Genomic DNA, 60,948 nt, shown 5'->3' on the forward strand with positions numbered 1-60,948 from the left:
CTCAACCACCAAAATCGGTTAATTCGTTCGCGATATATCGTGGGAGAAACAAATGCTAAAAACTGGTTTTTTTGAAAACAATGGCATACAAAAGTATTTTCGATCTCAGGGAGCTCGAAAACAGCGGGGGGTTTTGGGACTGGCCCGCAGGGTCAACCGATAGATCGATTTTTTTTATTAAAATCCACATTCAGCCCGGAATCATTCCACTACAAAAAACTCCAGATTTACTTCGTACGCGGAGTATTTTATTTCTTTACTTCGGTATTCCGAGTGACCGGAGTAAAAATTCACTCCGAGCTCACTCCCGATTTTTTACAGTATAGCAACATGACAGGTATGTTCCTAGAACATGATTTTTTCGTGGTAGCCGACCTAGACTGGTTCATGTTGCACCATCTAGTTATTATCCGGGTGACTAAAACAGAAGTTTAAAAAATTTTCAAATTACAAAGAATTATATATGCACAATATTTTTCTAACAAGCTGATAAAACTCATGCTAATGTCTGATTGAAATGTACAGTGGGAAAACGATGATACAATCGATATTCGATATTCTCTGGTATCACCGAGTAGAAAATGGCAATTTCCATTGAAAACAAATTTACTCCGTCGCATAGAATGGTAGCATGACTAGTACTATAGAACTATACTATAGAGCATAGAAAAGTAGATGAAGACAAAACTACATCGACTCATATATATCGACATAAAAGAATAGAATTGGGATTTAAAAATAAAATTGAACGAGAATATGGGATATGATACTCACTTACATCCCTGCACTTGTCTTTACTCAGTATACACTGGAGTACCCATCTCTTGGCTAGACGTGCAAGTTCGACATCCCAAGTCTAACAAATTTTTTATTCAAACATTAAATTATAATGATTAAAGAAAATATTGTATTGTTCTATCGTTAAATATTTAAAGTCAATATTCCAATAATCAGATGATTTTAATTATCATGTATGCTTAAATTGTTTATTTTATTCAGATATCGTTGTTAAATATATTTAAATGAGAATGGAATGTCATTATTAAAATGATAATTAATCTGTCATAAATGCTCCAATAAATTCACTAAATTATCTTTCATAAATATATTCAACATTTATTATGATAGTATAGAAATTTATAATTTAATATTAAATTAATTGATTTTTTTAAGCTCTGACTAAAGAATTTCATGAAGTTTCAGTCAAGTTATTGCTTAAATTAGCTTAAATAGTTAATTTCACAGATCGCACTGTGTCTAGTCAATTATTAAATTGATGGATACGTCTGTCACTGGTTAATTTACCTCAATTATAACAGTAGACGCTTAAATTACTCGGTTTCATGTTACAAGTATGCTGACATTTATCAACTAAATATGGAAAAAATTGAAACGTTAAAAATGCGTATTTTATTTACCCTAAATAAAAAAGTTTTAGACAAAATAGGGTAGTTATAAAAAACTAAAAAAAAAAAATGTAGATTTCATATTTTTAATATTATTTCAATACTATCGTAATTTGCATATAAATTTAAGTCACATATTTGATTTTTAGTAAATTAAAAAAAAAAAACGCCAAAAATAAAATATTTTGTGAAATTGGTTTCAAAAAATTTTAAAATAGTTCTAAGAGCAATAAACTAAAATTTTAAAACGATTTAAAATGAATTTTTTTTAATTTCAAGGTATCCCATTTTACCCCATGGTTTCTGCATTTCACTTTTTTCTATTTTGAATGCTTTAAATTTTATCTTTTGCTTTTTTGAAAACAAAATAAGAAATTTTTGATCGCAATTAAAAAAATTTTTTTTATTCATTTAGGGTAAAATGGGGAACCCAAAGAAAATTAAAAAATTTCTGTTTTCAAGTTTTTTTACAGTATAGTTTGCAAGCATGTAAATTAGAAAATCAATTTGGGCCGTTCGTAAAATACGTCACACAAAATTTTACCTTTTTAAACCCCCCCCCCCTCTTTGTCACATTTTCTGCGATCCCCCTGTCAATATTGCGTCACAAATGATAGACCCCCCCCCACTATGACGGAAGTATATGCATAGAAATATATATATATTTACAAATATTAAACAAATGACTTTCTATCGTAACAAAAAAATAAAATTTTCAAAAATTGAGAGAAAAATTTGCAAAATTGTTTGATGAGCTGCGAATATCACGTTTCCTGAGACTCCCCGACCCCCCTTGTCGCATCTTGTCAAAGTAAGCGACATCCCCTTCTCCCCCATAAGCGCGAACGCATTTTTAGAACGGTTCCTTTTCAATGCTACTTGACGCAAAGTAAAATCTTAAAAAAAAAAATTTCAAGTATCTCGTTTTACTAAAAACCCTCTTCTAATTCAATGAAAAAAAAATTTTTTTTTTATACAGTCAATTTGGTTGTCTAGATAAATGTCAGTCAATAATAAAATAACTCGAAAAAGTAAATAAAATATAAAATAATAAAATTAATTTATTTGCAATCAACCGCACTAGTTCCATCATATTTTTAGCCGGTGGTTGTGGTCCAGGATTACCCCGTATCTCTTGCCCACTTGCTATTATATTGCGATGAAAATTATGTTGATCTACTATCGATATTATTTCTTCGTGACCGAGATCACCATCGACAATATTTTTACAGTTGAATCCTACATCATCGGACTGCAAACAAAAAAAAAATATAAATAATAATAATTAATTAAAATGTAAGAATATTTTTATGGAGGTTAAGAAAAGTAAATAAAGAAATAGTTAAGTTAAATAATAGTTATAATTATTCAAAAACATATTTACGGGATAACGACACATGGTGTGATGCTTACAGAGACGACAATAATTTTCCACTTGGTTGTCGGATTTAGTTAAAGCGAGATAACTCGCATTAGCTAGTAACAGTAAATAGTACAGTCTTGTCAAGTCGCTCATGTCATGTGTTTAACGTCCAGAAGTTGTCGGAAATTTGCTGCAAATAAAGTTAGTCGGGATAATAAAAGTGTAAGAGAGATAAAAAGATACGTGACAAAAAATAACATTGTTAAATAATAATTTTTTATTATTATATTATTATTTTATAAACAGTTTACTCAACTCTTATACATAAATTAATTGAATAAAAACTTACAATTAAAAATTATAATTAAAAAAATTTATAATATGTTAATTAACAATTAAAACTTTCAAATGAATTTAATTTCTTCGATACTAATTAATTTAATAATTTTATTTAAAAATTTAATAACAAAACTAATTATAAATAATTTTTAATTATAATAAATAATTAGTTGATTGATATTTTTTGTTAATGGAATACTTAATTATTGGGCTGAAAATGAAATTATTAATTTTGTTATTTTAACATCAACGCAAGTATAAAGTTATTCAAAGCGTATTGTTAGCTGTTGAATAATTTAAATAAAATATTATTTTAATAATAATTTTGAAAAGTAGTTGATGTATACCTACAGAGTTATTTATTTTTTAAAAACTACATGGGAAGACATTTTGTAAGTCGTGAACGTTCTCTGGTGCATAATATATAGAGTTTGAAACTCGAGCAAACTCAGTTACACGAGAATGTCGATCTGGGTCATATCTAACCCATTCTCGGGATTCTATATCCTACCGTTCCTATCCCATCCTCTCCTATCATCTCCTCTCTTATGCTGTCGTACAGCCGGATCCAACATCAGAAACTGCTTGATGCCTGTCTCTATCATTTCAATATTTGGAATAGTTCAGACTTGTCTCTATCTTGTCAAACTATATATTTAGTTTCCTCTAAATCATCAATATCGGATAGACAGGATGAAATGGGCACTTAGATCAACTCGTCGGAGTATCCGAGGCAAAATAAAGCACAGAAAAAAATCATTGGAAGGTTCCTATTTCATATGTGATTGTGAGAAAACCCATTTCTTCAAAGCCAAAATTTCGTATACAATTTCTAGAACAATATAAGGGAACGTGGGGCAACTAGGCCTCATTCAAAAATTTGAATAAGAAGTTTTTTTTTCTGTTTCTCTTCTAATTACCATACATTCGATCAAGTAGGAATTGACTTGGTTTAGACTTATTCGACTTGAATTATAAAGCGAAAAAGTCAAAACTAAGGTAGAATGCGAAAAACACCCATACGGAGAAAAAATGACAGTAATTTTTCCTATGTTGGCATACATTGTAAAAAGAGCGGTGTTAAAAATGGACTCATTTTAACTCCGCCCGGTGTTAAAATAAAATTATACTGGTGTAGGAGGAGTAACTCACCGGTGTTAAATCGGAGTAACCGGTGTAAAAGCGGAGTGAAATCGGTGTAAAAGCAGGGTAACCGGTGTAAAAACGGAGTGAAATCGGTGTAAAAGCAGGGTAACCGGTGTAAAAACGGAGTAATATCGGTGTAAAAGCGGGGTAACTGGCGTAATAGCAGGGTAAACTGCGTCCGCTTGGAGTATTAACTTTAAAGATTATAAAACACTAAAAATGTCAGTTCTTTATGAAAATTAATAAAAAATATCATTTATTAACAAGTATAGTGATCGAGTAAGTACAAATATTCATAAAGTAAAATATTTTAACATCGGTCTAGAATATTTACACCGGAAGCGGTGTTATTTTAACACCGGAGAATTTTTTTTAACACCGGTACAGAATATTTACACCGGCGGTGACGTTATTTTTACACCGCTTTCGGTGTTGAAATGTAACACCGCCGATTTTAACACCTACACCACTTGGACTTACCCCGGTGATTTTTTACAGTGTAGTAACTATTACTATGCCAACATAGGAATATTTCCGATGTAAACATAGAGAAATTCCCTATGGAAATTTAAGAAAAAATACTATGTATTATAGGAAAAGTTCCTATGTTAACATAGTAAAAGTTACTGTGACACCACAGGAAACATTCGTACGTCAGCATAGGAAATATTACTATGTTACCACAGTAAATTTTACTATGTTACATGGTGTATTTTCTTATGTTCACATAGGGAAATTTCCTATGTCAACATAGGAATAATTCCTATATAACATAGGAAATTTTACTTTGCAACAGAGGAAAATTACCTGTTTTTTTTTCTCCGTGTAACAGATCCGAATTACGGTAAATTTTCGTAATGTTCCTAAATTTTCACAGAAATACGGGGGTTACGGTAAATTACGACCATTTACGACAAATGACGTCGATTTACGGCAAAATTTGCGGCAATACTGCGGTATTTTACGTTAAAAGTGCAGTATTTTACCGTAATTTACGTACTCCAAAATTACCGTAAATTGCCACGGAGGCGGTATTTTACCGTAATCTACAGAATTATACGGCAAAGCGGTAATTTACCGCGTTTTACGGCAAATTTGCCGTAAATTACGATATTTTGCGGTAAAATACGGTAATTGGCCGTAATTTGGATCCGCTAGGGCACATTTTACACTAAAAAATACTGTTTGCTTTTGACTCGAAAAAAGTTCTAAAAGTTGACGAAACTTTAATTCAAGTCGAAAAAATCGAGATCTTATCGAACTATCTTCGGCAAATCGATAACTTTAGAAGAAAATAAGATGAAGCTAGCCTGAATCAAGTTTCATTTTTGACCCGGGAAACGACCTCAAGGGGGATGTTATATATTTCATTAATTATTTGAATATCTTTTCTCGATATAAACCGACAGACAGGTTACTTTGTAATATTTAATAAATAAGTGACATCCATTGGAGAGTGATTACATCGGTCAAATGCTAACTTTATAGTTCGCTGTATTTAATAATAAACATTGAATTTAATTTTTTATTATAACTAATAACAGTAATAACTGACATATAATCGATTTCGGATGTGAATTAATTTTTAAGCTGCAGAGTAAATTTGTTTTTGACTGCTGCAGTTAATAAATAAATGTGTCTATAAAAGTTAAATGTATTATCAACAGAATTAAACCCGTTAGATGTTCATTTATTATTATATTTTATTAATATAAAATGTAATGATTTAGGTAAAATTGAATAAATTATATATTCTTTTATACAATAAATTAATCTACCATTTATTATTGAGAGCAGGAAATTTTTAACAAAATGACATCCAGTTGATCAATAAAATGAAAAGTTTATTTTTCAACATAAAATTAATTTTTTAAATAAATCTACTATCTTTTTTATTTTATATTGAATATCGTTATTGTTATTAGCGAATATTTTGACTTATTGTGTTTATTTAAATAAATTTAGATTAATCCTGATGACCTCTGAATTTACAAATAAAACCATGTATCAAGTTTTATTCTACGGCGCTGTACTATTTAATACTCTCAATTAAATATATTTTACATTTTCAAAAATTTTTTAATTTCTAAAGCTTTCATAACCATACTATCTATAAAATCATTATCCGAGAAAAAGTGGTCGGATCTGATTATACACAATTATCTCTAAACTGTTAGTCATAACTAGATCCAACTATTGGCAGGATCCAGCAATGTACACCCTGGTTAAAAATACCGATTGAAAAGAATTGAGAAGCGATCACTCCATGCAAACTGTATATCTATATGAATCGTTTATTTGAGAAACCCCATAAGTCATGATTTTTACGAAATTGGTTTTTTTGCATTTTTGGGTTCTTTGGATGTCCCTCCATAGAAATGGAGTTTTTAGTAAAAATGCATTGTCTGTAGAAATTGATGAGTAGATTTAAACAACTGTTATAAAGATAACAAATATTATACTTCGATGTAGTGAATTTTTTCTTGTTTTTAGTATTATGAGTTAAGTAAAGATGGTTACTTGAATTTAATTTTTTTTTCTCTCCGTGCAGAATTGAACCATATCTAGAAACAGAAGAGTAATTATTCATTTTTGCCCCGTTTTACTTACCCCTGATTAAGAAAAATGATTTAATCCATGCTAAGTGTATATCTATATATTATCCGATTCAAATTGTTTTAAATCATTTCAAATAATTTCTCTTAATGAGGGTCAATAAACGAGTAAAATTTATCAAATAATTCTCGCCGTGGATGAAAAAGAAAAATAATAACGAAATAAAAAAAAATGATATTTAACATGAGAGTTTGAGGTGTGCACTTTTTGGCGACCTTTCAAGCATTTTTCATATTACATATTATGAGATTCATTTTAAAAAGTACCGATTCTATCATTTTTTCTTCATGTCTAAAATTTGCTAAAAAAAAAACAACTTTTTTATTAAAAAATATGTATTTGTTTCAAGTTTATTACGAATTTCAAAGCAAATCAAAATATTTAGAGTAAAACATAACAGCAGAAAGTTTATCATAATAAAAAAAAATTCATGATACCTGTCTTGTTTCATAAAAAAATATGTTTTTTATTAAAATGAATTGTTATCCCTTGTATACGTCACGGTGATTACGAGGCACGTTAGGTCGGATATATTCATAAATATACAAAACTTTTCAACTGGTGGTTCATTTTTTTTGTTATCCTAAAGTAATTAAGTCGTATAACGTTATAATTTTCAGAAAGTTGCGTCGTGAGACTTTTTGGTATAGTCAAATTTTGTGAAGAAATACTACTAAAACAAATTTAGTTTTATTAAGTTACGAACTCGGTAATTGATAACTTTATTTTGTTCTATACAAATATACGTAAAATATATAGTAATATAAAATATAATAAGCAATTGCTATTATAAAAGTTGTGAGTAATTTTCTTGTCTCATTTTAACTTGTTCGTCATTTAGATAATATCTCAATACTGCTGCGTACAACAAAACAGCCCTCTGACTCTACAAGTCTTGAAGTAAAAGTAATTAATCTTGATTAATGAGGTACATAACTTTAAAAAGCTTCGAATTTAAACAAATTACCCTACTCTATTTCAATATTATTTCCCTCGAGGTGTAGACTTATTTATTATTTTTATTTTACGACGATAAAAGTCTTTAGTAAATGAAAAAAGTTGTGAGCTAAATAAAATATAAAAAGCATAAATAAATAACATAACTAAAGGTTCAAGAAGTAACTAGAAAAAATAATGTTCAAAAATCTAAGTTTAAACATCAAAGTTATACTCATTTGGATGGACGAGTACAAAGTTTTAGTTTCGTAAATGGCAATCATGGATGGAAAATACATTTTTAAGTTTCCACTTTCCATAAGTTCACCTCCGGTTTCCCCATTAAGGATAGAGCCTTACTGACATAATTGAAAATCGATTTCCATCATGTTCTTCTTCATCATCTTCTTTATTCATCATCTTCTTCGTCTTTTTAATTTTTTTTTTTTATTTATTTATTTCTTTTTTGTATTTTTTCTGCTACGTCTCCACTCTCGACGCTTATGTTTAGATCACCATTTTTTTTTCTTCAATTTTACGTGACGCAGCAGGGGATTTATGGGATAAAGAAAATCCACGCTTGCAATACTATATAGAACTTCTTTGACGAGAAATACGTCAAGCACAATTTCATATATATATTTATATTAAGGTAGATATATCATATAATCCTCATGAAAAATTCACTGAAAAATTAATATTAAAATTTATTACATCCATTCTTCGTCATATTGGTCGTTTATTGAATTTCACTTGTGAGATTTGGCGGTAAATTAATCACCCTTGATAAATGATAAAATAAGTCTATTGATAACTGAAGATATACATTAATGCATTTAACAAAAACTGAATTCATAATTTCAACTGACATTTATTATTTAAATATTTATCACTGTCTTAATTTTTACTTTCATTAATTAAAGTCAGATATAACTATTTTCTAGTACGTTATTTAATGAAAAAAGTTTTTTTTTAATAAAGTTTTAGATAACAATTCGAATTTCCCACCTTAAATAATCACTATAAATCGAATTATTTTGATTAACACGCGTGTGTACTAGGGATGGAAAGATCTATCAAAGAATCGATTTTCGATTCCCACTTCGAGTCTGTTAATTTCGATTCTCAAAATCGATTAATCGACACAAACATTCGATTTCAATCGATTTTTGCGTGAAAATTATCATGTAGCAACATTTAAATGTTTTTTATCCGAAATTCATACTTTTTTGAAAAAGCAATATGAGAATTCGAAATAAATCGTGGATGTGTTTTTCAACAAAGAGTATAACATGTAAAGGAATCGAGTGAATAAGTAATGATCGGGTCCAAGACCTCGCTGATTGGGGTGGAATGCCCCACATATTACTGTCCACTGCGATTCTGCATGCAGCTAATGTGGAATTTATTTAATGTTTGGCTGTTATTTAACATTAACAAAAATGTATGGCTTTTTTGAAGTATTTTTATATAAATATAATTTAGATGCTATTAAAATTGTAGCTTGAATCAAACACTTCATTTTTATTATATAAAAATACAATTTTTGGGTAGTTTGGTTCTATATTAATACTTCTAAAAGTAACTGACTTTTTCATTTCTGTCTTCAAAATTTTCATAAATTTCCTTTAATTTTACGCTGATCGTGAATCAAACAGATGATCTGATATATATTTTTTCGCAAATTTGCGCTATGCACAGTATCTCCTTTACAAAAAGGATTAGCCAATCATACGATTTATTATTTATCTATTCTAACTGTGTTACCGTGCAAAATTTCAAAGTGCATCAAACACTTTATTAAAATGAGTCACCACCTCTCGACCCGTTTAAAAAAAAATTTACATATAATTACACGTAATTATAAGCGAAAAATGGCCACTTTGTCTCGGACTAATTTATCTATAAGTCAAATGTTAAGAATCGATTCTTAATTGACTTCAAAAACTAAAAGTCGATTCTAAGAAATCGATTTTTTTGAAAGAAAAGTCGATTCTCGATAAGAATCGATCGGAATCGACTTTGCCATCCCTACAACACACGATTTGTGTTGAATTTAACACAAAATTTCTAACTGTGTAGAAGAATAATAATGTTTTAAATTATTATAACTCATATTTATTTAACGATTACTTATCATTTTTTTTTGTTTCCTAAAATTGAGGTCTCCGTTAAGTTCGTTGTAATTAAAATTTTATCTCAATATACATAAAAATTTGAAAACCTGTTAAATTATTTCAACGATACAGAGCTTTTGAGAGCGAAAAATGACTATCTGAATGATCTGTTGAGTAATTAATTACTGATACTCAAAAATTAAAGAAAACAAGTGCGCAGTTAAGACCTCAATGTTGAATATTGCATTTAGTGGTATCATTTTTGATTTAACCGACAGGAATAATTTATATCATATTTTATTTTATATAATTCTCATAGCTGCTGTTTTAATTTCTACAATTAAATATTTTTAAACAATTCATTCCATCAAAACGTTAAAAATAATTTTAATTTATTAAACAATGTTTAAATAAATTTAACTCGGAATAAGTAAACTTTCCCACATAAAACATTTAAATTCACAATTAACTAATTTATTAATTAAATAAATTTGAAATAACTATAAAAATAAATAACCATCTATTGATTATAAAATCAAACATAAATAATTATATATACCAAGAGTAATTAAAACTCACTATAAAAAAAACAAACAAGTATATTTATTAAATTATTTGTACATTCCACTTAAAGAAGACGTTAATTAAAACGTAAACAAACGATAATTTAAAAGAAAAAAAAAAGAAAAAGATTTTTCTTTACAGTTCCGTGTCTGACGACATAGTCACGTTAAATATAAACCACAAGTCCGCGCAAGACGTATAATAACGTTAAAAGATTTCGCAATTCTGAATTAAGGACTTTCCATCCCAGCTTCTCGCCAAGCCAATATTGTGTTCATGTCGGTGATCCCGCGAGTACTCCACGGTTCAAGGGGATCTGTAGGCGATGTTGGAGTTGAAATGCTCTCCTGACTTTCATTACTGGCTTTCGTATTAACTTCTTTTGGTGATACTCTGTTAAATAAAAATGATAAAATAAATAATTCAGATGTAGATAATAAACAACAGCCACCACAACAATAAAAATAAATAAAGTCATGTAATATGATGATAATAATAATAATAATGAGCAACCTAAAGTCAGTACGTGACTGCCCGAGTATTACTGCCAAATTTATAAAACATGATTTGAATTTAATTGTTTATTTAAATCTATACTCTCAAGTTAACTCTAGAATCTTTCGTTTGTTTCTGTTATCATTGAAATTTAATGAGACAAATCTCATTATTAACTCGCAAACTTATTTATTTCGATGATTGTATAATCATGGGATTCTTAAAAAAAATCTACACTCGGTCAAATTTTTTTTATAAGTCGTCTAATATATTTTTTTTTACTGATACCAAATTAATATTTATAATTTTTATTATCATAGAAGACATGGCATATATTAAACATTTTTTTGTGACAGACACTTGAAATCTACGACATTTAGCGCCTATAGCCGGCAGCTAAAAATATTAGATAAGATACAGCTGGTAAAAAAGATACCTAATCGTTCTAATAGTGACGTCATCATCGGATCAAAAAATATTTTTCTCACCTCCGGGCGGAAAGCGTCAACTTTCGTCCCGCTGTGCAAAACGAAGTTGCCGCTTTCCGCCTCCGTCGAGGAGAAAAATAGTATACACTCCTCGGGAAGTAAATAAGAAAGCCTCAGATCACATGTTTGTTGACCTCGGCTTCGCCTCGGCCAACAATTACATGTGATCTGAGACATTTCTTACTTTACTTCCCTAGGTGTGTAAAATACTATTTTGGTTACATGTGCGATAGCAAACGACAAAAAAATATCGAAGTAACTTAACGAGCCATCTTGTGACAAAATTTATCATCATATTAATGAATACACCTACCGACTTCTCTCTAATTTTCAACAAAAACTCAAAACAATCTTACCAAATAAATAAACGCGGATTTATAACCTGCCATTTATACACTGTAAAAAATCACCGGGGTAAGTCCAAGCGGTGTAGGTGTTAAAATTTTCGGTGTTAAATTTACCCCCGAAAGCGGTGTAAAAATAACGCCGCCACCGGTGTAAATATTCTGTACCGGTGTTAAAATAACGCCGAAACCGGTGTAAATATTCTAGACCGGAGTTAAAATAACGCCGCCGCCGGTGTAGATATTCTTTACCGGTGTTAAAATATTTTATTTTGGGAATATTCTTACTTACTCGATCACTATACTTGTTGATAAATGATATTTTTTATTAATTTTCATAAAGAACTGACATTTTTTGTGTTTTATAATCTTTAAAGTTAATACTCCAAGCGGACGCAATTTACTCCGCTTTTACACCGGTTATTCCGTTTTTACACCGGTATTACTCCGTTTTTACACCGGTTACCCCGCTTTTACACCGGTTTCACTCCGCTTTTACACCGGTTACCCCGCTTTAACACCAGTATTTTTAACACCGGTGTATTACTCCTCCTACACCGGTGTAATTTCATTTTAACACCGGGCGGAGTTAAAACGAGTCCATTTTTAACACCGCTCTTTTTACAGTGTAGGCACTAAATAAATACGATCGTCTTTTTTCCCGCGTAATTTAAATAAAATTCGAATGATATAGATAATTTGATTTATCTCGAAATTTGGCAATTAAAAAGAGTTTGAACTATGAAAAGGCACAAATTCAAGTCAAGACCTTTCTAATGATATCAAATTTAATAACATTAACCAATTCTATCAAATAAATATGGTTTGAACAAAATTTTCCTTATTCTCTTAATAATATAGATAATAATAATAATGATAATAAAGCATAACAAATAATTCTCTTTTCTCTTAGTTTCCTGGGTGTAATCTTTGAGCGAAACAATATGAGGCATAAAATTATTCGGTAAATTCAGACAAACGAGTCACGGTGAATTTCCTTGGGTTGGTTGGTTGGTTGGTTGGGTAGTGAAAGAAAATTTTGTTTATGACGGTTAGCAGTTGCCGCTTGTGTGGTTGTTGGATTTTCCGTTTCTCATTTTCTCTTTTTAACTTGACATTGTTTTCTTTCTTTATTTTTTATTTTTAGTTGTTTGTAAAAATACGAGGCCACAGCGTAGTAGTGTTCTCGACCCGAAACATTGTTTTTATTTTTATTTTTTTTTATTTTATTTTATACTACTCATTTATTCATTTTTTTCTCACTTATTTTTAAACAATTTTTTCCTTACTTACGCCCACACAGAGAAATATTTTTTTATTCAAAGTGCTAAACAAGATCGCGTGCAATATTCCTCGGTGAAGGCCGGGACAAAGTCCGCGGGTTGAGAAGAGGAGGACAATGGGGACCACAGAGAAAAAAGAGAGAAAAATAAAATTGCCGCGTTATCGTGCTCGTCGGTTTGTATGATATGACTTTAGTACATATTGTATATACATATATATATAGTTAGTATACTAACAATATAGTTGTGTAGTTATAAAAAGAGTAAGATTTTAGGAGGTACCTGTTTTTTCCAGTTTTAGCACGACGTTTGTGATTTTTATTGACATTTTGCTGGTGGTGCTGATGGTGATTCCTGTGTTCTCTGTTCATCTCAAGCTTCTCATTTTCCCAACGACCCTCTTTAACGTCTGATTTCACTCGCTCGAGTTTATTTTCTCGGTTCATCTCAGATGATGACGACGCAGATGACACCGTTGTCTTTTCGAGCTTTGAAGTGGATTCGTTTGCACAACCGTTTGTAAGAATAACACGACTCTGTGGATTCTGGTTCTCTTCTGATGAAGAATAATAATCGAAACCAACACTAACGCCATTATGAGTATTATCCACACGTAAATTACTTTTTTTCGTGTATCTAACACTTGCTGATTTTATTCGACGTAATCTCGATTCCGTACCCAGTAAATTGCCTTAAATCAATAAAATATCAGAATATTTACTTTTTAATCGAAGCTGATACATTCCACAAGCGGTCTGTATGTCAATACTTAATATAAATTATCACCATATATATTTTAACGTCTCGGTATAGGAAAGGAAAATGTTTTTCAAATAAAATCACCTTTTTTCTAAATAAGCCGTTTTTTAGCATCATACATATATATAAGTTGTGTCATTTAATATTTTTCGGCGGATAAAAATTAAACAAAAAAATTTTTTCAAATTTTTGGGTTCACTTTAGACGACTATTTAATGCATTAATTTTTTTGTATGTACGAAAAATGTGAAATTTTAATTAGAATTTTGAAAAATTATTCTGATTTTTATAAACATTGACTACAAAAAAAAAATCCTTTATTGTCATCTTTACTATCTGACATTTTTTTAGTTTTTCTAGTCTTATCAATCGTTCAGCTTTATAGGGCATTAAATTCTCTGCACAAAAGCCCTTTGTCAACTTTGTATGTCAGACGATTTTTTAGTTTTAGCGATGGAAATTTAATTTTTTTATTGACAACCCGATAAAGTCACCACTAAACATTTCACGTTACACAAAAAAAAAAGAAAAAAAAAAAAAAATTGAATATTAATCGAAAATCGCATTGCCCAAAAAAACCTCTGGAACAAATTGATGAGGTCAAAATATAAAAACTTTTAGGACTTTTATCTAAATATTACATAATAATATCACAGTAAAAAACGAATCGTCAAAGTGTGAAAAAAGCGTGTGTTAAATTTCTGAGTGTTGGATTTTTAACACTTTTGTGTATCTTATTATATCGCAATCGATTGATTTTTTAACACACGAAAATGTTATTTTGTACGTAAGCAACACTTTTTATATGTTACTGTTAAATCAACACACAAAATATGTTAAAAGTAATCTCGACCACCACAAAAGAATTTTTGGAAAATTTTTTACTTTTCACGGTAAAAAATATTGTGTATCTGTGTTAAAAACGGTCGGTGTTAAATTTTTTGTGTTGATTATTTTGTGTCAAATCAGCACAATTCTCCATGTTACTTCAAAATTTGTAATCGATTTACTCTTCAACACTTTAAAAGTGTTACTTAGTATAAAAATCGATATTATCAACATTTATTAAGTGTTACTTTAAAATCAACACAAAAAAAGTTTTGAAGCGACAGTTGAATTGTGTTAAAAAAATATCTTTCTTCTATTCACGCTGGAAGCGCCATTATGCATCAGTTTTGCTTGGTTAGTTATTATTTTTGTGACATTGATTTTATTTATTTTCAATTAGACATAAAAAAATAAAGTTGACAAAGTTCATGGTTCGTATGGTTTAAAAAAAAAAAAAATGTTTAAAAAATTGCATCTGTGGCTTTTTTACTTTTCTACGTGCGCACATTTTTATTTTTTATTTTTTTTTCGTAATTGATTTGTTGATAAAAAAATTCTAAAATTGTTAACTGTTTGCTAACTTTAAGATCATGTTTACTATCACAAAATAGTTCAATGTCAAATAATAATTGTTGACACTTTTGATAACTTAAAAATAATTCATGGTACAAAAATAAAATTTAAACGTTAACATTTTTTTTTTGTGTCGCCATTAACATTTAAAAAGTGTTGGAGCTACTTTTCATATTACTCGAATTGTGTGTTGAAATTTTAACACAAATTTTGTGTTAAAAAATAACACAAATATTGTGTGGACCGTTTCTAACATACAGATTCTGTTGATTTTAACACAATATTTTCTACTGTGTTGATTTATATGTGTGTAACTTTTTCAATACTCACGACATGTTAAAATAACACATAAATAAGTGTAAACCGTTCGTTTTACACACGATATGTGTTGATTTTGACGAATCCTTTTTTTCGTGTAGTATAATTTATTTTAGATTTTCCCTCTGTAGTTTAAATGTATGCACGTTAATAGTTAGATGACCTTTTAAATATAAACCCAGAAATCATACGAGTGTGCAAAAAAAAATTATATTTACTGATCGACGTACTTTTGATCGTAAAGTATAAAAAAAAAAAACTTCCTTTATTTGAGTTTTAACTGAATTTTCCCTACGCCCTTATGGTACTCAAAAATTATAAAGGCGTATAAAAAAAATTTATTTACTGATCGATGTTTTTATTCTTCTCACAGAAAAAATTGAAAAGTATTTTTTATTTTTATCAACTTTATTATCAATGAATTTTTTTTTATGGTTCTCGGGTGTCATAAATTCGTACCCGGGGCAAAATGGAACACTGAGGCAAAATAAAACACCATTATTTAGATAAAGAAAAAAAATTTATCGTTTAAAAATGCCGAGTTATAATTTGTAGAAGAAAATAGCGCAAAAAAGTCAGCCTGTACATTGCTGCCAATTAAAGATTCATTTAAAAAATTTTTTCTGTTATATGTGTCGCAATTATTTTATTCGAATAAAAAATGTTTTTTACGATTTTACAAATGGTCGATTTATACGAGTTGATCAAACTACCCCATTCTTTTCCCAAATAATGCCGTTTCATTTTACTCCAAAAATCGAAGTACACAGAGAGAAATTTATGGTAACGATTACAATAAATTATGGGAATGGTTCCCATAATGTGTGGTAACCGGTTTTACTGAAATGTCGATTATAGTAACCGTTACCATAATATTATGGTAATGATTACCATAATAGTATGGTAATGGGTACCATATATTATGGTAACGGTTACTATAATCGACATTTCAGTAATACCGGTTACCATACTATTATGGTAACCATTACCATAATATTATAGGAACCATTACTATAACATTATGGTAACCATTACCATAATATTATGGTAACCATTACCATCATATATAGTCATGGTTACCATATGTTATGGTAATGGTTACCATACATCATGGTAATGGTTATTATAATATATGGTAATGGTTACCATAATATTATGGTAATGGTTACCATAATAGTATGGTCATGGTTACCATAATAGTATGGTAATGGTTACCATAATATTATGGTAACGATTACCATAATATATGGGAACCATTACCATAATATTATAGTAACGATTACTATAATATTATGGGAACGATGACCATAATATTATGGTAATTATTACCATAATTATTTCACATGCTATATGGGAATTGTTACCATAATTATGGGAATTATTCTCATACTTATGGGAACTTTTCCCAGAAAGTATGGGCCTATATCCCATAATTCCAAGTAATCATTACCATAACGGTATGGGATGATATTTCATAAACGTACTAGGAACGGTTACTATAAATTTCTCTCCGTGTATGTAACTTAACTTTTAAACTAAATCGAAATTGAATTCTAAATAATTCATTTTTATAAAAATTTAGATTTCCGTTGAATTGTAACCGAATTACATTATTTTTAGATGAAAGGAAATGGTAGTAGGTCAGATATTTTTGTATTGGGTATTGAGTTACAGACACACTACAGTTAAAAATTAAGCATAAAAAACATATATCATACTTCCACAAATATCGTCACTAGACTCCTCAAAGAATTTATCTTTGTCACTAGCAACAGGAGTAGATTCAGCAAAGATATCAGCAGGCGCAAGTCCCAAGCCAAAGGTCTCTAAAATAGAAGCATCAAGTTTAACTTTAACTTCGCTTGAAATTCTCGCCTCCTCAGCCATTCTAAGTAAAGCCTCGTGCTGCGATTGTGGACTCTCTGACGCAATGACGAGATTCAGTAAAGGATCCAGTTCTTGTTGTTGCCGTTGCTTTCCACTATCGTCTATTGCTGGTGGCTCGGACCAAGACTCAATGAGTTGATTCTGATCCACCCGGTTTACTCCACTAATGGGATTTCCTAGAAAACGTATATCGTTTCGAGTGAGGTCAAAAGGAATAGAAAGAGAAGAGGTAGAGGTATAACCAGTGGTAGTAGTAGTAGCACACTATTCTATACATCGTATCGTATATCCTGTATCCTAGAGTATCCACATAGAGAAAGAGTAAATCTACAATATACGATACATGATACTGCTGGAGATTCATAAATGAAAACTCAATTTCCGTGGCCCCAATGTCGAGCCCCGGGCAGGAGAAAAAAGATGCACACAATACGTTCAGATAAATAAATATGGAAAGAAAAAATAAAAAATAATAATAAAGTCTTATCCTCAATTGGTTTTGAGATCTTTTATGGCCACTACTAATCTCACTGGCCGATATATGGTATCATTTGTATGATGAGTTTTATTTATACCCATCTCAATAACAGTTGTAGCAGAGGATATTGACGATTCAGTGATTGTCATTGGAAGACCTTTTGACTGATAGTTGCTTGTAGTTTTCGATATTGGGGCAATGGTACTTGTTATTCCTGTGGCTTCTACCGTTGGGTCAATGTCGTGGCTAAAGGCCATTACATCCAATGCTGCTGTTAAAGCATCCCCAAACCCAGCGGTTGTTGATGTTGATACTCCTAGCCCTAGACCTGCTTCTGATTCTGGCCCTGGTGCTGATCCTGATCCTATTGCTGGTGCCGCTGGTGGTATTACAGATGTTGGTTCTCCTGATATTTGCCCTGAGATTTGTGGCTCGTTCATGTGTGGACTGAATACAAAGTAATGAAGAAATATATAAAAAGAACGAGAGAAAATAAACAGAGTGGAAAAAGGGTAAAGGAAAATAAGTTATATATGTATAGATGTATATTTTATTTACCTAGCTCGAACTGGTGTTGAAATAGATGCACGACCCCACATTATACACCTCAACTCTTCGCCTGTCATTCCACGCTTACGAAGCGCGTTTATTGTCACTTTGCCCACACGCTTATATATAGAAAAATTTAATTCATTTAGAATATACTTTTTTTTGTTTTTTATTTTATTAGGTGCTAAGTGCTCAGTTTGTAATGCAGGGTATTATTAACCAACTAGCTTTTGTACTGACCTTCCAATTAGCCAAGGCGCCTTTTCTCTGTCTGGCCCTTGTCTTGGATTTACTTTTAATCACCATGACACCTCGTTGCTCTGAAGCCGGATTATTTGGGTCGTCTCCCGGACCTAATTTTATACTGTATTCTTGTAGGTAATTGTGAGCATCTTTTTGTGATACTGCGCGCTCTAGAGATACCACTATTTTTGCCCACTGAAAAATTCATTTTTTTATATTTTATTCCAATTAGAAAATTTAGTTTTTTAAGGGGGGGCCACTAGTGTGGAATTTTGTAAAAATCAATTTTTGTTTTGTATATTTCGATACTTTATACCTTCAAAAATAGCATACCACACAGTAAAAAAGGATTCGTCAAAATTGACATTTGTCGTGTGTAAAACGATCGATTGACACTTTATTATATGTTATTTAAACATACGTCGTTTTTGTAGAAAAAGTTCGACTTGCGTATGTTAAAAGTAACGCATACGAGTGTCAAAATTTTCGATGACGTAACCTTCAACTTCGAGAATTTTGACACTCATATGCGTTACTTTTAACATACGCAAGTCGAACTTTTTCTACAAAAACGACGTATGTTTAAATAACATATAACAAAGTGTCATAAGTAACGTATACATTAAGAATGTATTTCTTTCTCTTGACAACTATTTTTGGTTTTATGTTACTCGAAAAAAATTTTTTAAAGCGTAAAAAATCGTTCACTCTCGATTACCTTAATTACTAATTGTTATTTAATAAAAAAAAAATCAATTCTATAATTTTACTTTATTTCAAAAATTTATCAAGTAAAAAAAAAAATTTAATTTTCATAAATTTTTAGTGACCAAATTTGCCTCTTACATAGAGAAACGGCCGAAAAACATGAAAAAATAATTTTTTCGGAAGTTTCGGCTGGTCCATTTTGCCCCAGGTGTTGGGCTAGGGCGTAGGGCTAGAAATGTGGAATTATAATAATTTTTTTTTTAATTTGACGATAAAAATATGAAAAAATCACTTTTTCAAAATTTTGGGCTTGTCCATTTTGCCCCAAATGTCATGCGTAGGGGTAAAAATGCGCAAACATATCGGATTTATAGTAATTAGTCGAAAAACAAAAAATTTTTTTTTTGGTCAAAATTTCAGGGGGGCCGCTCTGCCCCACCCTTCCCTACAACTTTTTTTACTGATTAACCTATTGCACTTAAAAAGGATAATTTTATCTGCAATCGTATTCGAATTTTAGTAATAAAAAATAATATGACTGTCGGTTAGGAAAATCAAATGAACATTGATTTTCTTTATAAAATTGATGATGTAAAAAGTTAATTTCATATTCATGTCATTCCAATTATTAATACTAAAATCAAATGACATAACCGTTACCTCGAATAAAACAGAATTCATTTTTTAAATATATTCGACAGATGACGATTCTATGTTTAAGTTTAAATTTTTATTTAATTATGAGAAGAAACTAGTATTGAAACGGTATTATTACTTTCAGATTTATTAATTATTTAAATTTTAAATTGATATTCATAATGACTGACACATGAATTTTCGAAAGGTATTTAAATTAAAAAATCACGAGATAAATCTCATCTTTAACTTCATTATGGGTCAAATTAGTATATTACACACCTAGGGAAGTAAAGTAAAAAATGTCTCAGATCACATGTAATTGTTGACCGAGGCTTCGCCTCGGTCAACAATTACATGTGATCTGAGGCTTTCTTATTTACTTCCCGAGGAGTGTATACTATTTTTCTCCTCGACGGGGGCGGAAAGCGGCAACTTCGTTTTGCACAGCGGGACGAAAGTTGACGCTTTCCGCCCGGAGGTGAGAAAACTAAAAATATGCACTTGTAGAAAATTTTAAAAAACTGTAGGCATAATTTTTTAATTTATAATTTATCGTTTAAAAAAAAATCAAAAAATTAGTAGACATCGGTTGACTTTAGTATCATAAATAATTTCTAATTTTTTTCTAATTACTGAATTTATTAAAAAAATAATTTTTTGTGTTTTTATTAATCTTTAGTAAATTTTACTTTTCCAAAAACACAGACATATAAAATTTCAAATTAATTTTAGACAAGTTTTGAGGTTATAAATATGAGCGAGAGTGTCAGCAAATCTCCTCGAAGTGACGGTAGTATACGTATAACCGGGTGCCAGTGTGCACGAAAAACTCTTTCGTCCCGCTGTTACTTTCTTTCTGCTCGCTGTTATAGATGGCGCGCGAGTAATCCCAGCACAGCAGAAATGTTAGACTTTCTGCCGTAAACTTGAGGCCGAAAGTACGTACTTTCGGTCTCGAGTTTACGGCAGAAAGTCTAACATTTCTGCCGTGCTGGGATTACTCGCGCGCCATCTATAACAGCGGGTGGAAAGAAAGTAACAGCGGGATAAATAGTATATTACACACCGAGGGAAGTAAAGTAAGAAATGTCTCAGATCACATGTAATTGTTGGCCGAGGCGAAGCCGAGGTCAACAAACATGTGATCTGAGGCTTTCTTATTTACTTCCCGAGGAGTGTATACTATTTTTCTCCTCGACGGAGGCGGAAAGCGGCAACTTCGTTTTGCACAGCGGGACGAAAGTTGACGCTTTCCGCCCGGAGGTGAGAAAAATTATTTATCTAGATAATATAAGAGAACTGTTATAATAAACTATATAAATTATAAATTACCTGTTTCATCCACTCTTTTTCACTTTGTTCAATAACATGAGCATATGTATTACCCATCATAGCAATTAACATATTGAGTAATAAAATAGGTACAAGTACCATAAAAATAGCAAATACTGTTTTGCTCACATTTGGATATGTTGTGTCACTTAAGTCTGAGTACTGAAAAATCAACAAAAGTTTATATATTTTAAAAAGTAATAAATAAAATTCAACAAATAAATACAGGGATTAATATCAGTTAAGATCTTGAAGTTTTTTTTCTTTAGTTAAGAGCTTAATTTATTTATTTAAATAAAAGAATTCAGTTGGTAAAGTTTATTTGTTTGTAAAACCGTTAGCTTAAATGTCAAATACGTCAAGTTGTCATAACATCATATATAAATATAATCCCGTAGGTAAGGACCTTATTCTTGAGGCGTCGTGTTACCCGGGGTGTCGGTTTAACCGGATCGCGGAACCGAGCAATATTTCGAGCGGACGGGCGATATTTCATCGGTTCGCGTCTAGTCGTCGACCCGTGACTAGCCCGATCGTAATACCGAAAGCTCACGCGGACTAATAAAATTTTTCTTTCATTTCGCGCCAGGAAGTTTGGATGTTAGCGTCAGTTTCACCTTACTAAATCTTCCGCATGAGAAATTTCTTTTTTATTAAATTAACGAGAAAAAAAAAATTAAAATAGAACTTTATTTATAACACTACTGCGTACTAAACTCTAAAACTTTTTTTTTTAAAACTTTTAAATATATTTTTTACGTTTTTCTGGTTTTTATTAACAAAACAGTATACATTTTATATAAAAACAAATGATATAAATCGAAAGTAAAAAAATTTAATAAAAAAATATATAGATTTTACATAAATATATTTTTTAAGAGCATTAAAAATTAATAAGCTCAATATTCGAAAAAGATTTTAAAACCCGCTCTTTTGTATTCATCCTTTCAATAATTTCAAAAGATGGTAAATATTAAAATGTTTATAAATTTATCATTTTAATCTGCAATAATTAAATCTGTTTCCACTCATACATTTAATACTGTCATCTATTATTTTATTTAAATAAATATTTTATTGTTTTTATAATTTCCGGAATAACTCAATAAAAAAATATGAGTTTTCGCAGTAAATCTGTTTGATATTGATGCGTTAAATACACATTAAAATTATCAAGTACATTCACAACGATATGCAGAGGTCAGTTACGGGTAATGACTAATTCATTTCACTGATTATTTGTTTTATTGTTTGAGTTGTTTCAATACTTGTTAATAACCAATGTGCTTATATTTCGCATCATACTCTATATATACCAAACAATACATTATAAACAATTATTTTAATTTAATTTAAACTATAAACAAATTTAAATTGTACATTTATTTATTTATATGTAACTATTGATACATTTATTCGGTTGACAATGGTGATCATTTTTTAATGCATAAGCGAATTTTCATGTTAAAACGGCAGTCACGATTTTATATTAATTAAAAAAAGAAATAATAATGACAATTAGAGTAGTGAAAAAAAATAGCGACACGGAAAGAAAATTATAGGAAGTTTTGCTATGCATTATGGGAATGGTTCCCATAATGGTATGGGAATAGTACCTATACTACTATAGGGATGGTTCCCATATATTATGGGAACCATCCCCATAATAGTATGAGAATAGTTCCCATACCATTATGGGAATGGTTACCACAATGATATGGGAATGGTTCCCATATTGGTATAGGATCTATTCCTATAATATTATGGGAACTATTCCCATAATGTTATGGGAACCATCCCTATAATATCATAAAATTTTTTTTTTGCACAATAGTGTAGAAATTTCCCAAAATTTGAATTTTCTTGAATGTTTTGTGCTGACAAAAAATTCTTGTTAAAAATTTTAATGTTTTTTTGCCAAATACGATTTTTTTTTTCAATGTTTGAATTTTTGTTTTTATGTTTAATAATATTTCTGTGTATTGTAGAAGTGATTACCACACTTCTTTAAATTAATTTTTTCATGATAATATGGGAACCATTCCCATAATATTATAGGAATGGTTCCTATAATAGTATGGGAACTATTCCCATAATATTATGGGAATGATTCCCATAATGGTATAGGAACCATTCCAATTGCATTATGGGAATCATTCCCATAATATTATGGGAATAGTTCCCATACTATTATAGGAACCATTCCCATAATATTATGGGAATGGTTCCTATAATATTATAGAAAGTATTTCTATAAATTATAGGAACCAATCCTATAATTATAGGAACCATTCCTATAGTGTTATGGGTATCATTCCCATAATTATAGGAACTATTCCTATAATTATGGGAAACATTCCTATAATTATAGGAACCGCTCCCATAATTTATGGTCGTAATTCTTATGATGGTATAGGAAAAAATTTCACAAAATTATGGGAACCGCTGCCATAATTTTCTTTCCGTGTATTAATATTTTTTAGAAAAAACTTTTTGATTACAGTCGACTACCCGTCATAAGCCTCTTCCTCTTAATCGGCAGGTACCGAGTCCAAACAGCTTCCCCACTTAACCACTTTTTTGAGTTTCGTACCAGACAGCCCGTTATAAGCCTCCGTTAAAATTCTATAATAGGGCTTCACTCAAGATCGAGATTGTATTAGTCTTGTCTTGACCTCGTCTCGATTTGTCAAGACAAGACCAAGACGATATGATAGATCGCAATTCAAGACCAAGACCAATATCATTAAAAACATCTCGCTAAGTCTTGACAAGACATAAAAAAATAAGTATAAGTATATGAGAATTACTCGTAATAAGATTTCCATGCTTTGAGAAAGATTATTAATTAATTATAATAATGTTTATTAGGTTAAAAAGTTAAAACATTTTAGAAATACTTGAAGCGATCAAGTATATTTACATAAGATTTAAAAAATAATAAATTTTTCCTTTATTGAAAAAAAAATACTCAACTGTGTGTTGTATTATGACTGATATTAAGAAAATTTCAAGTTATTCAAGACCAAGACGAGATCTTGACAAGACAATACAAGACAATATTATTAATAACTTATTTTTCGAGATCGATGCAAGACTTACATTTTCAAGTCAAGATCAAGACGAGATCAAAGCTTTCGAGATCAAGACAAGACTTTCCCAATCTTGTCTTGTCTCGGCTCGAGTGAAGCCCTATTCGATAAATTATAAACTAACAATAGAAACAAAATATCAAAAAATTTGGAAAATCCAAAAGTGCACGCCTCGAAAGCTCATGTTATGTTTTTTTTTAAAAGTTAAATTTCGAATAAAATTGAATATCCCGTTCTTTTCCCATAGAAATTTCCATGGTAAATATACGGTAATAAAAGTAAAAAAAAAATAAATAAGGAGAACATTCCTACTGAAAAATGACGGCAGTGTGTGTTTGTTTACATGTAAGATTGCCGGTTTTAACCGTAATGATTTATTTTTAAAAAAACGAGAAGGCCTACAGTAGTGATTTTCGAAAGGAACCTTCTTTGCTTATTTCTGAAAATTTTGAAAAAAAAATTAAGTAGTTTCGTCAAGTCGTTCTCGAGATATCCGTACCACGCCGTTTTTTTGAACCACAGACTAATGGACGTCCACGATAAATTTTTTTTAATGAACTTTTTTTTATATTAATACATATAAGACAAATTAAAAAAAGTATCAGGATTATTTATTAGTGTTTCAGCTTTATATTGATGTGTTTTTCATAATGTGTAAGAGTAATAGAAAAAAAATATATGCACTTTAATGAGTGGAAATCGTGTGACCTTGACAGGTTGGTTATAAAGCACAACCTCTCCGCTTCGCTTCCGAGGCGTGCAATTAGTGATGAAAATTTACTATCGATGTTTCGCGGATAATAATTTAATAAATATTAAGTAAAATATAATTTAGTGTTGATAATTGTAATGATTAATTACAATTAAAGCTTCTGTTACAATTTAAAAGTTTTATTGAGCATTATGTTGATCAATAACAATTATTATTATTATTACTGTAATTAATACCCTTGTCATTATAGTTTTTTCCATTACAATTATTATTAGTGTGAAAAGATAAGTATTTATTTTAGCGCCATAAGCACTAGAAAAATCGGGATACTGACGTATGTAACAAAACGTAAATATGACATTTAAAATCATATTAAATAGAACAGGCTTATAACGAGTAGTCGAGAACAAAACTAAACGCACGGTAGTGGGGAAACTGAAATTCCAAGAAAAATTTTTCCTACGTCCCCTAGACCAGGCTTTTGACGGGTAGTCGACTGTAGTCATCTTACCCCACTTGAGATTTAAATCAAAATAATTATAATTATTAAATTTTAAGTGTATCAATTAAATGAATGATTTTTTTTCTTATCACTGACGTATGATTTTTTTCTCTCTTTTTTTTTTTAAAGTGAAATAGTTACTTGGCAATACTAGAATATATATTTGTTGATCACAAATAAATTAAATTATATTTGAAAAAACCTTTCTTCAATATGAGTAAATCAAATTTTAAAATACAAGACAGACTGAAGTAAAGTATAACACATAATACTCAAGCTACCGGAAGTAAATCGGACAGCATTTTATTTTTAAATAGAAAAAAAAATTTTCTCACAGTAAATTTTATTTCTTCGGAATTTCTGATTGGATTCGAAAATAACAAAACAATAATTAGGTTATAAATGAATTCTTATATCACCGCATTAAGGGCATTCTCCGACAGATCCTCCCACTTTTTGAAAATAATCAATGACCTTCAACATTCATAACAGTGTTAAAATTTTATTAATTAATTTTAAAAAAATTGAAGCACTAATTGAAAATAGGACAACGCAGTTACAATTTTGCCGAAGTATAGATTTTTAAAAAAATTACTCACAGTTAAAATCAATAAGGAGTTGAACGAAATTTATTCAATAAATTTTTGCCTAAAAAATTTGACATTCCAAATTATAATATCGACATAGAGATTTTACTGAAATTTATTGCAGCAACAGGATTAATACTGTTGTTGCGACTTAATAGTAAAATATCGCGTTACTGATGCCATTAGGGCGTATCCCGAAAAAAATACCCTTGAAAAGGCATAAGGGCGAATAAAAAATTTTTTTCCGGGAATCGACGTAGTTATGACTAAAACGGGCAGAAATGCAAAAAACAATTTTGGTACGCCCTTATGGCACCCAGGGTACCTACCGGGAGCCATAACGGCGTACCAAAAAATTTCAAATTAGAAAAAAATTTTTTTCGTCATTTCTACGCGTTTTAAGTAAAAATACGTTGTTTCCCGAAAAAAAAATTTTTTGGTACGCCCTTATGGCTCCCGGTAGGTACCCTGGGTGCCATAAGGGCGTACCAAATTTTTTTTTTTCATTTCTGCCCGTTTTAGGCATAACTACGTCGATTCCCGAAAAAAATTTTTTGGTACGCCTTTATGGCATTTGTAACGCGATATAATTAGTAAAAAATGTTGTGTCATTGCGTCAAAATACTTAGTGTTACAAATTTTTGTGTTAAATATTTAACACTTTTATGTGTACATTTAAGATTTATTCTGTTAACTCAACCCAAAAAAGTGTTAAATATTTAGCACAAACATTTGTAACACTAAGTGTTTTGACGCAATGACACAACATTTTTTACCGTGTAACTATATTTTACTATCAAGTCGCAACAACAGTAAATTTTTTTCCGTGTGAGAAAAGTTTCCATAACTATGGAAACGATTACTATCATTACCCTAAAAAAAAGAAATATTTGTCCCCAATAAATCAATTTACTTCCCATACGGAAGCTGCCAGAGTTGAACAACGGTCCCCTACTTGGCCCAGCACTGGGGAACCTAGCTTTGGCACACCTATATTGGCCCAGGCTTGGGCCAGGACTGGGTAACCTAGCCTTGGCCGTTACAATGATTACCCAGGCTTGGGCCAAGACTGGGTAACCTAGCCTTGGCCGTCCAATGGCAACCCAAACTTGGGCCAAGACTGGGTAACCTAGCCTTGGCCATCCAATGGCAAGCCAGGCTTGGGCCAGGTCTGGCAACCAAACATGGGCCAGGTCTGGTAACCAAGCATGGGCCAGGTCTGGCAACCAGGCTTGGCCCGAGATTATCATTCCAGGCTTCTACCAAGGCTGGGCCAAGACTGGTTTACAAGCCTGGCCCAAGGTTCTACAAAGTTGGGCCAAGTCTGGGCCAAGCCTGGGCCCGTGGTACTTTCCTCTCTGGGTTGTGGCTTTTTTTTTTAATATTTCTTAATGACAAATAAATATATTTGGTACAACTAAACATGACAGTTGATTCAAATAATTTTGTAATTTGACTGAATTATATAATTTATTTGTGGTAAGTAAATGATATATTTGTGGTAAAGATATTAAATTTGTGACGAATAACGTAATAATAGCAAATAATGATTGCTACATCGTCATGGGTATGCGAAAAATCAATTTCATGTAAAATAAATAAATGGTATTAAATTTCCATGACAATTTTTATTGAAAATCAATAAAATTTATATAATTAATTTCGTAAAATGCCGTCAAATATCCAATAGCCTAAAAATAAAAGCACTGTCTCGTTTCACTCCAATCTGTTATAAATGTTTAAGTATTAATTTATTTCTTACACTATAGTCTCCAAGAGTAATTTGGAATAACGCCATCCAAGTTGAATGATAAGAATGAAAAAGTGATGAATTGACACGGGGAAATCCTTTGTATAGAAAATGAAATGATTGTGAAAATCCAAAGAGTACGACTGTATAAATAATACCAAAGGTCAGCATGTCGCCTGTTATCATGCTGTAGACCATCGTGACGAACGGTCCAGTTAGCCGTACGGCCCTGTAAAATAGATAAAGGTTTGTAGATTAGTCCCTTAGAGTCATTAATGATGATCGTAACGACCTGTCCTCGTTATTATCATTATCGCAATGTACAATCGTTATCGAGTTGACTCTCGCTCTACTCTCAACTCTCGACTCTGTACCAACTCTGTACTCGACTCTATACTACATTCTCTCTACTACTCTGTTTGCCGCGGATCAATGGACAATCACAACGGCATACACACGCTTTCCTAATCTTGCCTGCTCGAGGTATATCGCATAACGATCCAAACTCAACTGGGGCCATCGAAATATTATACATTCTGCAGTACAGTCCAACACTGTTACACTGTACTGAATCTACCCTTCTATTCATGTTTCTCACTAATATATGTGTACATATATTATATATATATATATGTGGCTGTTGTTATATATATATTCTCGAGTATATGCATATCCATATACATTTATGCGGATCCGACGAGATCAAGAGTATATATCCGGGCAAACAGTGCCGTTGCGATTTATGTTAAACGTCCAAATGCTCACCGAATTGATTAATAACTTGCGGCTACTCTCTATGCAGTCTGATTTTATCTACAGTAATTTAATTGATATCCATTGTCTATTATTTCAGGGTATGTTTATTTATTTATTTATTTATATATATATATATATATATATATATATATATATTAGGGTGGTCGTTGAAAATTAAATTTTCTCAGACGCCCCATAAAAAACTTCTTTTTAGTAGAAAAATATGTGGGGAATTTTGTTTTTTCTTTTTAAGTAAAAAGAACACGTGCCGCAGGACGATCAAAGTTCATTTTTCGATACAATCACTGTTTTTTCTAAATATCTCATGAAATATGCAGATAAAAGGAAAAAATTGCAGAAACAATTTTGTAGGAAATTAAATTCTTGACAAAAAAGGTCATGTTCTTTTTTTTTATAAAATGTGTATTTATGAAGATATTTTAAAAAAGCTTTTTTAGATCTTATCAATTGAGCATTTTAGGGATAACGAATGTCAAAAATATCGTTTTTTCTTAAATATAGACAACTTCGTAACTCGTAACATATCAGTCATTAATGCTTGTTGTAGTTTCTATATACTTAGAAAAATGTTATTTTCAAAATTCGTAATCCTTAAAACGCTCAATTCATCATGTAAAAAAAGTTTTTTTAAAATATCTTCATAAATACACATTTTATAAAAAAAAGGAAAATGACCTTTTTTGTCAAGAATTTAATTTCCTACAAAATTTTTCCTATAATTTTTTCCTTTAATCTGTATATTTCATGAGATATTAAAAAAAAAACGCGATTGTATCGAAAACGAACTTTGAACGTCCTGCGGTATACCTGCGGCTGAACCTTGTCCCAAGACTGGCAAACCAAGGCTTGTCACTTGAGTATTGGCTGAACATTGGCCCAAGACTGGCAAACCAAGGCTTGTCACTTGAGCATTGGCTGAACCTTGTCCCAAGACTGGCAAACCAAGGCTTGTCACTTGAGCATTGGCTGAATCTTGTCCCAAGACTGGCAAACCAAGGCTTGTCACTTGAGTATTGGCTGAATCTTGGCCCAAGACTGGCAAACCAAGACTCGTCACTTGAACGTTGGTCGGATCTCGGACCAACCTTGGGAGGCCGAGCCTCGGTAGCCCAGTATTGTGCCAAGACTGGCCCCGTTGTCAATATTTTTTTTCCTACAAGGGTACGTATTCTTTGTGCTTAAAACGAAAAAACCAAAGTCCCCACGTATTTTTTCACTAAAAAGAAGCTTTTTATGGGGCGCCTGAAAAAATTTAATTTTTAACGACCACCCTAATATATATATATATGTTTTTGTTTAAATCTTTTATTCCTATTGTTGCTGCGCTCAAACATTCATTTTCTTATAATATATGTATTATTGTATTATATATATATATTTTTTTAATTAATAGACTTTAGAGAAAAAAAATTCGTTTTTTATATTTTTCAGTTGGATTATAATTCTATTAATTGAGAAAGATGGGATGAAGTGAGAAGACTAAAAAATTAATGCATGTGGATTTAAATAAGCAGAGTTACTTTTTTTAATGAGAATTTTAATAAGAATTATGCTCTATTCAGTATGCAAATTTTTTTTTTCTTTCAGCAAAATGAAGCATTTCGATGGAAGTATATAATTTTTTTTTATATTTTATACGGTTTCAAAAATAGAATTAATTAATTAATAATTGGAGGTGTAGACAATAACTATAGTAATACACAATTATGTTTTTCTACATGGACATTGAGGTAAATTAGGACTTGAGCTGTGCAATTATGATTAAATTAAATTATTTGGTACCGATTTAATATATTGCATACATCGAATTCGAAGCGTTCGATGTTGTACTCTTGGTTTAAAGTTTTTCACTATAGTGACAAAAATAAATATTTGTCCCAAATAAATCAGTTTATTTGTGGATTTTTTTATAATATTTCTTGAAGATAAATAGATATATTTGGTACAACTAAATATGACAGTTGATAATATTCACTACTATCGGATTGATAGTAAAAATTTTACCATGACTAGATGATAATTCCTATCATTTAATTTTCTGAGTGTATCTTTCTCACAATTAAATATTTATTCGGCCATATCCAAATGTACGATATCTTTTGCTCAAACAAGTCTTTTTTTCAGTGGAATTAATTTACGTGGCATAGTATAGAGTAGAAGCACCATTTGTAGCCACTAATCCATTTTTGGACTTATAATACTTTATTTTATTTAATGAAAATGTATTTAAAAAAATCCATTGTAAAAAAATGATAAAAGTATCTTCAAACACATTTCAAAAATTAGTTATGCCATTTTGTGTATTTTATAAATTATTTTATTTGAAATTGCTGAGTGGCCAAAACTGGCTCTACAGTGGCCAAAACGTTACTTCTACCCTACCACGGAAAGATTGGAACCCGACTTAGTAAAATGCTCGGTTGTGGTGCAGCGCCACACTGATTACTGTGCAGAACCTGACAGTGATATACACACCCGACTCAGTCAGGTTCTGCACAGTAATTAGTGTAGTGCTGCACCACAACCGAACATTTTCTTTCAGCACCGTACTGAGTCTGGTGCAGAACAGAAACTATAGTCGGTTTCTAATCTTTCCGTGTATATAGTTCACGTACATGTATATATTAAACTATGCACTTTTGGATTTTTCAACATTTTTAACTTCCCGCTAAGAAAATTGAAAATTTTCAAAAATTCGCGAAGTTATTGATTTCGGTCCGATTTACGAAAATCGAATTTTCATCAGATGTCGACGTTTTGAGGTCCTGGGAAGCTATTCTGACTAATTTCAAGATGATGTCCGAGTGTATGTATGTATGTATGTACGTACGTATGTAAATACCTGTATCTTTTGAACGGATATACCGATTTTGAACTTTACGGTGTCATTCGACGCGGCTTGTCAATATCTTGAAGCTGTAAGAAAATTGAGCTTGATCGGTAGGGCTCGTTCAGAGATATTCCAAAAATAAAATTTTTTCAAAAATGTTTTCAAAAATTCGAAATTTGATCAGCTTCAGAACTTTTATCGGTTTATTCGTTTGAGAGATATCGATGGAGAAAAAATGGTAAAAAACTATTTTTTTCGAAAAGAACGGCATACAAAAGTATTTTCGAGCTCAAGGAGCTCGAAAACAGCGGGAAGTTGTAGGGCTGGCCCGCAGGGTCAACCGATAGACAGATTTTTTTTTTTTATTTATTGATTTGTTACTTTCTACCGCGTACTGACCTCATTGGGCCGCACAACCTCACCAAAGTTGGTTATTTGAGGTTTAAATGGGGGCCAATATTTCGACTCGGGAGTAGGACAAATATGACGGCTTTTAAAAAAAGCTATTTTTAAAAATTAAATAAAATATTCAGTACCACAGATTCGAGATTTGATATTAAGGTCAATGAATTGTAACTGTCAAATCAAAATTAATTATTAATATGCTTAATTAGTCAAGAACAAAAGATTAAATTACTACTTAATTATATTTCTTCTGTGACATAATAAAATAATTCCTTTTAACAGATTGTCTGAATCCTGAAATGTCCATTAAATCAAAAATTGATATCCTCACTGTAATAAATTATTAATTTCAATCGATAATTATGTACGTCAAAAATGAATCTGTAATTTATCAATGTAGTAATAAAAGTAATATCGTCAAAAATGAAAAAGATTTTAACTCTTTTTTTTTGTTTTTCTTAGCATGGGGGTAGAATTTGTACCTTATAAAAAAAATAAATTTTTAAGAAAAAAAAAATTTTTTTATTTAACATTTTGAGCCGGCCTACTCGTTTTTAAAATAAATAATTGATCAAACGGTGTAGTCCCAAAGAAAAAAAAAACATGGTGTTCTAGAATCTGTAGGGTGTCCCCTTGAAAGCTAATTGAAAGTCAGGAGTTGAAAAAATTTTTTTCCTATTATTTTTGTAATTTAAGTAAAAAATTCAAAAATGAAAAGCATTTTCTTTTGAATTAAAATGAAAGTGAAGTAAAAAAAAATCACATTCGGCAATTATTAGATGTTTTCCACGATTTTGGACAAAAAAAAATTTTTTTCGTTGAAACTACCCCGTTTAATCATTTATTTCTTTAAAAAACGAGTGGGCCACCTCAAAATGTTGAGTAAAAAAATTTTATTTTTCTTGAAAATTTTTTTTTTTTATAAGGTACAAATTCTACCCCCATGCTAAGAAAAACAAAAAAAAAGTTTTTTTTCAACCCACCCTAATATATATATAAAAATTAAAAAATAGTTCAATCTTTGGCCACACATGGGCTTAAGTCGCCGAAAAATAAATATTATTCGCGGGAAAATTTGAAACAAATTTTTTCTTTTATTTTATTAAATACTTTTACGGAGTATTTATATGCTTGAATATTGAGTAACTGATTAATGATTAATGATTATTTTTGTCATAAAATGAGCGTTGAGACGTGCACTTTTGGATTTTCCAAAACTTTCTTTATTCATAATCTCATTAAAAATTCGTAAAAAATATCCTTTTTCTCGAGCATTCAAAGTAGTATACTGCCTTAAATATTAAGAAATCATTCATTAAATTAATGATATTTTTAAATTCTAAGAAATCCTTCTATCAGTGCATATAAAATAGTGTCATATCTCACAAATATTTTCTGATAATTATAATAATTATTATTGCGAATAATGTAAGTACTTTGTTTTACATTCAAGAGTTATTAGATAATTTAAATAGTTTATTGTAGAGTACGATATTTAACCATCCGTACGCTCTCGTTACATAATCTGTATCTATTTATCAGAATGGGGGTTGCGAGTGATGAAGGAGTGGATGTAAGTTGAAAAGAAGTCTTAGTTAACAAATAATACCACAATGTTTATTTGTCAGCTGTCATTGGGAGCCGGTGCACTTAAAAGAGAGTTAAGGGGACGTCAAGTAACAATAAAGGGTTGTCTGAAGTATGGATACAAAAGAAGGGCAGGGGTTAAAGAGAAGGAGTATAAACTTTAAGAAGCTTCCCGAAGGAACTTTATAGCGTGGGTAGTAAAAAGGGATGCTGGGTCTAGAATTAGAATTGCTTTGCAATTTTAGTTCCACAGACTTACAGTAAATTTACCGCCATTAGTTTAACCGAAAATAAATTCGTTTAATATTTATCAGCGAACTTTTAATACTATAAATTTCAATATTTAATCGAATACTATTTTATTGAAAATCGACTATCAAGTAAAAGCTTCAACCATTAATTGACAGGAACTAATCTAGTTAATGACAAACCCTTTTATTTTATTTCTATCACTTGACTTTTGTTAATATGTTTAAAAGTTATAAATATTTCCGTCCAAGTTTTTTATTCTTTGAGGGAAAATATTGATAAAAAAAGTCGATAAATTTTTTTTTAAAGAAAAATCTTTACTTAGTTACACAGAGTTATGATAGCATATATTTAAGTTTGAGAAGGTTAAAGTTCACTTTTGTACAATAGGAAAAACTGCAACCGCGGAACGGAAAATCGTGAGGGGGTACTTAAGTTTTTCCGCACGACTCAACTCATACTGCTGCCGATTAATCAAAAAATTTCTGGGTTCTGGTTACCGAGCCTCAGAAGTGTACAGATGTTAAGTAATTTTATGTCTCGACTTTCTTTAAATCGACAAGGGGAAGTGTCTGCATTGTAATGAAGGACAACTTTAAGCGTATGAAAAAATAGGGGAGGCCCTATAATTTTATGATAATCATTGCGATTTTAATTCAAAATGTAATAACGAAAGACCTCAATTATTATTAAGCTTGACATATAAAGGTCAAGGGGTAGGGTGCACTAAAAAAAAACTTTTTTAACTTTTCAAAATTAATTTTTCGTTTTTCTGTTATAAAAATAATTCTGACGGACTTTTTTTATTCGAAATCGTAGTTTTCAAAAATTAATTTTATCGATACCGAATCTATTCTATGACTCAATCTTATCGATGTGAAATTTATTGTTAGTTATAAATTTGAATGAAAATTTGTCAGCTGATTTCAGATTAAAAATTTTTTTTCAAATTTCAAATCTCTTACAAATTTAATTTATAAAAAATTTCGGAAGCTCCATTCGGTCCTCATTTCTACATTTATTTTATAAATTAAACAAAAAAAAATATCTCGTAATTGACCTTTACTGCTAAAGTATGACAATGCCCCCAATTTACCTCACCGTTAGCAAAATAAGGCAAAAAAAGAAATAAAAAAAACGATAAAATTCCACAAATTTGTGGCATTTATCCACTCAAAATTTCTAAAGCATCTACTATTAGTAGCTCATTACGTAATTGCATTACATTACGTATTAATGGCTATATAATATTAAAAAGCCCTCTTAACATATTTTAGTTTCAAAGGAATTTCTAACATTAACGATAAAATCTGACTATTGACGTCATACTCAATAATTAAAATATTTTCCAATATTTTTCTCATTACATATTCTTCATATAATTTTATCGTTATAAGAGTGTTTTATTATAACACCATAATATAATTATTTTTTTTACATACATATGTTATGCATGTAGCCTATACTGTATGAGTAAAGTTTTAAATTGAATTAGAGGACTTTAAAAATTTTCTTATCAGCCGGGAAAGTTGGTTGTTAGAGCATGCCGGCGAAGGTTCCTATAAAGTTTTGTTTGATATATAATACATATGTATATGTATATATAAGAAGCTTGTGGGCCAATGGGCTGGTCTATTGATATGCCGATCACGCAGAGAGTGTGTGTCACAGCGGTTGGTTTGGCATCCATGATCCATGTACGCGACATCCAACTCTAAACTCAACCCAAATCTATCCTCACTATACTATCTCTATGCTTACAATGTTACCATCATTTTAAGTATCACGGACGCTGTGTAGAGCAAAGGGACATTAAGTAGGTCTTATATAATTTTTAATGAAATTTACTTTTACAAGGCGAGTAGCAGGTTCAATTTTTTTCGTTGCAAAATTTTTCTTTGTAAACGATATTAAGGAAAACAAAGGAGATTTTATGGGGTAAATTGGGTTACCATATATTTTTAACAAAAAATTTTTGAATTTATTGAATATAGTTTGAATTCCGTCAAAAAATTAATCGATAAAAATATTATAAACTTTTTTATTTTAGGATTGAATTTAATTTATTCAATTACGCATTTACTCAAATCGTATTATTGATTACATGTATCACTTAAGGAGGTTCGATACCAATTTTTGAAATAATACCAAAATTCTGAAATTTTTTTTGTCGAAAGAGTTATAAAAATAAGGATCACTGTTAAAATTTTACATCGATTCACTTCACCGTTTTCGAAAAATAAATTTTAAAAATTTGTTCTTATACACGGGCGTGAATGGGAGTTATTTTTCAAAGTGCTATAGTTTTTGCTACAATAATACCATCGCTATATATCATTCAGTTTCAAGTAATTAAACATTTCTGAACACATAAATATTCAGTATAAGCTATTGAGCTTATACTGAATATTTATGTCATGGGTTTGTTATTAAATTATTAATGAAATAAGAGCCAAATTTTAGTTAATGACGTCACATGTGTCGTGAAGCTAAGGAATGACGGCAACAGCGTAAAATGACACAACCGCGGGAAGTTTGAATAACTTATAATCATTGGTGTCGGACCTGAGCTCCAGCCAGAGACCAACAATAGTACACAAAAAAAATTACTAAACACTAGCGCACTGTTGCCGTACTTCCCCGTTTATTTTTCAATCACTTATTTCATTGAAAAAAATAGTATATTGCATACCAGGATACTAAGATAGTCTTTATGTGGCGAGGGCAATGTTTTCAGCACGAGTCGTAGGGTTACATACACGGACCGAAGGCGTGTACGTGAACGTGGCCCGGAGACGTGTGCTGAAATCATTGTGCTTGCCGGATAAAGACTATCTGAGTGTCCTACTATGCACTATATTTTATTCAACAATTGCCTGATTTACGCGATTAATGACAACCTGCGAAGCGAAGTCTGTGGCTGTTTAGCGACACGGTGCACCTACAAAATTACAACAAACCATCGGCTTTAAAATTCCGAATTCATATTTAATTGATTTAAAATTTACTCGGATGTTTTAATTATTAATTTAAATATTTATTAACAAAATAAATACAACACAACCACGCGGTATAACCCACTCCCATATGATGAATTGAAGTAACCATATTTAGTGTACTAGCCGTTCAACATGGATTTGGACAAAAAACTTTAAGTCGTTCAAAGAGTTCTTACGATATTTAATAGATGGAGCTCAGTTAAAAATCTTGAGACGCGTGGTGAAATGTCATTTCAACACTCACTTTTCATAACGCCGGTTGAAGTCGAGGACATCTATTTTGATTTTACTCAACTTCTTTGCACCAGTCGATAAACAGCCGTTTGGGGTTCATAACGCAGACGTTATAAAGCGCGCAAATCAGGCCTGTGTTAAATAAAATTCATTTTATGATTAGTAAGTAAATTTATAACATATTTTATTCATGAAATTTTGTGTACCTGAAAATCAGAACGTTTTCCGCACAACGAAAAAAAAAAATTGGAAAGTAAAAAATCTACTGGATGACTAGATTTCAAAATTTTTCGCATATAGATGCTGGTATGTCAGCCGAAATTCTTCGGCCAACCCCAACTTCCGGAACTACCCCTTAAGCAATCAAATTACATAAATTTTTTTCGTTTTCGTTGCGCGATAAACTTTCTGATCTTTAGGTACATGAAATTTTTGTGTGTAGCAGTTGTAATTTTGCAAAAATACAATAAAAAATCGACGAGATCCCCTAGAGAAATAATTGGTATCGAACCTCCTTAAACTCACACACAAATCATTAAAGTTCATTAAAAAAATATGAATAATAATAAAATATAAAAAAAAATTTATAAATTATATACAAATATATGAATATATCGTCGATAATATATAGCGATTGGTTTATAGTCGTTAGGATAAATTATAAATCGATGATGTTTGATCGCGTTGTCGTTTTGTCGCGGTAAAGGGCCTAAAATCATCGTGGCATTAATCATTCCTCTGGGAATGTGGCCGGATGTAATTCGAGAGGGTTCTCACTACACACTATACCGATCGACGCCACATGGCTCGTTGGCTGGCCGAGTGAATTATTAATCGATGATGCTTTATCATGCTAGTGATAGTCGAGTTGAGTTGAGTTGAGTTGAGTTGAGAGAGAATGGAATGGAAGAGAGTGCAGGAGCAGTATTATATGCGAGAATGAGAGTAGGGTGATATGAGGGAGTAGATAGAATTGAGAGTAGAGAGTTGAATATAGAGGTGACTCCTTCATCTGTACAAGTGTACTCAACTTGTCTGGTTTATGACAACAAATAATTAACAACAGTACTATATTTTATCACTCATTTGTGATGTATGTATTATTAATTATTACTTCGACTTTTGTTTAATTTTAATCATGAAAAAATAAACTACTCAAGTTGTAGAGCGTAATGTAGTGATGCAAAGTTACTGCCATTTCTATGAACGATCAGATCATGAGAAATTGGCTATTAATTGCTCGTCAATTGAAATCAAAGATAAGTCAACTTTTCAATCAATTGAGGTCAATTGTCTGAAAATTGTTCAGAATTTCTTTGCCTCATACCACTAGTAAAATTGTTAAAAACGAACCCAGCGAAGAACATCAATAAAAACCATGAACCCGGAACTGCGACTACCAAAATAGCATCTTCCAAATGACGGTCTCCAGCGAGACGACAGGGGATACACGCGAGGATCAATATATTACTGATGAGGAATATAAATTTTGCTGGTTCATGACTCTGTGAACAGAAATATTTTAGTACACATAAATACTTTTTCATATTTATATCCTTACGAAAATGTAGTTGTAAAAATTTTTAGAATAAAATAAAACACCATATTTTTATACCTTTTTTAAAATTTAATTTTTATAGGAGAGTCGGGTTAAATTTTTATGCTGAATAAAAAATTCACTCTACTGGGAGAGAAAATTATGGTAACCTTTTCTCGAACGTTTATAAACTATTATTCCATACCGCTATGGTAATAATTGCTTGGAATTATGGGATACACCCGGGTCAAAAATAAAACTTGATTCAGGCTCGCTTCACCTTATTTTCTTTTGAAGTTATCAATTTGCCGACGATTTTTCGATAAAACATCGACTCTTTCGACTTAAATTAAATTTTTTTCATCTTAGTTTCAACTTATTCGTCTTTGCTGCGAACACGATGGTCATTCACCTTACTTTCGACTTGCTGAATCAAGTCGAAAAAAAGTTATTTATTTGTCTTACTTCCGCCTTAATATATAAAAATGATTTCACCTTAGTTTTGACTTTTTCGCCTTATATTTTAAGTCGCATGTCTAAACCAAGTCAATTTCGACTTGATCTTGACTTTCTCGTCTTAAATCGTGACTAAGTAAGCCAGTTAAGTTTAAATCAAGGCGAAAACTCGATGTATTTCATGTCTCCGTAAAAAAAGTCGAGTTTGTCTTTTGAAAAATGGCTCCAAATTTCGACTTGGTAAACCAAGTCTAAATCAAGTTTTATTTTTGACCCGGGCACGACCATAATTTCTGGGAGAAGTTTCATAAGTATGAAACAATTTCTATAATTATAGTGGACGTTCTTGATCTAATGGAAATTGAATTATGGTAATAATTACCATATTCATGGAAATGGTTTCCACAGTAAAATAGTAATAATTCCTAAATTCAAATCGGAACTATTACTAGGTGCGTTTGAGAATAAACGTTACTATATATTATGGTAAAGATTCCCATAATGTATGGAAATGACTACCATAATAGTATGGTAACGATTTCCATAATGACATAGAAACTATTCTGATATTGTATAGGAATACAACCCATAGATAGGAATGATTACCGTAATTTGTATGAGTGCCATTTCTTCAATCAATATTTAAAAAAACTTTTACCACACGATATAGGAACTATTCCCATGATGTATTGTAATTGCTACCGTAAATTTTCTTCAGTATATGAATCCTGAAACCGCGAATTCTACTTTTGGTGTATGCATTTGTAAAAACGAGAAAAATTTTCAATTGTTTTAAAAATGTTTTTTTCAAGTTTTGGGGAAAATGGGGTAACTTTAAAGAATATTTGTAACTTCCCGCTACACGGAAAGAAATTTTCTTTAAAAATTATTATTAAATTCACTGTAATCGTGGGACGTAATGCGGTGCTTTTATTTATTACCATTTTTGAAATAAAAATTACGAAAAAATTTATTTAATTTGTGGGTAGACTTCATGAAATTTACCGAAAGCCGAATAAAATTTACAGTAGACTACGATAAAATTTGTTGAAAAAAAGTTAAAAATTATCTCACTTAACGATAAATGATTAGGTCGTGCCATATCTCCCACGATTACCGTGAATATAACGGTAATTTTTAAAGAAAATTTCTTTTAGTGTACGAAAATCGATGATTTTCGAAAAATTCGGGAAGTTATTGTTTTCATTCCGAATTTCGAAAATAGAGTTTTTATTAGAGGTCGAAGTTTTGAGGTACCAGAAGCTAATTTTGACTATTTTTAAGATGATGCCTGAGTGTCTGTCTATATGTATATGTGTGTGTGTGTGTGTGTGTGTGTGTGTGTGTGTGTGTGTGTGTGTGTGTGTGTGTGTGTGTGTGTGTGTGTGTGTGTGTGTAAAAATTTTCTAGAACTTTTACTCTAAGTAACCAATTGGAATGTTTCTTACCCCACACGGAAAAAGATATATCCAGAAATATATGCCGGGAAATAAATAGCATATATACAACAATACTAAAGATATAAGCTGGATATATACTATTTTGCCGGGATATATATTTTTTCGTGCGGGACGATAATCGAAAGAACTTGTCAGCTGTCAACTTTCCTAAAAATTTCAGACCATTCGACCGAATAGACTCTGAGATATATGAGAAATACACAAAAAAAAATTTTTTTTTAGTTTTTATAATATTGTATTCAGATTATAATTTTAAAGTAAAAAAGTGTCAAAACAAAATTACTTCACTTACCCCGAACAGTAATAATGAATAATTAATTAGCTAAAAGATTTTAATTCAATATTGAATTTTTTTTTTTGAACAAATTATATATTAATTTAAATATTATATATAAGAATGTAAATCAAAGTGTCAGTGACTGCGAAATTCATTTTCCATTTGACCATCCAAATTTAAAATTCACTCATGTATAATTATGACAGTTATGAATGACAGTTTATTCATTCGAATAATTATCTTATTAAATGCCCAATATATTTTTTTTTTAATAAAATAAAATAAAATAATTTAATTTAATTTCATTTAAAAGGTCTAAATTTAAAGTGTCCCTGTACCCGATTACTCTGTTTGGCTTTTAAACGAGAGGATCGTAAAAAATGATCAGTAATATAATAATTTAATAGCTCTTTGATTATAATCACTGATAAAAGGATGTCGTTATTACTATTAATCAAAATGTTTATTCCATCAATTACTTAATAAAAACTAGTTATGAATATTTTATAACTTTTAACGTTTCAATTTTATGTCCAGTAAATATTTTTTAACAGCAAGTATAGATTTTAATTATAATATATTTTGTCGATCGGAAAAAATATTTTTTGAATAAATTTTTCACCCAGGTCGAAATAAAACTTGATTCAGGCTCACTTCACCTTATTTTCTTTTGACGGTACCGATTTGCCGAAGATTTTTCGACAAGATCTCAATTTTTTCGACTTAAATTTCATTTTTGTCAACTTTTAGAGCTTTTTTCATCTTAGTTTCAACTTATTCGTCTTTAACTGTAACTTCCACACCGGCAGTGTTGAAAATTTTGACAACAAATCATTTACACCACACCGCGGACTCAATGTTTTTAACAGGGTAAAAAACTCTCTAAACATGAATTAGTGAAATAAGTGAATATTCACTAATTCAGAGTGCCAATTGTACCACTTTTTGGAATTAGTGGTTCGATTTGCACTCTGAATTAGTGAATATTCACTATTTTCATTAATTCATGTTTAGAGAGAAGTTAATTCCTCAAAAATAGATTTCACTTCAAATAATCTAAATACTACTTCTCGTAGATATTTTATTTAAATAATAATTTTGAATGTTTTAATAAAACTGTACACTACATTATAGATTTATCTTAATAACCAATAATAATTATTTATTAAAACTGTTCATTTTAATTCTGTTAACAAATATTGGACCATGCGATGGACAAACTTTATAATAAATATGACAAATTTATTAAAGTTATTTGCACTCTGAATTCGTGAATATTCACTATTTTCATTAATTCATGTTTAGAGAGAAGTTAATTCTTCAAAAATAGATTTTACTTCAAACAATCTAAATACTACTTCTCGTAGATATTTTATTTAAATAATAATTTTGAATGTTTCAATAAAACTGTACACTACATTATATATTTATCTTAATAACCAATAATAATTATTTATTAAAACTGTTCATTTTAATTCTGTTAACAAATATTGGTCCATGCGAAGGACAAACTTTAATAAATATGACAAATTTATTAAAGTTATTTGTGATCAAGAGGTTGTCGGTTAATATTTAAGTTTCTATGTTAATTAAATTTGTCATTTATCGAAACAAAGTTTTATTGATTGATAGTAAATATTAATTTCATCATTCCCGCGAATTAAAGATTCATTTAATATTAATAAATATTTTTTAATACAAAGATATCCTTCTATCAGTATAAACTACTTTAATAGTCTTATCGAAATTTTGAACTGCATACATGCTGAAAAAAAATGCAAACTATCACCATCTTGTAATATATAGGGATGTAGGTAATAGGAAATGATTACCATCTGTATGTGATAATCATTATCATGCTTTTATGTTAACTATTTGTTTCTTATATAGTAATAATTACTGTTACCTACACTGTAAAAAGAGCGGTGTTAAAAATGGACTCGTTTTAACTCCGCCCGGTGTAAAAATGAAATTACACCGGTGTAGGAGGAGTAATACACCGGTGTTAAAAATACCGGTGTTAAAGCGGGGTAACCGGTGTAAAAGCGGAGTAATGCCGGTGTAAAAGCGGGGTAAATTGCGTCCGCTTGAAGCATAACTTTTAAAGATTATAAAATACAAAAAATGTCAGTTCTTTATGAAAATTAATAAAAAATATCATTTATCAACAAGTATAGTGATCGAGTAAGTAAAAATATTCACAAAATAAAATATTTTAACACCGGTCTAGAATATTTACACCGGTGGCGGCGTTATTTTCACACCGCTTTCGGGGGTAAATTTAACACCGATAATTTTAACACCTACACCGCTTGGACTTACCCCGGTGATTTTTTACAGTGTCTAGTAATAGTTACTATCTCGATAGTAATATTTCTTATGTCTGAAAAATTTTTAAATTTTGCCTTCTAAGATAGTAATAATTATCATCACGGATAAGAATGGTTACCATCTAAATAAGAATGCTTACCATCTCCGATAGTAATCGTTAACATAAAAGCATAACAATGATTATCACATACAGATGGTACACTGTAAAAACGGTGTAGGTGTTAAAATTATCGGTGTTAAATTTACCCCCGAAAGCGGTGTGAAAATAACGCCGCTGCCGGTGTAAATATTCTGTACCGGTGTTAAAAAAAATTCTCCGGTGTTAAAATAACACCGCTGCCGGTGTAAATATTCTAGACCGGTGTTAAAATAACACCGCCACCAGTGTAGATATTCTTTACCGGTGTTAAAATATTTTACTTTATGAATATTTGTACTTACTCGATCACTATACTTGTTAATAAATGATATTTTTTATTAATTTTCATAAAGAACTGACATTTTTCGTGTTTTATAATCTTTAAAGTTAATACTCCAAGCGGACGCAATTTACCCCGCTTTTACACCGGTTTTACTCCGCTTTTACTCCGGTATTTTTAACACCGGTATATTACTCCTCCTAGACCGGTGTAATTTCATTTTTACACCGGGAGGAGTTAAAACGAGTCCATTTTTAACACCGTTCTTTTTACAGTGTAATCATTCCCTATCACAAGATGGTGATAGTTAGCATTTTTTTTCAGCGTGTATATCTAAATATGATAAATTTTTTTAACTTTCCGCTAAAAAAATTGTAATTTTTCAAAAAAAAGGAAATTATTGGTTCTGTTCTGATTTTCGAAAATCGAATTTCTAACAGATCTTAACGTTTTGAGGTTCTAGGAAGCTATTCTGACTAATTTCACGATGATGTCTGTGTATGCATGTGTGTACGTACTTACGTACGTATGTATGTAAATATTCTGTGTTTTTTGAACGGACGAACCGATTTGGCTTTTTGAGGTCGCGTTTGAAGCGGCTCATTAATTCCAACAATTTGTGAGAAATTTAGAATAATTGGTACAGTATATTCAGAGATATTCCAATAATAAAATTTTTTTAACAATGTTTTTTGCGGATAACTTGTTCTCGGTGGATTAATTCCAAAATCTTATCTGCTCTAAAACTTTCTAAGCCACTTCAAATGCCATCTTAACCATCAAAATCGGTTCGCTAGTTCAAGAAACCGTTGTCGAAAGAATTGCAGAAGTGTTTTTTTCCAATAAAATTCAAATTCAAACTCAAGAGCTCGAAAATAGTGGGAAGTTTTAATACTGACCCGCAGGGATTTTTTTATTCTTAAATACTCAATCCACTTTTAAGCTCATAATAAATAAATGAAAACTGACTCTTAATAATTTTATTGCATAAATTTTTAAAAAATAATTGACATAATTAGGTCGATGGTCTTCGTTCCGAATAATCAGACATGAAAAATTTAATTTCGTTGACAAAGAATTTAATACCCAGAATTTTTTTCTTACAACTCTTCTATTTCGAGGCTGATACCTTGTTCATTATTACTATAAACCGATATTAAAAATAAATTATTTACAATGTAATACCTAAAAAAAAAATATATATATATAAAGTCATAATTAATAATAATGAGTATGATGAATTTAATTAAAAAATTGATGTTGTATTAAATTTTATTGACATGGCTATAATATTATAGACTTTTTATATAATATAAAATAACTTTATGAAAACTAAATAATGAAAAAAATTGACGTAAATATCCAGTATCCGTATTCACGTTTAGTTTTATAAAATCGATTAAATGTCTTCAGTGTTATTAAATTCTTTGACAAGTTTTTAAATTATAAAACGAAAAAAAAAATTAAATTTACTGCTTTCTTAACTGATAAAAAAATATGTCAAATTATTCTTACAACCGTTATTTTATTTTCTATTCATAAATGCTCTGAATAAATAACTTGTTCGTTTTTATCCAGGTAATAAATAATTTAACCATTAATTAATTGAAAAATAAAACAATAAAATTTTGATCACTGTTGAATATTAGTTAAGAGTACACGGAAAGAAAATTATGGCAGCGGTTCCCATAATTTTGTGAAATTTTTTCCTATACCATCATAGGAATTACGACCATAAATTATGGGAGCAGTTCCTATAATTATAGGAATGTTTCCCATAATTATAGGAATAGTTCCTATAATTATGGGAATGATACCCATAACACTATAGGAATGGTTCCTATAATTATAGGAATGGTTCCTATAATTTATAGGAATACTTTCTATAATATTATAGGAACCATTCCCATAATATTATGGGAATGGTACCTATAATAGTATGGGAAGTATTCCCATAATATTATGGGAATGATTCCCATAATGCAATTGGAATGGTTCGTATACCATTATGGGAATCATTCCCATAATATTATGGGAATAGTTCCCATACTATTATAGGAACCATTCTTATAATATCATGGGAATGGTTCCCATATTATCATGAAAAAATGAATTTAAAGAAGTGTGGTAATCACTTCTACAAGACACAGAAATATTATTAAACATAAAAACAAAAATTCAAACATTGAATAAAAAAATCGTATTTGGCGACAAAACATTAAAATTTTTAACAAGAATTTTTTGTCAGCACAACCATTCAAGAAAATTTAAATTTTGGGAAATTTCTACACTATTGTGCAAAAAAAAAATTTTATGATATTATAGGGATGGTTCCCATAACATTATGGGAATAGTTCCCATAATATTATAGGAATAGTTCCTATACCATTATGGGAACCATTCCCATAATGGTATAGGAACCATTCCCATAATGGTATGGGAACTATTCTCATACTATTATGGGGATGGTTCCCATAATATATGGGAACCATCCCTATCGTAGTATAGGTACTATTCCCATATCATTATGGGAACCATTCCCATAATGCATAGCAATACTTCCCATAATTTTCTTTCCGTGTATATTTAAAATAAAAGATAAGATAATGATATTGATGACGTAACACGATAAATCGTGCAATCGACATAACAACTAGTCTTGTAAGGAATAAAAAAGTCTAACCAATGTTACACTAGGATCGTTAATCCTCGTCTACTATTTTTATTTGAAACATTTCATGGAACCTCTTGACTTCTCACTGACTCAGAGCAATTGATCTTACGTCGTTCGTCGCGATTCGCTCGGCTGGTTGGATTGATTGAGCGCAGTTTGTTTTCGTGACACGTAAAAAAGAATTCTCAAGACAAGTATTCAAGATATCGTGAAAAAAAATAAAAAAAAAACGCTTCTGCGAACCTCAGTCCGCAAAGTCAGCACACAAATTCTAATACACATCAAATTTTATACAATACTTTCTCTACCCCCACCCTCGCCCCATTTCCTCGCCCATACAAAAGAATAAAATAAAAAAATTTTTGAATAAAGTTACGGATGCAGGATAAGTTCAAAAGCTTGAATAATAAAATTTAAAATAAAATAAAATTGCTTACCAATTGCTTGAGGAAAGATATAAGACCGATGTTTACGACTTCGCCACCAAGTTGGAATAAAATGTAACTCAAGACACCCAACACAGTGATGCATTCGGCAATAGTTCGACCTATATCTGTCCACTCTTCTGGCCATCCCATTAAGTCGGCATCGATCTCGGCTGGACGCAGATAAACGGCCAAGGATAGAGATGTTAGATGAAATACAAGAATAATTAAACGTTTCAGGAACTGTAACTGTTTTATTAAAGTCTATTACTATTTATTTTAGGGTATTTACATTCATTTAAATACTTATTTTTTAAATTTCATTTATTTCATAATTAATTTATTTATTAATTATGATTGACGTACACGAGCGAAGGTTTTCCACTTTTCCTCGAGTAATCGCTGAATGATACCACCATCCAACATGTCTAAATGTTCTTCTTTGGTACCGTTGAGAATAATGAACAGAGCTGAGTTCCAATCTGAAATATTTATTATTTTTAGGACAATACACAGAAAAAAATAATTTCTTGGTGCAAGAAATTTTTTGTATTGTAAATTGAAAACAAACATTTTCTTGAGACAAGAAAAAATTTCTCGATTCAAAAAATTTTTTCTTGCTCTAAAAAAATTTATTCTCGTTTCAAGAAATTTTGAGTTTTCAATTTATAAGTCAAAAAATTTCTTGAGGCGAGTAAAAATTTTTTTGGGACAAATAAAAATTTCTTGCACTAAGAAATCCTTTTTTTCTGTGTAGAGTGTACTAAGGAATTTTTGAAAAGTTCTTGAGTAAGAACTGTGAACAATAATCGGAATTTTAACGGATCTCTAAGACTTCATTAATGTTTCATTCCTAGGGCTTCACTCAAGATTGAGATTGTAGTGGTCTTGTCTGGACCTCGTCTCGATTTGTCAAGACAAGACCAAGACGATATTATAGATCGCAATTCAAGGCCAAGACCAATATCATTAAAAACATCTCGCTAAGTCTTGACAAGACATAAAAAAATAAGTATAAGTATATGAGAATTACTCGTAATAAGACTCCATGCTTTAAGAAAGATTATCAATTAATTATAATTATGTTTATTAGGTTAAAAAGTTAAAACATTTTAGAAGTATTTGAAGCGATCAAGTATATTTTCATAAGATTTAAAAAATAATAAGTTTTTCCTTTATTGAAAAAAAAAAATACTCAACTGTGTGTTGTATTATGACTGATATTAAGAAAATTTCAGGTTATTTAAGACCAAGACGAGACCTTGACAATACAATACAAGACAATATTATTGATAACTTATTTTTCGAGATCGATGCAAGACTTACATTTTGAAGTCAAGACTAAGACGAGATCAAAGCTTTCGAGATCAAGACAAGACTTTCCTAATCTTGTCTTGTCTCGGCTCGAGTGAAGCCCTATTCATTCCTTACAGTCAATGTTACAGAGAAGTTCGGATAAAAGTCTGTTATATTTTTTAGAAAAATATACGCTAATTATTTTTTTAACAATTTTTTAAGTAGACTGTAATTTTTCATGCCTGCTATGGGTTTTTGAAACTTTTGAATGTCAGCCCGAAAAATATTTTGTCATATTAATATTTTAGGTATCTTTGTAATTTGTTCATAAATTTTTTCTAAATTCTTAAAAAATGCTGATCATACTGTAAAAAATTAGGAGTGAATTCGAAGTAAGTACACAGAAAAAAAAGTTATCTTGAGTCAAGAACATATTTTAAAAGACAAACGTTTTCGGGAACCAAGTCAAGATTTTCTTGAGTCAAGAGAATTTGGTTTGGTCAGAAAAAATTTCTACTTTATCCAGGAAAATTGCAGTTTTCAAAAATGTTTTTTTATCATACTTCTTTTTTACACAATAGTATACTGACTTATATATTGCCAGAGGTAATTTATGATTTGAGAGGTGTTGTGAGTTTTAACTGAAAATGGTTCTATTCAAAGTTACAAACTACACATAATCAATTTAAATTAGTTATTCATATTATACACACATATATATATATATATTGCAATTTCAACAACTTGGCCTGTAAAAATGTATATAACATCAATTAATCTGTAATATGTGTTGTAATAATACATATGAATTCAGAGTATATAAATATTCCAGTGTGAAGGAATATTTTGGTAGCTTTATTGATTACTTCTATTGTAAATTTCGGCAACAGAAATTTAAAGATTTATTTTGTAATTCTCTTCCAAGAGAGTCGATTAATAATAAACTATGACTTGCATACATTATAGGGGAAGGGGGGAGGGCAAAAGAAGGTAGGGTAGGCAAAACGGGGTACCCCCAAAATTTGACAAAAAAAAAATTTATATTTTAAATGGTTTTTAAACATTCCAAAATCACTTCTGTAAATATAATTAAGCGTTACTTTAAATTTTTTTAGGTAAACTTTTTCAAAAATCGATGGTCAGTTGAAAAATATTAATGACGTTTGTTTTATGATAAAAACTATTAAAAATTTTTTTTCTTCTTTTGTATTCAATAAACATGTAAAATATAATTTTTCTTCATGTAAATTACTTACAAAAAAATTCAACTTAATCAAATTCGTTTAAAATCCAGAAATTTTTTTTTTACCTTTTTTAGGGGGTACCCCACTTTGCCCGCAGAAATGAAAAATTTTTTTTTCAACGGTAACTGAAAATTTCTTCTATTTACTTTAAATATCATTAAAAAAAAAAGATTTAGCGTATTTGAGTCCTCGAAAACTTGGTATTTTCTTAAGTACCCCCTTTTGCCTCTCCCACCCCTATTTTAAAAATTGATTTAATTTCCTCGGAGTGAAATTTACTCCAAAGGGAAGTTTATTTTAATACTAAAACTCCTAATCAGAGTGAATCGGGGTTTAAATATAATCCAGACTACTCTGAAATCACTCCGCTGAAAAGATAAACTTCCTACACGGAAAACACGAGATTGAACTGGCTCCCATCTCGGATGGGACTCACTGCCATCTATAAAAAAAAAAACGTTTTGATGGGAATCACTACCATCCAGATGGTAGTGAGTACAATCCGCATGTAACTCAGTCCTATCCAGGATGGTAGCCAGTCCCATCTTACATTTATTTCGTTCAGATGGTGGCCAGTACCACGCGCATGTTTGTGGGTCCACTCTTACATGTGAGTGGCTCCCATGTCAGATGGTAGTGGAACCGATCTGCAGATAGTAGCTATTCCTACGTTACCATGGGATCTAGTACCATCGAAAATGGATGTCACTGCCATCTCAGATTGTACTCGCTACCATCTCGGATAGTACTGACTACCATCTACACATTTTTTTCTCTTAAACTTTTTAAACGCCATCACTATGGAGCCTATATACGTAGTTTTGGAGTTCGTTTGGAACATCTTCTACAGAAGCTGTGCACATGATTGACGCGCTATTGTATTCTTAAAAGTAAGCTCTATATTTGAGTAATCATCATTGGTAATTGATAAATGAAAATTGGACTCATAAAAGATTCTTCAAAAAAAATTTTTTTTTAGCTTTGCAACTGTGTATAACTCCTTAATTATTGTGTATTACTCTAATATAAATAATTTGTAATTATGGTGTTGAGATTAATTTATATATAATTTTTCTATACATAAATTTTTCCCCGGTAAAATAAAGAGTCAGTTGAGATAAGGTTATAAATATAAAAATAACTTAGATTGTTCATATTTTTTATTTATATTTGAATTTATTCAATATACATTACAATATTCATTCAATTATTATTACATTAAAAAAGAGGTATTATATATTTACTACTAAAATTAAACCCAACGTTTAACAATATATTTCGTCGCAGTTATTAATGGAATGAATATTTACTTTTAAAAACAAATGTATTTTTCCAAATACTTTTGCAAAGCGCTGTTGAATTCACTATCAAGAACAGTATAATAATGGCGTGATGCATATGGCGTTTAAAAAGTTTAAGAGAAAAAAATGTGTAGATGGTAGTCAGTACTATCCGAGATGGTAGCAAGTACAATCTGAGATGGCAGTGACATCCATTTTCGATGGTACTAGATCCCATGGTAACGTAGGAATAGCTACTATCTGCAGATCGGTTCCACTACCATCTGACATGGGAGCCACTCACATGTAAGAGTGGACCCACAAACATGCGCGTGGTACTGGCCACCATCTGAACGAAATAAATGTAAGATGGGACTGGCTACCATCCTGGATAGGACTGAGTTACATGCGGATTGTACTCACTACCATCTGGATGGTAGTGATTCCCATCAAAACGTTTTTTTTTTTTATAGATGGCAGTGAGTCCCATCCGAGATGGGAGCCAGTTCAATCTCGTGTTTTCCGTGTATTGACTCCGTATGCCAAGTGATTTTTTTAAGCTCCGAAATTCCGAGTGACGGAATGAATCCAGATTTAAATAAAATCTTTAATCACTCCCAATTTTTTACAATAAACATATTTAAACTACTAAGTATTTTATAGTAAAATCGATGAAATAATTTTGCAAGTCTATTTTTCTTTATTAAGAAAGTATATTTTTAAAATCGTCTTTAAGAAAAATATATTTGACCAAATAGTAAATCAAAATGAAAAGAAAAAAATTTAAGGCAGTGTCTTTTTTGTGCAAATAAGACTGAAAAAATATTTTTTTTAAACTGTCACTAACTATTACAAAAAAAGCGAGCCCAGTTGACCACTCAAGGCTTAATGGTATTTCCTAAATTTTTTCTTTTCAGTTTTGGTTTTAAAAATTTTTTTATCAACTTGGATCATGTTATTCGATTCAAATTTTTATGTATTTTCAGTTAAAAATTTTTTTTCGAGTAAGTTAAATTTTTAAAATTGTAATTGTGTTTTATGTACAATCCTAATAATTAAAAAAAATTAAATGATCAATTAAAAATTTCTAGGTGATCATTTTACCAGCAACTAACTTATCCTTTCTTCGCTTATAAATAATATATGAACAGTGTTAATAAAAATAATAATTTTTATTTTCAAACTCGTGTCTTATGTGATCGTTTCAAAAACATTTTCTGAAGTTGAAAAATGCAATAAAATCTATTATTATCGATAATCATTAACTTTATAATTTTTTTTAATCGAATTAATTTGTAATTAAACGAAAATACTCGAAAATTTCTCTTTTCCCTGTATCAATTAAAACTGATTGTAGTTCTAAGTGATTAATTAAAAAACCTTACATCACAAACACTTAAATACAAAATTAAATCATTGATTGATCAGCAGCAGCAGCAGCAGCAATAGAAAAAAATCTTTTTTTAAAAAAAGCTAAATAAAATTTAGTAAATCTCGTTAATCCGATTTAGATCCAGATCTTGACTCTTTCACTTTAGTGTATCAGCCAGGTAATTGGCTTTTCTCGATCACCGATCCAGACCCCCTATGTGTGCGGTAGAGTAAAAGAGAACACAAGAAGCTTAACCATTAACAACAAACACAGACAGAGAGCTAAAGAGTGAGAGTGAGAGAGACTATGATCAGTGTGTGTGTGAATATGTGTGTGCCTGTAAGTAAGTATCGCAACTGTTAGAGAAAGAGAGATGAAATTTAACAACGTTAAGCTTTAATCAACTCACTGATTAGAGGCATCGTTAGAACAGAAGCTTAAGCAACTCGTAGCTACCTAATCCTCAAAGATAATTGATTTTAAAATCTCATCTGGCCAGCCTTCATTATAAAACAATTTCATAATAAACAACCATCCACATAACTCAATATTGTTATTATTTATAATAATTACAAGCTAACCCAGCATCCAGGTAAATGCTGTATCAAATAATTATTATAATTATAATGTAATAATAATAATAATAATAACAACATACTTGTCCGACCATCAGGTAACAATGTGTCCAGTGCATTGAGTGGATACGCCGAGCACGTAATGTTGCTGTAACGCCAAAATTCACGTGCTGAAAGCTCAAGCATCTCACGAAAGACTTCAGCTCTTCCTAGTTGACATGCCAATGTCAGAGGCGTAAATCCCGCGGTGTTAGCAATTCCATTACTGGCAGGAAATTTTGGATGACGTAAAGCATAACCGAACATATCCTATTAAGATCACCATCATCATCATCATCATCAAGATCAACATCAACATCAAAATCACATCACTGTGTAATTTATAAATAACAAATACTAAAACTCACAAGTTTATCACATACGACGACCATGTGTAAAATCATGTTACCAAATGAATCTTGATCATCGGGATTAGCTCCAGAATCTAGTAAAAGATTGTAAACACTTTCATTGGCGCAACAGGCTGCCCAAGCAAGTGGATACTCGCCTAAATATGCCAATCCTTCATAATCCGTATTACGTGATACACGTTGTTGCTGCTGTTGATCCCGGGGTAAAAAAAAACTACCAATAGCACGCTGTGATACATTAGCACCGGCTTCAACTAAATCCTGTACCAATTCATTATTATTGTAAGCGATGGCTAGATGAAGTGCACTGGCACCTAGATACTCCTCGCCCTCGACAGCATCAATGGCCAAACGCGGAAAACACTTAATCAAAATTCTAGCAATGCGTGTATGGGATCTTGTGTCGCAAATAATTAATACATGAAGTAATGTTTCACCAAGAGAACCTCGGTACTGCATTTGCCAGCAAGCTTCGTGATCACTCCACTGGGCAAGCGGATCGAATCGTGAAAGAGATGCCTCAATTGGCAGAACAACTTGTTCCAGATCACGAAATTTCCATCTCAAATACTCGGCACGATTTATTATTTGTCCTTTACCATTTGCGTACATCAATATACCGAATTGCCCACGGATAACTTGTTCTACCTCAAACTGGCCTCCTCGATTATACGCTTCAATGAGCTCGCCGCCTTTCTTGTAATTGGCCAAACGGTACAATAAACACTGATCCTCATCGCTTGCTTGACTGATAACACGATCGAGAATCGAACCAGCGTTGATCTGACTGTCTCTATTGCGACAGGTACACACGTTACCCATTCAAACATCCTTAGCTATGAACAAAACTTGAGATTTTAGCCCAAGGTATTGAGTTGTTGTTGTTGTTTGTTGATGTTCAGAATCGGCAGTTGTTGCTGTAGTTGAAGTTTTAGTTGGAGTTGTACTTGTAGTAGTAGTATTCTGGTATCACTTGGACACGAGGAGTTTGATGATGTAAAAAAGAGGTCAGTTAATGCCATTTGTTGTTTGGAAGTTGATAGATAAGTATATTCTCTTGAGATCGGGTATTTCGGAGTGTAAAACCAATGGTTTACTGAGCAAACGATGCATTAGAACTGGTGTCTAGTGCCCTCGAGACAACTAAGGCCGCATACAAGTTCCTAAAAGCTTTTCTGTGCTATAGCAACCAGCCGAATCTATAAACTGTACCTGGTACCGGTTGATACCGGAGGGTCACTAGGTGATGGTGAAATCATTGTCCTCGAGAAAGATATTTTTTTTTTTCATAGCTGCTTTTAAAAATTTTAGTTTTTTCTGGATTAGACTTTTTTTTCGAAATAGAATACTTGCAAAATTTTTTTAATTCTTTTTAATTTTTAATTAAAAATCAACATCTTTTTAAATAATTAGCCAATTATTGATAACAATAAATTTGATTTGATTGGAAAATGTCTTGAAATGTTCACAAGAATGTCGCTAAAAAAAATGGTCAAAAATTTTGAAAAACATCTTTCTGTGTAGATTTTTAATGAAAATTATTTAGACTTCACTATTTTTATTTTTCAATAGTTGAAAAAAAATACTGAATTTAGATTTAGATTTAGATCTTTATTTTATGCCAAAGCCTAATGGCCAAATGGCAATAAAAAAAATACAATTACATAACATGTTTATAAAATGCATAGTGTACAATACAAATTTCTCACAATCTTCATAATCTTACAATCTTTATAATAGGTAACTTCAAAATTAAACAATTAAAAATTAACAATATAAAAATTAATTTTGACATTTGAGATCATTCATAATTTTAATGATAAGACTTTAGTATTTAGATTTAGATTTTTCTGATAAGTTCATACATTCACAATGAGAGTATTCGAAGTATATAATCAGTTTTAGTTTAAGCATCTAAGCTTAATAAACGATCAAAAATTTTATTTTCAAATACTTCAAGACTAGATGAATTGACAATTTCAGCCGGTAGTTTATGCCATAAGCACATGGAATTGGTAAGTATTTTAAAATAAATATTGATAACATAACAGTAAATAACGAAAATTCAGTCAATTAATCGATAGAATAACAACAAAAAATTTTATAATCAATACGAGCACTCTTGGATGATAATTACTTATAACTCAGATATTATGACCTTTTTTATCAGTAATATAAGTAGTGCATAAATTGTAGCAAAAATATTTATATGTTTTTTTAGTTTTAATCTTGATAATTTTCAAAACATTTATAATCACCGCTTTTTTACAGTGTATGTTTCATTTTTACTAATCAACATTAATCACAAACTAAAACAAATAATAATTTATTGGTCGAAAATATTTGTTTTGACTCTCACAGTTGTCCTCGCTTACAATTGAGACATTTAATTCAACCATCTATTTTACTTATTGATTTATTTATTTTTTTTATTGTTTTGTCAATTGAATTTCAATAGAATTATTTAAACGCAAGTATTATTTCGTTAAAGAATGTAAATCCGTAAAAACAATTTGAATTTTTATTAATTTTTAATCCCTTCACATATTGATTTCCTATTTTTTCAATTTACAAACATTTTTTCTTTGTTTTTTAGTTCAATAACTTTTATTTTTTTCCATACTCCAAGTTATTACTAATTAACTATTTTGTCTTATCGTCTTACTTTTATATTTTTAGTTTATAAGTTTCTTGTACAGATGGATTAAAAATAAGATGGTTATTTTATCGATAATTTAGATATTTATGAAAATATAAATATCATGAAAAAATTGGGTTAAACGAGGTCATTAACTAAGACATTTATTTAATTATTAATTTTTTTATGGCATCAGAACGTACTAGGAAGTTTTAATTATCAATATTTTACCCACTTCAAGTAAAAATATAATGCAAGTATTTTTTACTCTATTTTATAAAAGAAAAAAAAACATTAAATGAAAAATATTTTCCAGTTTTAAAGTTTAAATAAAATTTTAAATATAACCCAAGCTCATTGTAAACCATCTCGTTATGATTAACTTCCCCTATCACCCTGAGTCAAAATATTATGTCGTGAATTGAACATTTTTAATCTTTTGAACGTATATTAAAGGTTTTGGACATTAAAAGCTCAAATTCGCTGTTTTTAACATTTAAAATGTAGATTGGACTATCATGAATCCGAAATGTAATTAAAATCTATTTAGACTTACATTAAGGAAATATAAGCATACTACACTGTAAAAAATCCGGAGTGAATTGGGAGTGAAATAAAATCCGAATTCACTCCGGATTCACTCCGCCACTCGGAGTTCCGGAGTTTAAAAAAAATCACTCCGCATGCGGAGTGAATTGGGAGTTTTTTTTAGCGGAGTGATCTCGGAGTGACGCGGATTTTATTTCACTCCCAATTCACTCCGGTCCGGAGTTTTAATACTTAAATATTATAATACTTTAAGTATTTAAGTATTAAATAAATTTAATACTTAAATAATATAAATAATAATATAAATAAATTTATATTAATTTATTTGAAACTGCTAAACAATGTGTGTGTGTGTGTGTGTGTGTGTGTGTGTGTGTGTGTGTGTGTGTGTGTGTGTGTGTGTGTGTGTGTGTGTGTGTGTGTGTGTGTGTGTGTGTGTGTGTGTGTGTGTGTGTGTGTGTGTGTGTGCAAATTTGTGCGTGTGTGCAAATGTGTGCGTGCGTGTGTGTGCGAATGCGCGTGTGTGCCTAAATATGTATGTATGTATGTGTGTGCATATCAGCTGATCAATAATGTAATACGCGAATTTTTACTTCGATTTTATTATGTGGAGTTACATTTCATTAATAATATTTTCAAAACTCCGCTCCGGAGTGAATTTCACTCCGAGGGGGATGAATAATTAAAAATTCATTCACTCCGCATTCACTCCGGATTTAATCCGCATTCACTCCGCGAATTTTTTACAGTGTAATGATTCCGGAAAGTATCATAACTCAAAAAATTGTTTTCCATGTCTGAGTACACGGAGAGAAATTTATGGTTACGATTACAATATATTATGGGAATGGTTCACATAATTCATAGTAACCGGTTTTTTTGAAATGTCGAGTATAGAAACGGCACCCATATATATCATAGTTATCATTACTATAATATTATACTAATTGTTACCATAATATTATGGTAACTTTTACCATAACATTATGGTGATGGTTACTATTATATTATAGTAATTGTTACCATAATATATGGTAACTATTACACGAGAAAAAAAATAGGCGCTGCAACAGGACCCAGTCCTGTGGAATAAATAGGATAAGGAACAAGTTTCATGTACTAATTTTTTTGTCGGTATAATGAAATTTCCAAATTTGAAAAAAAATTTTAAGTTTGGAAATGATAAAAATTTGTTTTCGAAGTTGATTTTTTTTTTAAATTGAAATTTTTTTCAAATTTGGAAATTTCATTATACGGACAAAAAAATTAGTACATGGAACTTGTTCCTTATCCTATTTATTCCACAGGAAAAATCCTGTTGCTGCAAAAGGATTTTGTCCTATTGCTCTCACAGGATTTATCCTGTTGCTGTCACATGAAAATCCTGTTACACCCACAGGACTACATCCTGTTGCAGCGCCTTTTTTTCCGTGTATATGGTAACCATTACCATAATATTATAGTAACGTTTAAAATAGTATATTGGGAACGATTACCATAATTCTTTCACATGCGATATGGGAACTGTTACCTTAATGATGGGAATTGTTCTTATACTTATGGGAACTTTTCCCAGAAAGTATGGGCCTATACCCCATAATTCCAAGTAATCATTACCATAACGGTATGGGATGACGTTTCATAAACGTACTATGAACGGTCACCATAAATTTTTCTCCGTGTATGCACATGATTCGCTGAGTAGTCCGTCTTTGGAAAACACCCGTGTGATCGACTTTTTGAGCACACCTAAGATTAATTCTAATCTCAACAAGCATGCCAACGTGATTTTTTCTGCTCTTAAGATATCTGATCCTCGTCTCAGTCTTTTGAAGATCAAATTTCTAGTGAACGAGTGTAGAAATATTTTTGAATGTAGCAAAACAGATAGGCGGTAATTTGTTTGTTAAAATGAAAATTTCAAAACCCTAGGAGTCTGCTGCTTTTTCATTATTCTTAGCTGATTGAAAACTTGCTTCCTAAAATCGAATTAGTGAGAATTATGTGAAAATCACTATTTGGCAGTGAATAGTTATTTATCGCCAGTGAAAAGTATACCACTATTTGAATTAGTGACATACATTTCACTAGTAAACAGTGAATAGTCACTATTATCACTATTTTAAATTTAAGAGAGTGTAAATGATTGGTTTTTATAATTCATCACTACCTGATTTTATTTTACTGCAAAATTTAATATATTAGTGCCACATGAAACCGTGTTTACTTCTTAAATTTATATCAGAAGTCTACTCGGCTCAAACGATAATGACCGGCCTTGAGGAAGGAAAGAGATCGAGAAAAGAAAGCATCAAGTTTTATCGCAAAGTTAGATTTTGGGTATTATGAAAACGTTGAACCTTCATTTTGAATGTTCAATACGTTCAAAACGGTAAAAACGTTCAATTTGCGTTCAAAACGTTCAATTCACGTCTAATATCACGAGTTGGAACGATTTTGAAGCTCCCACGTCCTTGGAATGCTCAAATTTCATGTCTTGCCGCTCGTTATAAGCATCACTTATATTTTGTTAAAAAAACTTTTTTAAATTCTACATTTTTGTAAATACATAAAATATCAATTAAATAACATTTGCATACCATTAACTTTGACTTTAATTTATGACTGAATTTATGACTGATCATTGGTTTTTTTAACGCAGTTTCAATTTCTGATAACGAGCGACTTGCAAAGATTCACATACGTAACGCACACATGTAGAAGATGCGTCGAGAGGGGGAACCTAATTCTTGGAGTTTTCTAATCATTTTCCCCCTACAACCCCTGACGGTTGCTTGAAATGAGCTTGGGCTGTATACTTATATTTATTCACATAAATAAATTTATTGTACAAAAAAAAAAAAACTTTATTTTAAATATGCTAATATACGTCCTTTACGTCAATCAACGTTGACATAATCATTGATAAAAGAATAAACATATTGAATAAAATAATATTTCCAGAAACGTCTAAGTGAATCATCGTCTTAAGAAAAATAAACCTCCGTTGTCATGTCACGCGTAACATATATATATATATATATATATATATATATATATATATATATATATATATATATATATATATACATTTTTCTGTCATGACAGTCACACTGATAAGATTATATACGCTTACATTCAATATTAATCATGAATATATGAAATCGTAAAATTTTAAAATAAAATAAGAAAAAAAAAAAGCTATTTTTGAACTAAAACTCTGATAATAAATATTATGACAATTTTCCTACGTATTCAAAGAAAATTTGTTGTTATTTTTAATTTCAAAGCACAGTATAAATTTATTTTAACATTTATTTTTTTAAACTTTTGTAGATTCAATGTATACTAAATTTAATTAAAAAATTTAATAAAATCATCAAGAAGAAAAAAAATTCATCAAGAAATGTTTAATTTTTATATTTCAATAGCTAATTTACTACAAAAATATTGTCTTAATAATTATTTAGATTCAATTATGATTAATTTATTTTATAATTTTTAATCTCAAGGCAAACTTTGATAAATTTATTTCAACATTTATTTTCTTTTCTTTCACTCAAACTTTTCTTTTACTTCAAAAGTAAAATTTAATTAAAATTGTAATCTGAAGTTAAATTCATTGAATTTAAAGATTAATTCATAAAAAAATTTCTGGATAAAATATCATATCACAAGATTTTAAATAAAAAAAAAAAAAGAATTTAAGTAAAGTATAGAAGATAATAAAAATTTTTTTATTAAAAATTTGTAATTTAATAAAATTCTTTGAACGTTTTATGAAGATAAAATGTAAGAAGAAAAGTCAATATCTAATCTATCCGCAGTTTTACATAAAACCATGGCTACATATTTATAATATATGTATGCGTATACGGGTGTATATATTTATCAAGGATGTATATATAAATGAAGAGGAGGGTAAGGGGGTGGTATATGAAGCTGTAGTCTGTGGTTGGAAGGACATGCGGGCAAAGAAAATAGAAAGTGGTGAAGTAGAGTCGAGTAGAGTAGAGTAGAATAGAATAGAATAGAATAGAATAGAATAGAATAGAATAGAATGGGAAACTGTATACGAATATAGTAGCGAGACGTGTGAGTCATTTCCCGTGTTTCTGGAACTATTTCTGCGCACTATTGTGACTTGGCGTGAGACGTTATCGCTGATTAATGCTGCGCCATCCCCTATTCCCTGTCCCCATACCCCCCGGCACAACCCGCGATAATCGATTCTTCTGTGAGCAAAACAGTCAAGAATTATTTGTCAGTAAATCTAGCGTTTAATTTATTTCATACTCTTCATATTATACGAATTTGTTTCATTGTATTCTATACATTGTACTCGCTGTTAATACGTCAATTTTTACTTATGCAGATAAATTAATTTATTATTAGTTTAAATTTATTTGCAATTCATTTTGTTTATTTAAGTCTGTATTAACTCTTGTAAAAGGGTCAATTTATTTATAAAATATCGTGAGCATACTCTGAAGGCAGGTTATTTATTTAAGATTTCTCATAAATATTGACCTATTTATTTCTGTATGAGACCTTTGGAATAAACATTTTAAATAAAAAAATTTAATTAATATTTAAATGACAAAATTAAAAATAATTGTTAAGATAAAATTAATTTAATTAATTTTTAGAATACTTTAGACAAAGAAAACTCCTGATTAAATCACTACATTTTAATTTACAAGCAATTTTTTTAACTTCCCGCTAAGAAAATTGTAAATTTTCGAAAAAAGGAAGTTATTGGTTTCGTTCTGATTTTCGAAAATCGAATTTCTAACAGATCTTGACGTTTTGAGGTTGTAGAAAGCTATTCTGACTAATTTAAGATGATCTCCGAGTGAATGTATGTGTG

At 30.4% G+C, this 60,948-nt stretch overlaps 2 protein-coding genes across 2 annotated transcripts in view; both read right to left on the minus strand.

The window, feature by feature from the left end:
- The window catches only part of LOC130666470 (venom allergen 5-like), a 13,069-nt gene extending 10,116 nt beyond the window's left edge, over positions 1-2,953 (minus strand). Inside the window, exons 1-3 of the mRNA XM_057467491.1 lie at positions 2,791-2,953; positions 2,488-2,658; positions 775-856 (exon numbers count right to left, since the gene is read on the minus strand). Coding sequence (XP_057323474.1) covers positions 775-856; positions 2,488-2,658; positions 2,791-2,922 — 385 coding nt within the window. The 5' untranslated portion in view covers positions 2,923-2,953. The remainder of the gene's footprint in view (positions 1-774; positions 857-2,487; positions 2,659-2,790) is intronic.
- Positions 2,954-10,521: 7,568 nt separating this feature from the next.
- LOC130664273 (uncharacterized) lies at positions 10,522-54,013 on the minus strand. Its single transcript, XM_057464162.1, has 13 exons — positions 52,889-54,013; positions 52,565-52,790; positions 47,081-47,196; positions 46,727-46,963; positions 38,489-38,640; positions 28,067-28,283; positions 21,412-21,573; positions 18,730-18,927; positions 18,499-18,608; positions 18,038-18,387; positions 17,294-17,638; positions 13,380-13,788; positions 10,522-10,880 (listed from the first exon to the last, which is right to left on the minus strand). Exons 1-13 carry the CDS (start codon positions 53,711-53,713, stop codon positions 10,718-10,720), a joined length of 3,510 nt encoding a protein of 1,169 aa, XP_057320145.1. The 5' UTR covers positions 53,714-54,013; the 3' UTR covers positions 10,522-10,717.
- Positions 54,014-60,948: the final 6,935 nt, after the last annotated feature.

This window comes from Microplitis mediator, chromosome 1, assembly GCF_029852145.1.
Source record: "Microplitis mediator isolate UGA2020A chromosome 1, iyMicMedi2.1, whole genome shotgun sequence".
Taxonomy (NCBI): Eukaryota; Metazoa; Arthropoda; class Insecta; order Hymenoptera; family Braconidae; genus Microplitis; species Microplitis mediator.

Bases quoted from the DNA above. Each gene is read 5' to 3' on its own strand.
- LOC130664273 (XM_057464162.1), bottom strand. From the start codon at position 53,713: ATGGGTAACGTGTGTACCTGTCGCAATAGAGACAGTCAGATCAACGCT. The intron at 46,964-47,080 runs GTACGTCAATCA...TTAATAAAACAG, and splicing joins AGTGGAAAACCTTCGCTCGT to TTACAGTTCCTGAAACGTTT. The intron at 18,609-18,729 runs GTCAGTACAAAA...TCTATATATAAG, and splicing joins GCGCCTTGGCTAATTGGAAG to CGTGTGGGCAAAGTGACAAT.